Source organism: Macrotis lagotis, chromosome 4 (assembly GCF_037893015.1).
Source record: "Macrotis lagotis isolate mMagLag1 chromosome 4, bilby.v1.9.chrom.fasta, whole genome shotgun sequence".
Classification (NCBI taxonomy): Eukaryota; Metazoa; Chordata; class Mammalia; order Peramelemorphia; family Peramelidae; genus Macrotis; species Macrotis lagotis.
In genome coordinates this window covers 185,419,640-185,491,728 of record NC_133661.1, presented here as the reverse complement: position 1 = coordinate 185,491,728, position 72,089 = coordinate 185,419,640, and the positions used below count along the sequence as shown (strand labels likewise).

At 35.9% G+C, this 72,089-nt stretch overlaps 1 protein-coding gene across 7 annotated transcripts; it reads right to left on the bottom strand.

Annotated features, from left to right (window-relative positions):
* Positions 1–15,018: 15,018 nt before the first annotated feature.
* Positions 15,019–62,818, bottom strand: HNRNPC (heterogeneous nuclear ribonucleoprotein C). 7 transcript variants are annotated; one of them, XM_074234927.1, is made up of 10 exons: positions 62,647–62,817; positions 57,910–58,071; positions 57,546–57,571; positions 37,605–37,878; positions 36,354–36,468; positions 35,700–35,747; positions 16,858–17,018; positions 16,260–16,373; positions 15,870–16,030; positions 15,019–15,776 (listed from the first exon to the last, which is right to left on the bottom strand). In XM_074234927.1, exons 4-10 carry the CDS (start codon positions 37,843–37,845, stop codon positions 15,693–15,695), a joined length of 924 nt encoding a protein of 307 aa, XP_074091028.1. In that variant the 5' UTR covers positions 37,846–37,878; positions 57,546–57,571; positions 57,910–58,071; positions 62,647–62,817; the 3' UTR covers positions 15,019–15,692. The 7 variants fall into 7 exon arrangements, with proteins under 7 accessions (XP_074091028.1, XP_074091031.1, XP_074091033.1 ...); XM_074234930.1 differs by lacking the exon at positions 57,910–58,071 and having other exon boundaries at positions 15,870–16,027; positions 62,647–62,818; XM_074234932.1 differs by lacking the exon at positions 57,910–58,071 and having other exon boundaries at positions 15,870–16,027; positions 36,393–36,468; positions 62,647–62,818.
* Between the last annotated feature and the right edge of the window lie 9,271 nt (positions 62,819–72,089).

Genomic DNA, 72,089 nt, shown 5'->3' with positions numbered 1-72,089 from the left:
GGTTTAGATGGTTTATAAGTTAACTGAGTATGTGTAGGTTGACTTTAAGCCAAGTCTGACGAGAAGAAGATTCAGGTGTTTCTCCCCTGCTCCCTTCTTCCCCTCTATTACCATAGGGATTTTGTACCTCTTAGTGTAATGAGATTTGCCCCATTCAATCCCCTCCCTCCTCCCGTCTCTTTCCTGTCCCCCTTTTTAGGGAGGTAGTATTTTTTTAGATCATTCTATCTAAGTCGTAGAAAATTCTGAGTGTCTGTCCCTTCTAGTTCAGTATATTCTATTGCATAGAGTCAAAATTCCTGAGAGTTATTAGAGTCTTTCTCCCAAGTGGGGTTAAAGCCAGTTACATCCCATTAGATAGAAGTTTCGTGGATAGGTTATTAATGTCCATTATTTCTGGCTAGGTATATTCTCTCTGTTAGAGTTACATTTCTCAAGATTTATGAGAATCTTTTTTTTCCCTCATGCCGGGATATAGCCAGTTTCAACTTGCTGAATTGCATTTTTTTTCCTTTTACTGCCCCCCCCCTTTTTTTTTACCTTTTCATGTGTCTCTTGAACCTCCTGTTTGATGTCCAAATTTTCTGTTTAGCTCTGTTATTTTCATCAGAAATTTTTGGAATTCTTCCATTTTGTTAAATGTCCATCTTTTTCCCTGGAAGAGAAGGCTCAGCTTTGCAGGAAAGTAGATTCTTGGCTGCATTCCAAGCTCCTGTGCTCTTCGAAATATCTCATTCCAGGCCCTTCAATCCCTTAAAGTTGTTGCAGCCAGGTCCTGCGTGATCCTTACTGTGGCTCCTTGATATTGAAATTGTTTTTTTCTGGCTGCTTGCAGGATTTTCCTCTTTAATCTGATACTTCTGGAGTTTAGCCACAACATTCCTTGGTGTTTTCATTTTAGGATCTTTTTCTGGTGGGGATTGATGTACTCTCATTAACTACTTTGCCCTCTGATTCCATGATATCAGGGCAGTTTTCCATCACTAGATCCTGTAATATTAAGTCCAGGCTTTTTGTCCTCTTCAATGTTTTCAGAAAGTCCTATAATTTTCAGGGTGCCCCTCCTCGATCTATTCTCGAGGTCAGTGGTTTGGTTGATGAGGTATTTTACATTTGCTTCTATTTTTTCTACTTTTTGATTTTAACTGACTCTTGATGACTCATGGATTCATTAGTTTCTGTAGACTCCATTCTTTTTTGGGGGGAGGAGTTTTCTTCATTTACCTTTTGCAAATCCTTTTCCAATTGGTCAATTCTACTTTTGAAAGAGCTTTCCACTTGACCAGTTGAGGTTTTGAGAGAATTAATTTCTTTTTGCATTTGCTCATTTGAGGATCTGAGAGAATTATTCTCATTTTGTAATCGTCCAATTGATGATCTGAGAGATTTATTCTCCTTTTGTGTTTGTCCAATTGTACTTTCTAAGGTTTTGTTTTCTTGTTGAAAGGTATTGTCTCTCCCAAATTTTTAAGCTCCTTCCTTATTTCTTCAAAGTCTTAATGTGCTGGAGACCAGATTGTATTCTCCTCAGAGGTTCCAGGTCTCTCTGAGTTGGGGTCTTTCCCTTCCAGGAATTTTTCTATGGATCCACCTTTCCGCTGACCCTTCTTCATTATGCTAAGACCTTGAGCTGGGGGGCGGGGCTGGTTTCACCTGGGCTTGGGATCACTAAAGGCTTTACTCACTAAGTGCAGTTTCTCTTGCTGGCCAGTAGGAGGTGCTTGTTGCTTTCTCTGGAGTGTCTGTGACCTTGGTTAAGAGGCCTTCTCCCTTTGCTTGAGGGAGATAATTGGAGCTATTGAATTCTTTTCCCTTCAATCAATGGTGGGCTTTACCCTGGCCTGAGGTCGTTCCTCAGCTGGGCTGGTTCCTCTGCTCACACACCTGGGCCTGAAGCAGAAGTAGTAGTTTGCATCCATTTGTTTGGGAAGAGGCCTCGTGCAATGGAGGCATGGACTCAGAGTTTCTCAGACCTGAGGAGCCCAGGAATGGTGTCCCCAGCTCTCCTGAACCAGAACTCCACCCCCAGCCAGGTCCCCAAGCTCCAGGGGGACAGCACCAACACCAACACCTCTGCTTCCCCACAGACCCAAGCCCCTTTCATCCAGCCCCATCGCTGATCCAGCAGGTCAGGCTCTCGGGTCCTCAGACTCCCTGTTCCAATTCAGCTGTTAATCTGGCTGATCCAGGGCTGATCCTCCCTCTGAGCCCAGACTCACCCACCCGTACACAGCCAAAGCTGCTGCAGGAGACAAATCCTGAGGTAGATGTCCTTTCTCCTGGCTTTTCTTTCTGGGTTTTGTGGGTCAGATTGTTTCATGTGATAGATGGGGAAGAGATCAGGAGACTTTAGAACTGTGCCTGTCTTCTCTCCACCATCTTGGCCGGAACACTACTACACTTTCTAACATGAGAGGTGATGGACTTAGGGTGCAGACTGACATATATTTTCTGTATATAGTCAAAGCAGGAATTTGTCTTACTGATTAGGCCCATTTATTGCAATAATTTTTCTTTTATTTTATTTTCTATTGGATAGCAGGGGGTAGAAGTGGAAGAAGGAAAAAGTAGATTTTTATTAATTAAAAATACAATGAAATTTAAAAGAAAAGAGGGTGTAGGCAAGTACTACAAAGATCAGAAGAGAAGAAATTAACTGAGGGAAAAATCTTTTTTCAGCAAATTTCTCTGATGAAAGTTTAATTTCACAAATATATAAGGTGGGGCAGCTAGGAGGTGCAGTGGATAGTGCACCGGCCCTGGAGTCAGGAGTACCCGAGTTCAAATCCAGCCTAATACACTTAATAATTAAGTAGGTTTATGACCTTGGGACAAGCCACTTAAGCCCATTTGCCTTGCAAAAACCTAAAAAAAAAGTGGGAGAAACCTAGGTGGCACAATGAATAGAGCATCAGCCCTGGAGTCAGGAATACCTGAGCTCAAATCCAACCTCAGACACTTAATAATTACCTAGCTGTGTGACTTTGGGCAAGCCACTTAACCCCATTGCCTTGCAAAAAAAAAAAAATTCATAGAGATAGATAGATAGATAGATAGATAGATAGATTTATGTAGGGAGCAGCTGAGTGGCACAGTGGATAGAGCATTGGCTCTGGAGTTAGGAGGACATGAGTTCAAATCTGACTTCAGACACCTAATAATTGTGACCTGGTCAAGTCACTTAACCCCATTGCCTTGCAGAAACCCAAAAAAAAATTTTATGGAAAAAAGTCATTCTTCAAATGATGGCCAGAGTATATCAAAAATAATTTTCTAAGGAAAAATTTTAATATCATAATAGAAATATGAAACTCTTCCAAATGACTAAGCTTGAGAAATGAAAATGACAGTTACTTTAAACTTAAACGCTTCAGATTGGCAAATTGGTGGGAAAAAAGAAAAGCAGCTTTTCTTCCTGAGTCAAAGAACTGGAAATTAAGGAAGGTGCCAGTAATTCATAAATGGTGGAAAAATTTTTGGAAAGTGAATGTAAAATACCACCGAAAGAAATCATGGAAGAGGGGCGGCTAGGTGGCGTAGTGAATAAAGCACCGGCCTTAGAGTCAGGAGTACCTGGGTTCAAATCCAGTCTCAGACGCTTAATAATTACCTAGCTGTGTGGCCTTGGGCAAGCCACTTAACCCCATTTGCCTTGCAAAAACCTAAAAAAAAAAATCATGGAAGAAATTATTTCAGTCAAAGAGTCCAGCTATTGGGATAAAAACTCTCTCTTTGATAAAAACTGTTGAGAAAATTGGAAGTTAGTATGGCAGAAATTTGGATTAGACCAGCACCTCACACCCTATACCAAGATAAGATCAAAATGGATAAAGGATTTAGACATAAAAAAAAAAATATTATCAGCAAACTAGGAGATCAAGGAATAGTTTACCTGTCAGATCTATGGAAAGGGAAGCAGTTTATGAATAAGGAAGAGATGGAGAACATCATTAAAACAAACTAGATAATTTTTATTACATTAAATTAAAAAGCTTTTGCACAAACAAAACCACTGTAACCAAGATCAAAAGAAATGTAGTAAATTTAGAAACAATTTTTACAGCTATTATTTCTGACAAAGGAATCATTTCTAAAATACTTAGAGAACTGAGTCAAATTTTTAAAAAGACAAGCCAAGGGGGCAGAGCCAAGATGGCGATAAGAACGGATCATGTCTTAGGCGCTCTCTCATAAAACTCAAACTAAGGACTCTAACTAAATTTTTGAGAGACAGAACCCACAGAGGGACCCAGTGAGGCAGTTCTCCTACTCAAGGTAACCTGGAAAGGAGCAGAAAGGCTCTGCTCCGCAGGGTTGGAGGGGCAGCCTGCCAGAGGGGTGGCCCATCAGAGCAAAAGAACTTCAGCCTCCCGGAGGCAGCCCCAGGGCACTGGGAGCCGTGCAGTGGGGGAGTTTCCTGACCTATGCCCTGGGGAGCACTGGGCACAAATTGGGGGAAGGGGGGGACCTCTGCCAGAGGGAACACATGAAGCCCAGCCCTTAGGGCACACAGCCAGCAGCATGGCCACTGCATTCCAGATCCAGGAAACAGAAGCAGGCAGAGCCAGTAAGCAGGAGCCCCCACGGAATGAGCCCACTGAACTGAGGGAGGGGAGTGAAGAGAGACTGCCAAGCTCTGTCCTCTGCCCCTGGAACAGGACTCTGGGCTTCTGAACACATTCAGATCTTGATCACAGTCTAGGCCCCCCCCCATAGAAGAGCAGGCCCCCCCAACCTCAGCCCCATGGCAGAAGGGGGCACATATGGTCATTCACAGACCAGGAGGGAGGACAGAGCCCCACACATTTAGACCCTTGTGAGAGTGTCCCAAAAGCTCAGGAAGCACCCCAAAACCAGGCTCAGGCTGGAAAAATGAGCAAACAGAGAAACAAGAGGAACACCATTGAGAAATATTTTGCATATGAGCCTAAGAAGGATCAAAATACTCAGTCTGAAGATGAGGAATCACAAGCTCCTGCATCTAAAGACTCCAAGAAAAACAGAAATTGGGCTCAGGCTATGACAGAGCTCAAAAAAGACTCTGAAAACCAAATGAGGGAGTTGGAAGAAAAATTGGGAAAAGAAATAAGAGAGATGCAGGAAAAACATGAAAATGAAGTCAGCAGCCTAGTCAAGGAAATCCACAAAAACTGCTGAAGAAAATAGCATGCTAAAAAAAACAGCTTAGGTCAAATGGATAAAATAGTTCAAAAAGTTATTGAGGAGAAGAATGCCTTAAAAAGCAAAATTGGCCAGATGGAAAAAGAAATAAGAAAACTCTCTGCGGAGAACAATTCCTTCAGACAAAGAATAGAACTCAGGGAGATTACTGAATTTACGAGAAATTGGGACTCAATACTTCAAAACCAAAAGAATGAAAAATTAGAAGAAAATGTGAAACATCTCATTGAAAAAACAACTGATATGGAAAACAGCCTTAGAAAAGATAATTAAAAATTATTGAAATACCTCAAAGTCATGATCAGGAAAAGAGCTTTGACATCATTTTCAAAGAGTTACTACAGGAAAATTGCCCTGATATTCTAGAAGCAGAGGGCAAAATAGAAATGGAGAGAATCCACCAATCCCCCTGAGAAAGAGATCCCAAAAAACCAACCCCTAGGAATATTATAGCCAAGTTCCAGAACTCCCAAGTCAAAGAGAAAATATTACAAGCAGCCAGAAGGACACAATTCAAATATTGTGGAGCTGCAGTCAGGATCACACAGGACTTAGCAGCAACTACATTAGAAGCTTGTAAGGCTTGGAATATAATATACTGGAAGGCAAAAGAGCTTAGAATGCAACCGAGAATCCACTACCCAGCAAAACTGAATGTCCTCTCCCAAAGATGGACTGTCAATGAACCAGGGGAATTTCAAATGTTCCTGTTGGAATGGCCAGAGCTGAACAGGTGTGATCTTCAGATACAGGACTCAGGTGAAGCATAGAGATTGGAGGAGAGGGGTAAAAATATGAGGGACTTAATGATGATGAACTGCAAGTATTCCTGCATAGAAAAATGACACTAATAATACTCATATGAACCTTTTCAGTTAATAGAGCAGGTAGGAGATTTTATAGTTGAAGCACAGGAGAAAGCTGAATTCGAAGATAAAATATGGTGTAAAAATGGAGTCAATAGGAAAAAGGGAAATGTAATGGGAGAACGAAAAAAGGAGAGGGGGAATAGGCCAAGATATTTCATATAAGATTTTTCTTTATTACAATGAGCTATTGCAATGATATGGAAGGGGGAAGGCAAGGGGGAATGAGGGAATCTTCGCTCTCATCAGAGGTGGCTAGGAGAAAAAAGAGCATATATACTCAATGGGGGTATAGGCATCTGGAGTAAGAAGGAGGGGGGAGCAGGGGGAAGGGCAGGGATGTGAATAAAGGAGGAGAGAATGGACTATGGGGGAGAGTGGTCAGATATAACACATTTTCTTTTTTACTTCTTGCAAGGAGCTGGGATTGGATGGCCTGTCCAGGACCATAGGGCCAGGTGGATGCTGGGCCTAAGGGGTGGTAGGGGGGGCTCGGGGCCTCTTGGCCCCAGGCCCAGAGAACTGTCTGTTGTGCCACTCAGCTACCCTACAGCAGAGTCAGAGTGAAAGGAGAGAGAAAATATAGTACATGGTAGTGGAGAAATACGAAAGGAGGGAGTTGCGATCAGCAATGGCAATGGTGGAAAAATATTGGAAGTAACTTTGGTGATGGACTTATTATAAAAAATGTGATCCACCCACAACAGAATTGTTGGTGTTGGAACACAGACTGAAGCACATTTATTATTATTATTATTATTATTTTGGGGGAGGGTACAGGGCAAATGCCTGTTTGGGACCACATAGCAGGGTGATAGTTGTGTGTCTGAGGCCAGATTTGGACCCCCGTGCCCCTGGCTCAAGGGCCAATGCTCTGTCTGCCACTCAGCCACCCCTACTATTATTACTATTTTACTTTATTTTGGGTCTTTTTTTTCTTTTTTTTTTTTGGTTTTTGCAGGGCATTAGAGAAAAGAGAAATGCAAATTAAAGCATCACTGAGGCACCACCTCACAATGTTCAGAGTGGTCAATATGACTATAAAAGACAATGATCAATGTTGGAAGGGATGTAGGAAATCTGGGACACTAATACACTGTTGATGGAGCTGTGAACTCATCCAACCTTTCTGGAGAGCAATTTGGAATTATGCCCAAAATGCAACAAAAATGTGCATTTTACAATTGAGGAAACTAAGGAAAAGAGAGTTAAGTGACTTGCCCAGAGTCACACAGTATGAGGTCAAATTTGATAAGTCTTCCTGGCTTTAGGTTCTTATTCTTTTTCCACTTCAGATCAAGTTGCTCCAAGCAGGAACAATAAATATTGGAAATGTTGGGAGAGAAAAAATCAGTTTCATATAACATTTTTCCATCTGTACGTGTATCTTTAGCATTAAAGAAAAATGAGCAGAAGCTGAATGAAAGAATGATCTTGAAAATGTCCAGTGTTTTCAATGACTTTTCAGTGTTACTTAACTGACTTAAGAAAACTCCATCTTTTTATATCCAGACTTCCCAGTAATGCCAGAAGACTGTAAATCATGGAAAGCCATAATCTCAGAAAAGAACAATCACAGGTGATTGTTGGGAAAAAAACTCACATTAGACTGAAATATACTTTAACAAGGTTAGATTGTGTGTGAGAAGCAGCTTATCAATGATCTAAATGGGGGCAGCTAGGTGGCGCAGTGGATAAAGCACCGGCCCTGGAGTCAGGAGTACCTGAGTTCAAATCGGGCCTCAGACACTTAATAATTACCTAGCTGTGGGGCCTTGGACAAGCCACTTAACCCCATTTACCTTGCAAAACCCTAAAAAAAAAAAAAGAAAAAAAAAGTAGACTATGTAAGGTTAGGGTATAATTTAGAGCTATAGGAGACCTTGAATTTAATTCCTCCAAATATACAAATTGTTGCAGATCAGGAAAACAAAAGACTGCATAATTTATCTAGTCATAATGGTAGTAAGTGCCAAAACAAACTCATTCAAAAATTCCAAATCTTGTACTCCCAAGTTATCCACTATATGAAGTACAGCCCTTTAGACATAGCTTCTATTTTGTCAGGAACAGATTTATCTTACCACAATCTCTGAAGACTTTGTTCTCCTAGTGAAAGAACCCAGTATATTGAGTGGGATTGTTTATGGAAGATATCCACCTGGACATTGCACAGGAGATAGGGTTGAAATGATTTCAAGCTACACTAATCAAGAAGTATTTGAACTAAGTATAACTTTTAGGTCCACTGATGTATCAAGACTTTGTCAAACCTATGGCAGGAAGCAAAATTTCACAGGCTTCCATGACCTTGAAAGACACCTAAAAACAAATTAGTCTAATGGTCTTTTCTAACTTCACATACTATTTAATTTTAAATCCTTTTCAGAAATCTGACAAGAGATGCAACTTCACCTTGTTTTTTATTCATCATACTCAGTTTAAAGATATATAATATAAAAAGAGTTTAGCAATTCTTTGTTCTCGGTCAATATTGTCATCATATTTTAAGGGCCTCAGTATTCCTATTTCTCTTCTCCAGGTAAATCACTAGTTTTCTTTAGCATCATTGTCAAGTCATGGCAGATTCTAGAAATCTGCCTACCCTACATATAAACCATCAGAAAATTCTGTGTTCAGTCACATTTGGATCAGAAGTTCTTTTCCTTTGTGAGTAGTAAAAAATTCCAGTTTTTCAAGTTCCCATCATTCTTAAATTTTTATTTTTTCCAACATGTTACATGCATAAATATTACACATTTTCCTACCACCCTCTCTAACTTCCTCCCCTCAATGGCCGTCTGGTAAAAGTTGTATGAGTGCATTTGTGTTTTAGCATGTGTACATATTAGATATCTGTGTATGAGGAATTAGGATCAAGGGAAAAGAAAACTATGAGATAGGAAGGAAAAACAATTTTTTTAAAAAAGTAAACAGAGTAGGGGTGGCTAGGTGGTGCATAGGATAGAGCACCAGCCCTGGAGTCAGGAGTACTACCTGAGTTCAAATTTGGGCTCAGACACAATAGTTACCTGTGTGGCCTTGGGCAAGCCACTTAACCCCATTGCCTTGCAAAAAGCCTAAAAAAAATAAAAGTAAACAGAGTATCCATTCAGATTCTGAGGGGTTTTTTGTTTTTTCTCTAGATGTGTATGGTGTTAACCATAATAGGTCTCCCAGGGTTGTCCTAGATCTCTGAACTGCTGAGAGGAGCAGCACTCATCAGTTGATCAATCACAATGTTGTTCTTAGTTTGGCTGCCTTTCCTCACATTTGGTTCATGTAATTCTTTCCATGCTTCACTTAACTCCCACCATTCATGGCTTCTTATAGTACTCCATACATTCATATACCATAATCCATTCATCCATTCCCCAATTTGATTGGCATCCACTCTCAATTTCCATTTCTTTGCTATTACAAGAGCTGCTTTAAATATTTCTGAACATGTGAGAATTTTCCTTTTTTTGTGCTTTCTTTAGGATATAGGCTTGGGGTCCTTTCATTATTTTTGAATTATTCAGGTTCTGGTCATTAATTTATCTTTATATTTTGTTGTATTTCTAAAATATAGAACACACACACACACACACACACACACACACACACACACACACACTCCTGTTAAAAGGATATGGTCACTTTCTCCCAGTGTTTTCCTCATTCCAATGATAGACATCACATTTTATTGGTTAAAATCAACTAACTCCAGAACAGACCATTTTCAATGGAATGTTTCAGGTGTCAAGGTAACATTCTAGCTGGTAGAATCGATGCCCATAGTATGATTTACTTGCTTATCATTTGATCCAATCTCTAGTAATACTCAATAGCTTGTTTTCCTCCTCATATCAAAGGATTCATGAACCTCCAATCAGATATGCACCAATAGATTGGTACAATAGAAAGTGATGGGGAAAAGGAAATCTAGGTTTAAAGGCCAGCTCCACTTACTATATAAAATGTCTTCAGTTAATTACAAATTGAACTCTTAAGTGTCCTTGTGAAGAGGTTTTTCCTATTCATACTTATTAGTAAAAGCTTAATAAAGGTGTTCTTTCATTCAGCAGTGGAGCTAGTTTCCCATCCTTTCTTTGATCTCACTCAACAGCACTGCTAAATTTGTTTTAAATTTTATTTAAGGCAATGGGGTTGTGACTTGCCCAAGTTCACATAGGCAATTATAATATAAAATGACTGAGAGCAGATTTGAACTTCAGTCCTCCTGATTCTAGGGTCAGTGCCACTGTGCCACCTAGTTGCCCCCACTGCTAAAGTTGTGAGGTTGCTCAAAACACACCATAGACTTCTGCAGTTCATTTTCTAACAGCTCATCTAATTCCTTTGTTGCCTCATCTTCCTACCTGAATTGACATTTGTATAGCACTTGAGTGATTTTTACCTGACAATTCTGCCTTTTTACCAAGCACTTGATTCTTCTACCCAAGTGAGCCTTCAAAATTGCAGTTAGGCAAAGCCCAAGTATCAAGTGATGTTCCAGAATGTAGTAAAAGTATATGCAAACCTCTCAGGAAGATTCTCTAGAGATGCTGCAGAATTATGGAAATAGTTCCAAAGCCTAACCTATCTGTAAACTGGATGGAGGGCAAGAGTCATGGATGAAAAGACACGTATGAATAATTTTAGCATTCATTTTGTACTTTGGCTTCTCCATGATGTCCCCAGTATGCTTCCTGATAGCAAATATCTTGCAAGATCAGTCTTATTATCGCATTTTACAAAGACCACTAACATCTCAGATATTTCCCCAACCAGTTACACGAATTTTGAATATGCTTCCTTCCCCTCCATTCCCCAACTTTTACTTTTAAGTCTTCTTCCAATTAGATCTTGTGCTACTGGAAGGTTGAGATTTTATCTATATCCCTAGCTACTAGCAGAGGTTAAATAGGTAAAAATGCTTGACAAGATTTAAATGTGTAGTTCCTACTATACTCAAGAACTAGCTGGCATAGTCAATTCAGGTACTGGGCTTGGAGAATCAGAAAAACTCACCTTCGTAAATTCAAATCTGGCTTCAGACACTTAGAAGCTGCGTGGCTCTGAGCTTAATTAACACCGTTAGCCTCCATTCCACATCAATAAAATGAAAGAGTAGGAAATAGCAAAGCACCCCATTATCTTTGGCCAAAAAAATGCACAATGAGGGCAGTCAGGCATAATAGAATAATTTGAGGAAGAGCCAAGATACTTTTTTTCCCCCTAGATTTCTCAAAGCAATGGGGTTGTGGCTTGCCCAGGGCCACACAGCTAGGTCATTAAGTGTCTGAGGCTAGATTTGAACTCCTGACTCCAAGGCCAGTGCTCTATCCACTGTGCACCTAGCCACCCCTAATTTTCTAAGGCCCTTTCATATTTATGTATTATCTTGACTTATGCTTCAATCTTGCCACCCTTACTTTTCTGGAAGATACATGTTCACCACCATATTACTTTCATTTTGATCCCATATTTCTGATCAAGTCTCCGACAATTGAAAGACATCAGATATAATGGTCACCAGGGAATAGTCTTAGTCTGGGGTAAACCAAATTGAAACAGTGGGAAGCAAAAAGGCATTTGGAATAAGGGGATCAAAAATGTCATCTGTGGAACTTACTCTTACCACATAGTTTTGACAATGAATTTAACCATTCTAGTCTTGTTTACTCATCTATAAAAAAGCCAAAATTTTACTTCTAAGCCCCTTCTAGCTCTCCTATAATCTGAGAAGGCAGTGGTAGATAAATACTTTGCTATAGCTAAAGTAGGTGGAATAAGTGGCAAAATGCCTGGACAACGGCAGGACAACAATCAAGGCAGAAGCTCCATTAACTTGAGGGTTGGGATCTGACTTAACATGACAGCTAATACTAAATTTTTATATTTATATATATATATATATATATATACACACATATATATATGTTACTAATTGCCATCTTTTTGCTAACTAAAGCCATCTATTCCTTCATATTAAGGAATCTTCCCACCATGACCAATTTAAAAATGGAGACATGTGAGGCTTCCCATTCCTTTTTCCCCATTTCAAAGGAATTTTTTTTTTTTGCATCATTAGTTTTCTTTACCTGATATGGAAATCCTTGGGTATCACAAAAACATAAGCACAAAATCACTATTAAAAGGAGCACGGACATAAAGGGAGATCTGTGTTTTTATCCTAAGCTTGACCTTTACTAATTCTATGACCCTGGTGATAGGTTTTAAAGAGTAGAAGCTTCTAGGCATGATCAGGAAATGTCCTTCCAGGTTTTTTTTTGTTTTTTGGCAAGGCAATGGCGTTAAGTGGCTTGGCAAAGGCCACAACAGCTAGGTTCATTATTAAGTGTCCAAGGCAAGATTTGAACATAGATATTCGTGACTCCAGGGCCTGTGCTCCTAGCAGCCCCCAAATGTCCTTCCAGTTCTGAGGGATTCGTATTTGGTGCTTGAGAAGTACCTTTATTCAATTAAATTAGTATTATAACCTTTAGACTTTTTCCAAGGCAAATGGGGTTAAGTGGCTTGCCCAAAGCCATAGAGCTAGGTCATTATTAAAGTGTCTGAGACCGGATTTGAACCCAGGTACTCCTGACTCAAGGGCTGGTGCTTTATCCACTGTGTCACTCCTTGGGTTAACGTGAATCCCTGACTACTCAAAGTTGCCACTTTTATTAGGTTATTAAGTCTGCCCCCCCCCTTCATTTAACTTTTGTTGTAGCTCAGTAATTTCAACTGTTCATGTTATTTGAGGTTTTCTTGGCAAGGAATTGATATTCTATTTTCACACATAACAAAACTGAGGCAAAGTGATTTGTTCAGTGCCACATACCCAGCTAAATGTCTGAGACCAAACTTCAAATTAGGAACATGAGTTTTCCCAACTCAGCCCAGCATACTCTGATTTAACTAACCCTTGCCAATAAAATACTGTTTACATCCTTGAGATGTTAACTTTCTATTTGACAACTGGCAGGAAAGATGAAAATAGAGAAAATATGTAATGAATGTAAAGTAGGAATGGAATAGTAAATAAGGCAATATTTAGCTTTTAACCAAGAGTTCTCTAGATGACATTTAGCTAAAAACCTGGCAAAGTACATATTTTACACCAATATGTTTAAAGGAACTAGAGGAACTTTTAATGCACATATAAACTAGAAATGTTTTAAGTTTTTCCTTTTGTGTGTGTGTGTTTTAGATTTTTGCAAGGCAAATGGGGTTAAGTGGCTTGCCCAAGGCCACACAGCTAGGTAATTATTAAGTGTCTGAGATCGGGTTTGAAGCCAGGTACTCCTGACTCCAAGGCCAGTGCTTTATCCATTACGCCACCTGAAATACTCAAATTCATGACACTCAGGTTCAGCCTGATAAATGTATTTAGGTAGTAGAATGCTCATAAATTCAAAATTTAATTAAGATCTTTTTCCATATTAAAAATCAAATATCCTGTGAAGATTAAGTCATTAAAATAAATTAATTTAATGAGATATTTTCCCTAATCCAACTGTAAAGTTACTAGAACTAAGGAAGTGGACATTTTGAATGAAAACATTGAAACATGGGACACTTTCAAATAGGGTCAAATTGGGGGATATTTTATTCAAGCCCAGGAAGATAGCAAGAAAACATAGGGTACTTGCAAAGATAGAAGTCATCCAAAAAAATTTAACTACTTCGTTTTTTATTTATTTCTCACTCATCCTATGTGCCAAGAACAATTATATCCATTCTAAAGGCTCACTCTGGCTTAGATTGAGGACATTTAAGTTGTTTCTTGATTCCAATGAGTGAACAGGAAAGCATAAATTTAACTTGACGCCAACCTAAATGTCACGTTAAATTGGAATCTGACACCAAAAATTACTAATCTAATCGTTTACTGGCAGGATATGAACTTAAATGGCTAACTTATTATCGTTTAGTATTTTATAAAACTGGCTTTTGTAACAAGATCCAGAAAAGAAAACTGAGTATTATGTATAGTGAGCTGGAAATCCTTGCAAACTGGTTGGGCTTTGGAAGAATAATGACATTATTTCTCAGCTGGTGGACATGTACTTTGAACTTCTAGAAAGAAAGCATTCTGACAAATTATTTGACATATCTCTTTCCAAATGGAAAAAAAAGAAAAGCTGAGGAATTATGTTCACTATGCTCCAATTAATGGCCAAACTAAGAAATACCAACAGAAAACATAATATGACTTTCCAACAGTATATTTTTTTACAACAACTAGTACCAGTACAAAATAAGGAAAAACTGCTTGGAGAACTCCTTCTACACTTTGGCCTTTGCTTTGCTAAAATGATACTGTTAACATTAAGTTGTTACAAGTATGAAAGAGAAATAAATGTACATGCACACCAATCTCCCCTGAATTAACAGGATCACCTGGAAAGGGAATGGGAGAACATTGTTTAAGAATCTCATTTTCCCTATCCGTGAACTGACACCAGTCATCTAACTCCACTTCTTATTTCATTTAGCTAGTTAAGTCCTCTTAATAATCCTTAATTCTTTCCATAAAGAACATTATTAAGGAACATAATCCTTAAAATGTCACAATGAATTCAAATTCCATTTTCCTGTCTCAATTTTTTATCTTTTGGTATTACTAACTAGTATGAAATTTACAGTCACCCAAACTGAATTAAATAGCATGCAAATACCATCTAAAAAAGGATTTTTTTTTGAGGTGGTGGTAGTGGTAGTATTTTACCTTCCTAAATTCACACTACATAGAACTCAACTCAGAACAAAAAATTGTCCAGTCCAAATGCAGCCTTTGGAAGAAACAAAATTTAAACAAATAACAACTAATATGTGCATTAGAAGACATGACTAAAGGATAAGTAGTAATTCTTAATAATATACCTGCTAAATTCATGCTAATTTCATGGAAGTTTAATAAGCAAACAATTATAAAACAATGAAAAACTTTTGCATAAAGAAAAACCAGGGAATGGGGTCATTTTTTCCTCGTTAAATTCCTGGTTTAATATAATTTTTTTTATTTTGAGAAAAAAGTTCCAAACATCAGGCTTTTTCACATGAATAACCCACAATATCAACTTTAGAAAACAAAGTCTATTTAAAAAAAATATAAGCACACACTAATTCCTCTTCTGAAGTACCTCTTTATGCATTTCTACTAACAACTGTCATTCACAAAAAAAATTACATTTTTGTAGCCCCCACATCATAATTTTAGGTAAAGATACTCAAAGTTCTCAGATACAGGGAGCTGAATCAAATGAGATTGCCTTTTCACTTTTGGAAGTAGCTACTAGCCTCAAGTTAGAATTTGAACAGAGAACTGTGCTCACTCCCTGCATAACAAGAGATTCCTTTGGAGACAGCTGATAAAAACCATACATCCTTTTTATTGTTAAGTCATAAAGAGGTATCAAAATTAAGAGCAAAATTACAGGAGACTTAATATAACTACTAGGAGAATTGAAGGAAATGGGAAAGGGACTAGGCGCAGGGCAGAATTAACAAACATGGGAAGGATAAAGTTGGGTACAACAGTGAACATGTGCTGGAAGATACTAAGGGAGAGGATCTGGTGAAAAGTTTGATCATAGACAAGCGCCTAGGTAAAGAAATAATGGGACGAGTTCTAAAACTCCCAACATGTGCTTAAGAGTCGTCTTCGCCATTAGCACTGTCTCTGTCATCCTCTCCTTCTTCAGCTTCTTTTTCATCATCCTTGATCAACTCCAGCTACAAAAGAGACAAAAGGACAGTTAGAAACATTCCAGGTGTTCCTAGTTCCCCCCCTTCCACCATATCTTTCTTTCCTTCCCCAGTTTTCACCTGGTCATCCCCCCGATCTTCATTATCATCATCATCCAGTAGGTCCCCCTCCTCAGCAGAGTCATCTGCACCCCCCTCAGACTCCATCTTCACATTAGTCTCATCTTTCTTCAGGGAGCTGCTGCTCTGCTCCTCTTCTGACTTATCATTCTTCATCTCTACTGGGGATGAGAAGGACAAGTCTGTCTAGGGGGCAAGTAATGTCCACAGGATGTAGACAATCCCCAGCTAATAATCATACAACTGCAGCACGAGTCTAAATCCTCCCACAAAAATTCCATTCCCAATTTCACAGTTCCATATCCCATTATTTCAGCATACTTTCAACTACCTTTTGTGATGATAATAGTAACCCCCCCAACAACTTCTGAGAGACAGAACACCATTTACCTGTTTGCTTGCTTTGTTCTTTCTCAATTTTTTCCAGGCTCTCCAATAAAGAATCCACTTTCTGTTTTATCTGGGTTAATTCCTTCTTAATTGTTTGAAGATCATCACCTTTCACTATAACCCCAAACAAACCACAAGGTTAGATTCAAGAAAGAAATCATAAGAATCCCCACAGGACTAAGTAGACACCAGACCATTATTAGGTAAAGCCGGAGTTGGAATCAATGAATTTGTGAGAATCAGGGTGAATTCTACTTTCTAAAATCTGGCAAGAGTATTATTCTTTATCTCACTCAGTCTATTTTAAGATCTCTTTCCACTCTGCTTTACACCTAACATTATAATCAACTTCAAAAAAATAATAAAAATAAAACCAAAAACATTTCTCTAAAAGCATGTAAATAAACACTTCCAGTTCAATTTACCCTGAAAGGTGGTAGAATAAAGAAAGAGATAGGTATATGAAAGTAGTACCAAAATTCCGTTGATACTTATTGCACATTGATGATCTACCCCTTTTTATTCCTATATACTTAAGAAAGCCTGACAATCCTTAAAAGATAAAATTAAGAAAGTTGTAGTAATTAAAATAACTTACATTTGCCAGATTTGGATGAAGAGCCCCGCTGTCCACTCTTGGAATTAAAGCCACTTTTGCCTCTGCGTGAAGTGTTTCCTGACACACGCTGGCGTTTTGAGGGCACTACTGCACGAGCAATGGGAGGAGGAGGTGGTACACGTGCTGGGTAGCTGTACATCCTATAAGAAACAAACATGATAAATTTCTTTCACATTTGCAAAGGAAGAAAATTTTAATACCTAAGATATAAAATAGGAAATAGGAAAATATTAAACAGTAAATTTACATTATCTTATCCACGGCTTTCTGGGGGGCTTTGGGAGACACCAAGATCTTTCATGTTCTTGAAGCAATGAAAAAATGAGAGTGAAACAAAGAAATTCCTATTTCCTAAAAGATGGTGCAAAAACTATTCATAAAGGTGTTAATTGTAAATCCCAACTGGTTAAGATTTTTATTTGCTAAAATCTGTTCATTTTAGAAAATATTTAAAGTAAAATTTAATATATGACTAGTTTAGAGAACAGCCTTTTTGACCTAAAGAGGAGGCATTTATGATTTCAAATAAAAAATGCTTGTTAAACAATGGAATGGTTGTCAATTTAAGTGTATAATTCAGAGTATAATAATTTGCAAAAATGTAATAACTTCCATTTAGAATCAATTATAAATAAATAGTAATAAAGTAAATTTCTACAAAGTGAAAAAATTATTGGTTAATCATATTAAACAGAGCAGTAAATGTCAAATGTCAATCATTAACTATCATCTTTAAACATTCAAAGATAGTGTTTATAAATTACAATCATGAAAGGAGAAAAATATGCAATTCAAAATCTTGGAAAAAGGTCAATGCTGAAAACTATCTTTGCATGTTGTTGGAATAAATTAATTTAAATTTCAAAACAAAATAATTCCTTAAGTATTTATTTACCTTAAAATTTGTCTAATGCAAATTAGACAGCTATAGAAATTTAAGGACTGGTAGATAGAGCACTAGACCCCAGTCAAGAAGCACTGAGTTCAAATCTCACCTTACTTATTACACATGTCAAGTCATTAGTCATTGCCTCAATTTTTCAAGTGGAGAAAGACAACAGAACCCATATACTTCACAGGGTTATTGTAACAATAAGTTGGTGGTGGGAGTGAGGAATAATGGTTGTTTCTAGGTACAGCTGTATAAATGCTAAAAAAATGAAATATTTTTACTTGTATTATCTACTAGTCAGAACTGTTTTAGAACGCTCTTAGTAAAATAACATTACAAATGAGCCATCACTCACTGATAAAGGAAATCTTAAATTTCCTAGTTTTCATTTTATTAACAATATTTAGTTTGCTGAACTTAATAAGGATAGGGGAAGGGCAAGGGAAATGAGGAAGAAATTATATATCAAAGTGCCTTAATATTGGCCTAAACACTTCTGAACTACTTATCTACTATTTTCTCTTATTTAAAATTATACTAATGCATCACAATGGAGAGTTCAAAATTGATTCGTATGTGTATGTGTGTGTATGTATATGTATATGTGTCTGTGTATATATATATATATATATATATACCTAAAAATTCATTTATATAATATATACACACACATTTTTATAAATATATAAATATAAATCCTTTTACTCCCTTACTGGCTTGCCTTTTTTTTCAAAATAGATGGCAAATATACTTCTCAGGATCTGAATAAAAGGAATTTTTCCCATTTATTATTATTATTATTATTACCAAAGATTTTGATAAACATTAGCAAACTCAATCTTGACAGGAAAGAACTGATTTTGTAAGTGGAAGCAATTTCAGAATCAATTATGAGTGAGACTATCAATATCAAAGATCAAAATCAACATGAAAGAGGGGAAAACAAGACAATATAATTCAATGAGCTGCTGACAATCTGAATGGCTAAAAAAATTAAAAAGATACAACTCAAGCTATTACTTAGACATAAGTGGTGCAAAACAATCTAATGGACGAGGAATCTTTTCAATATAAAAACTTGCATGTTCCAGATAATCAAAATCATGACATCTAAAGGCAATACTGTTTTAAAATACAAGTTCATTAGCAAAATATGACAAATCACATGGTGAAGTATAAAGTTTGAGGTATCCACTAAGTCAAATTGATGTTGATAAAATGGAATGAAGGCAATAACCAAAAAGTTACTATATATTTTATTCTATTCATCAGACCAAGTTAGACTGAAAAATAAGAATAGACTCCCTGCCATTTTACTTTTTGGGGTAGGAATGTGGATATAGAATAATATTACATTTGGGGGTCAGATGTTCTCAGTTGAGTTGTAAATCAGTTTAAGTTCTTCAATATCTATTCTTCACTTTCACTTTTAGTATTTGCTATAAGGAAATGAACTGTTTTAAAAGGAAGACACAAATGTGACAAAAAAAACATAAGACAAAAACAATTAAAACAACTGCTGAACCATTAAAACAAATGTACACAAATGTAATGAAAGATTATGTTGCCCAGCACAGTAAATGGGAAGCACAAGAAGTACTGGAAAAATGGCTGACTAAATTTAGAAAAAAACATTAAGAGCTACTAGATGTACTACTACAGAGTAAATAAACCAAAAAAAAACCTAGAAAAAGAAAACTACAAAAACTAAATTAAGAAAATGTTACCCTCATTCCATTTGGAGAGAATATCGTATATTGTTAAAACATAGTTAAGGGTTTTGTACAACTCTTTAAATGCACATCCTCCATACTTTTGCTTCAAAGATTCATTTTAAGACAAGGTCAGGCCGTCCTTTCTTCATGAAGCCCTTCATGAAGCCCTTCCTGATCTTCTTAACTGCTACAGCTCTTACCCAAACTTAACTTTTAATCTTTAATTTGTTACAGATTGTTTATTTAGCTCTCTCATTAGAATCAACTCCTTATGAGTAGAGACTGTTTCATTGTGTCCTGACATAAAAGGAAGTTAATACTTGTGAAGTGAGTTTATGTTTAAGAAACATTTGTTAGTTAAAATATGCCCAAATATTATATCCATTTTGAAATTATTGAAAAAGGATATCCCTTTAAATGACTGTCTCAAGACTACTGTTACATGAAAATTCTTAATTTGAGTTCATTCTGTATGCTTTAACTTTGTTGGAAGCTTTCATCTCAATTAGTATTTGCAGATAATATAGAATTATCAGTAAGAAGGGAGTTTTCTCTGTAATCTTCAAGACTTATCTAATCTTTACCTAAGATGTACGCCATTAATGGCTTTCTCGTACTGCTATTCCAACCTTTCTAAAACTATATGAAAAAAAGAGCAAGAATAAAGGACATGGGGAACTAGGTGAAGCAGTGAATAGAACATTAAAATGATATAAGCTTTCAAAGGCAAAATGCTCAGCAAATAACCTGAAAATGTAGGAAATAAAATAATTCAACTACCTAGAGCTACTGAATACAGAAAATAAAGGCATGAATCAAGAATTCAGATGGACTCTCCCTGCCCAAAAAAATTAAACAGATCTCAAATGCCAAGACAAATGGTAACTAAATTGAACATTTCTAATGATAAATTCTGGAAGAAGGACAGACTTTCGAATATAAAGGAAATGAAATTCACATTAACTCACTTCAAATGGAAGTGAGTTCCTCATTCCAATCCTTGGAGCTTCAAATAATATGGTACATAAACAAACATGTAAAAGATTCAGAGTAGATGGTAAATAATTTTATTCAAGTGGCTTCAGTAGGTGGGGGTGGGGTGGGGTGAACAGGGGTCCACAAAAAAAAATCTACAGAAGGTGAGATCTGAGCTGAGTTTTCAAAGAAACAAGGTAGAGATGGGGAAAGAGCAATCCCAGTATAATGCAAGAACATGACAGTTCATATTTGATTCTAGAGATTTATCAGAAACCACTGAAATTCATTAGAAGACTAGCTAGAAAATGGTCAAAGAAGTTTCAAGAAAATTACTTAAGGAGGTAAATGACGATCAGCATGGGAAACTAGGTAGGAAAACTAATTACAACACTATACTATAACAGAAAACAATATTCCAAATTTAAATGATGCATTTCTACCAAACAGGATTGTATATTTCTCATTCTTTTTTTCAAGGCAAGAAGTAATGAAGGTCTGAAGTAGAACTGGCTATTCTTGTACAGAGAAAGTGATCTAAATTTTGAAAGTGCTAATATCAAAATTTGTCAATGTGATGGGATCCAATCTACCATCCATAATATTAATGTATATTAATTATGTATACCTCAAATGAATATATACCCATTGAGGTAAAAAATAATATTCCAACCATGTAGTATACTAAGTACTAGAACATAATAAGAATTTATTGAATGAAAACTTGTGGAAGTTACGCCCAAAGGACAATAAAAATGTGCATACCCTTTGATACAGCAATACTGCTAACTGGGTCTAAATTCTCAAGTGATCATTGAAAAGGTTTGTAAAAACAGGGGGCAGCTACATAACTAAATGGATAGAGCACTGGCCCTAGAGTCAAAAGTACCTGAGTTCAAATGCGGCCTCGGACACTTAATAATTAATGCCTAGTTGTGTAACCTTGGGAAAGTCACTTACTCCCACTGCCTTAAATTTTTTTTTTTTTAAAAGTAAAGACATCACTTCTACAAAAATATTCATAGCAGCTCTGTTTGGGGTGGCAAAGAATAGGAAACTGACTGAATGCCCGGCAATTGGGAAATGGCTGAACAAATTGTGGTATATGTACATTATGGAACACTACTGTTTAACTGAAGGAATGGGAATTCAGAAGCCTGCACCAACTGATGCTGTGCAAGATGAGCAGAATCGCTGATCATCAACCCCATGTTGCTGCTGTTGTGTACAACCATACTTAACTGACTTGCTGATTCATCAGTGCAACAAGGAGGTACAATTTGGGGGAATGTGCAAAAGAATACCACCTTAATCTAGAGAAAGAATTGTGGACTTTAAAGATCAAACAACTATAATTTAAAAAAGAAAACCATTTCTTATTACAAAATTTTGCAATCTCTTACCAATATATAGCATGAAAACAATGTAAAGACTAACAGACTGCCTTCTATGGAGGGGTGGGGAGGGAAGCAAGATGAGGGGATAAATTGCAAAATACAAAAATAAATTAAATAAAAGCTGAAAACACTTTACTAAAGGAAAATTACTGGCAAATATTTAATTCATAATAAAACCTATGAATGGGAAGAAACAAGCTTATCACAAACTGAGAAATAGTAAGAATAAAAAATAACAAAAAAAGGCCTACAGGCTTCCTGGTAGATTGTTCAACAGTAGATTCCTCAACAGAATTATGGATGGATTAAGGGCCCTTGGTTTGTATGAACTCTGATATACATTACTAAATAGACAGCCACAGATGCATCAAAGTAGAAAAACAAAAAAAATGGTAAGGATGCCTTTCTAAAATACCAAATTTTATTATTTATAGGAAACAAACTTAGGGTAAATTTCATGCCTTTTTATGAAAGCAAAACAAAAGGACAGAGAGTACTCCTGGAATCACTGAGATCTAGATTCAAAACCAGCCTTATAGACTATGTAACTCTTAGGTAAATCAACCAGAGTAAACCACAAGAACATCTGTTAAGTACACAAAAAGTCATAAAGATGTCTCACTGCAATAGTAGAATCTTCCCCTAATGAAATCAACAGCTCTAGTTACAACCACTGCTGAAGACATAAAATTTACACTGATAACTGTCAATATATCACACTCCCTAACAAAATGTACACTCATAAAATGGACCCCATTCTTGGGTTTGCAATTTTGGTTTACCTGATAGTTCTATAATTCCTTTTAACTATCTAGATTCTGTAATTACCTTATCCTGGGTTTCACTTGTCTGAAAATTAAGTTCACCTTCAGTAAAGAAACACTGAGCAAAGCTACAGTTATGAAGAATGATAGAAAAATATTCAAAGGACAAATTACAAAACCTCTCGAAACTGTTCATGACACTCCTCATTCCCAAGGTTGAAAAATATTCAAAGTATTATGAAATTCACATAACACTTCCTCAAAAGCTTGACATAATCATGAACAGATTGTTCATATTCTAATTCAATTACCACTTCCTACATGTGGCTTTTTTGATATCCCTACAGTTGAAATCTCTTTTCTCTTAATTATCAAGTCACTCAGAAATTTTTCATGTTCTTGCGTATTATATACCTTGTTGACATCTTATCCCCCTCTTTAGAAGATAGACAAAGTAGTCCTGCTGGATCCAAAGACATTTACAGTTTTATTCCCCAAAATTGTAAGCAATGTGGGAAAATTGAGACACTGATGCACTGTGATGGTGGAGTTGTGAACTGATCCAATAATTATGGCGAGCACTTTGGAACTACTCCCAAAGGGCAATAAAACTGTACATATCCACTACTAGAGAGGTCAGGGTCCTAGATTTTTATAAAAAGGGGAAAGATCCACATGAACTATATGTATAAAAACTCCTCGAGATGGCAAAGAAGGGAAATTGAGGGGATGTCCATCATTTGGGGAATGGCTGATGATCTTTCTAAATAATGGATTACAATTGATCTCTTAAGTAATCATGAATTTGGAAAGACAGAGTGGAAGTGAGCAGAAGCAGGAAAATAATTTGCTTCTAGAACTTTGAGGATTGGATGGGAGGAAATTGTGTACAGTTCATCAGTCAAAAAAGTTTAAATAACTGAGACTGTAGACCTCATGTAAATGTATGAAAACTATCACATGGTAAACACAGATATGTGACCTATTATGTATAAGGTGCCTACTTAAATAAAGCAATTTTCAGAGAATTTTCAGACTAATAATAAAAACAAGGCATTCCAGTATGCAAAGTGTTTTATATCTTATTTGCTCCACAAACAATTGTGTGGTATGTGCTCTGTTTTAGGAAGAGATAACCCAAGGTTGAGAGATTAAATAAGTTTCTTTACCAGATTTTTACAACTCTAGTTCAAGAAATGAAGCTACTATCTTAGTATCAATAAACTATTTTGTTGAAGTTTTTGACCAAGAGATTTGCACACTGGAATTCAAGAACAAGGATGCTCCTGATAAGAAAATATCAAAATACATCAAAATATTTTTGACAGCATTCTTGTGACAGCAAAGAATTAGAAATAAAGTAAATGTCTATTATTTGGGGAAATAATGATACATGAATGTTATGGAATATACTATAAGAATTGATATGAAGTCAGAGACATGAAATGATGTCAAATAAGTACAACTAAACAAAAAAATACAAAGGCAAATCAAATGCTGCAAATAACAAGCAGTTTGTCATATGCAAAACTAAAGAAAAGACACCCTTTCGAAACAGTATATGAGAAATGGGCATTCTACATCAATAAGTTTGCCCCCTACCTCTTTCTCTGGTCTTTTAAATATATCCCATGGCTCTCTTTGGAGAAGCAAGGATACTAAGGATAATGTGGTGAAGGAAAAAAAATGTTACTTGAAAAGCTACCTCAAAACAATGCATATGGGGGGGGGGGGTGGCTAGATGGTGCAGTGAATAGAGAACCAGCCTTGGAGTCAGGAGTACCTGGGTTCAAATCCAACCCCAGACAGTTAATTAGCTAGCCCTATGGCCTTAGGCAAGCCACTTAACCCCATTGCCTTGAAAAATCTAAAAAAAATGCATATAATAATAATCTAAAATTTCAAGAAGAAATGGAATTTCAATGCTTAGAAGAGGGAAGACATCGTGACCACTTTACTATTTTAACTCATCAGGTGAAAGAGACAACTGAAAAATTATGCTAAAATGAAAACATAGTGCATAATCATTCCATGTCCTTCAATATTTCCCTGAAAGTCTTTTATAAGTAATTTGTGTCCATGAAAGAAATTGAGACTAGAATATGATCAACCTTCCTTGAAAATTCTAGTTTCAATTAACAGAGCAGGTAGAAAGAGAAAGCTGAATTTGAAGATAAAATATTGTGTAAAAATGGAGTCAACAGAAAAAAGGGAAATTAATGAGAGAAAGTAAAAAGGAGAGGGGAATAGGCCAAGATATTTCATATAATAAGATTTTTCTTTATTACAATGAGCTATTGCAATGATATAGAAGGGGGGAAGGCCAAGGGGGAATCTTCACTCTCATCACAGGTGGATAGAAGAAAGCATATATACTCAATAGGGTATAGGCATCTGGAGTAAGAAGGAGGGGGGAGCAGGAGGAAGGGGTGGGGATGTGAATAAAGGAGGAGAGGATGGGCCATGGAGGGAGAGTGGTCAGATATAATGCATTTTCCTTTTTACTACTTGCAAGGGGCTGGGATTGGATGGCCTGTCCGGGACTATAGGGCTGGGCAGATGCTGGGCCTAAGGGCTGGTATGTGGGTTCAGGGCCTCTTGGCCCCAGAGTCTGGGATCTGTCTGCTGTGCCACTCAGCTACCCTACAGCAGAGTCAGTGAAAGGAGAGAGAAAATATAGTACATGGTAGTGGAGAAATAAGAAAGGAGGGAGTTGTGATCAGCAATGGCAATGGTGGAAAAATATGGAAATAACTGTTGCGATGGACTTACCATAAAGAATGTGATCCACCTATGACAGAGCTGTTGGTGTTGGAACAAAGACTTATTACTTGGGGGGGGGGGGGGTGCAGGGCAAGTGGAGCTGGAACCTGCCTGGAACCGCATAGCAGGGTAATCATTGGTTGTCTGAGGCCGTATTTGGACCCAGGTGCTCCTGGCTCAAGGGGCAATGCTGTCAGCCACCCCTACTATTATTACTATTTTATTTTATTTTGGGTCGTTTTTTTTCCTTCTTTTTGGTTTTTGCAGGGCAGTGGGGATCGGGTGGCTTGCATATCAATGGGGCTGGGTGATTGGTGGGTCTACAGGGCTGGATGTGGGCTTGGGTGCTCATGGCTCCAGGGCTGGTGCTTCTTCCATTGCACCACCTGGCCATACCTACAATTATTATTATTTATTTTAATTTTAATTTTTTTCTCTCCCCTTTACTTTATTGCTCAAGCAAGTCTATATTTATGGGGGGAGGGGGTGTTTCGTTTACTCTTTAACAAGAATATTTTATTAATGTTAAAAAAACCATTTGTACAAAACGAGAAGAAAAGGAAAAAAAAAGAAAATGCTAGTTAACTGTTTTCTCCACTTCAAAAACTGAAGTTCAGAGGGGTTGGACACAGATGGCAAGTGTTTATTAAGCATTAGCGCTACATCTTCTATGATCTAGCCATCTCTAACATTCATCCACCACATATCTTTAGGCTAGCTATTTTCCATACCTCAAGTGTGCTCACTCCACACCACAGAATCAGCTTAAAATTTACCTTATGCTTGCAACCTCCCAGGACCTTTTTCCCTACTCCCTGAAGATTCAAATCTTCAAATTTCCAGCTAACTCTCTGAATCCATCTTGTAAAAATGTGTGCACAAACACTCTTATGTACACACAAAACCAGCTATACTAAAAATAAGGAAAAACAAAACCATTTTTAAAATAAGCAAAGTAAAGCAAATGATCACATTGTCCATGTCCAAAAATGTGTCTCTTCTTGCATTTTTAGTCCATATCTACAAGTTAATGAATAGAATTCTTCACCATGAGAACTCTAAAAAAATTATGAATGATTATTGTAAATGGTAAGCCTTTCTAAGTAGTTTGGAAAACTCTCAACATCCAACAGGAATTCCTCTACAACTTGGACTCTTCTGACCATCCAAAGAAAAAAAATTAGGTGGATGAATAAAGTGTGAAAAATCATTTAAAATGATGTCTCTGGCGGCGGCTATGTGGTGCAGTGGATAAATCACCGGCCTTGGAGTCAGGAATACCTGGGTTCAGACACTTAATAATGACCTAGCTGTGGGCAAGCCACTTAACCCCATTTGCCTTGCAAAATCCTAAGAGTTTCTCTGAAAGCATGTTTATCTGGTTGAAAACAACAAAAATGAGTCTAAACTTTTGGCAGGAGAAAGTATAGATTTCCATAGAGAAATGTCAAAGTTCCATTAATTACCAAAGTCTTTCCCATGCAAGCTTGTCCCATATTGTCAATGCCAACATTCCACCAGATATTTTATGTAGCACTAAGATATGTGATACATACAAGTCTATGAAAAGATTCCATTAGGAAATCAGTCTAAACATCTCTATCTCTTGATCTTTTATTTTTTAAGGTTCTTGCAAAGCAAATGCAGTTAAGTGGCTTGCCCAAGGCCACATAGCTAGGTCATTATTAAGTGTCTGGGGCCAAACTGAACTCAGGTACTCCTGACTCCAGGGCCGGTGCTCTATCCATTGGGCCACCTAGTCATTCCAACATCTCTATCTCTTAGCTCTCCCTGATTTAGGTATCAAGATCTTATTTGTATCATAAGATAGGGATGATTCCTTATATTCCTACTTTTGCAAAAATTTTATGGAAAAATTTTGTAAAATGTTTAAATCAGCTTTATGTCCAACCTGCCCAGCAACTAGATTTGTTTTTGTGCTCACATTTATAGTTCTTGCATTGTCAACATGAATAATGAATTTCCTGTGGAGTCCTAGATGGATTTTTCTTGGGTGGATAGGACCAGAAGAGCTAAAATGATGAATACCCCTGGATTTAAATCTATATAGTACCAGTTTTATTTCACTTTAGGAGTATAGTTATTATTTGTACATTTCCCCACTAAGATTACATATTTAAATTCTCTATTTCATGTTCTGTTAATTTGGGAACAAAATTAAAATTTAAAAATTTTAATGTCATAGATGGGAAAAATAATTTCAAATCAATTGCAATAATAATTTCAAATGAATTTGTTGTGAATAGTCCTTTTCCAGATGTTATTAACTCATGTTATTAACTCCTACAACATAGCTTAGAAAAAAGATCACTTTGAAGATTAATGAACTCTGATCAATGAAATGACCAATTATAAATAATTCTAAAGGATCAATGACAGATGAAAGACAAATTATGCAAAATGAGACACAGTTTTGGTAGCAGCTAATGTGGAAATGTATATGCTATGTATATTTTCTCCTAAGATTCACCCTTTTCTGAAAACCCAGTGAAAATGGGAAAATGAAAATATGGAAGAATTTTAAGCTATCAATCAAGTAAATGTGAGCAACCTCCACTGCGATCATTAAATGAAAAGGTATTCAGAATCTCGAATGGACATTTTCCATGAAATTACAGCAAGAAAATGGACAACAAAAATTAACCCAAACTGATGAAATGATTACAGCATGGGGAGAATCAAAATTTTCTAAGCTTATACCTAATTAATTCATTTGGATTATGATAAAATAATAAAAATGAGACAACTATAAAAAGTCAGTTTTTAGTCAGTTCATGTCTTTGGCATCTACTACCTGTACCTTGCCTGTAAACGTTAAGGACAAGGCTTTGAATTCAATTGACACCACATGTCAACATAGTGCAAAAACTAAGTAAAATGTATGAGATTGATTATGACAATTTTTGCCATCAGGGTGAATAAGGTTCTATTCTCATACTCACAAGATCAACAACCACAGGATATTCTCATTGTGACAAAATCAAAAATTCATGCTATAAGGGAAAATCAACAACCATCTAGTACAACCTATATATCCAAAGTAATCTCCTCTGTGCCATCTGCTATGTAAATCATCTAGGCAGTGCTTTAAGTTATTCAATGAGATTGAACTCTATGACTTCTTAGTGATTACACCATTCTTATAGCCACTTTTAGATAGCTCTAAATTGAGATGAAATTTTCCTGACATGACACCCAAAGTCTCTTTGTTTTCAAATTACATCAATTATAAAAAAGGAAAAGATCCACATGGTCTATATTCATAACAACTCTTCGTGATGGCAAAGAAAGGAAATTGAGGGATGATCATCATTTGGGGAGTAAGCTGATGATATTTCTAAATAATGGATTAAAATTGATCTCTTAAGTAATGATGAATTTGGAAAGACAGTGTGAAGTGAACAGATCCAGGAAAATAATTTGCTTCTAGGAACCTTATTCATTTCAGGATTGGATGGGAAAAGAGGTGTACAGTTTATCAGCCCAAAAAGTTTAAATAACTGAGAGTGTAGACCTCATGTGAATGTAGTCTGGTTCTGTCCTCTGGGATCTAATAGAAAAAACTACTGGAATAGAAAGAACTTTAAATGATATATAATTACAACAATTAAGTTTATCCATGACATTCATCTCTTTGCAAGGACTATAACTGTAAAATGCTGCATATACTGTCAGACTTGGTTCACTGGTTGTATTAGGTTTGCTCAACTGTGTTTTCATAACAATGTTTTTAAAGTATAATGGATGAGCCTCTGATAAGAAAGTGATTATATATATATATATATATACATATATATATATATATGGAAATTGATGTTTATTAAAAGTCATTAACAATTCAAAAAAACTTTAAAGGCCAAACACTGAGCAGGAAGCCCATATTTAAAGCTCAGCTTTAAAGGATAATGTAGAGCCCAAAAGTGAATAATCTTTTAAAGGATCAAGGCAGGCTTTGTGGATTATGTAACATTATGACTCATCCTGTGATGAATAGAAGTAGAAGGAGATAGATGCAAAGGAACAGGAATCATTTTTGGCACCAAATATGTGTGGCAAGTATAGTGCCATTGGAAAGCATGTAAATGTACGAATCAAAGATCTGAGTTCAAATTCAGGCTAACAATTGTTGCCTGGTATGAGTGGTCAAAAACATTTTTTTTTTAGTTTTTGCAAGGCAATGGGCTTAAGTGGCTTACCCAAAGCCACACTAGTTAATTATTAAGTGTCTGAGGCAGTACCTGAAGTCAGGTATTCCTGACTCCAGGGCCAGTGCTTTATCCACTGCGCCACCTAGACACCCCAGTCCAAGACAATCTAACCTCTCCATGCCTCAGTTTTTTTCATCTTTAAAAATGCAACCTATTTTTTTCTTTCCATTTATAAAGGGAGTAAGAGAAAAAAGGAATATTCGCAAAAAGGAGAGAAGGAAGCACTTAAGCAACTATAAAAAGCAAACATTAAATAACTGACAAGGAAGAACTATTAAAATATAAACTGCATAAACAAGGCTTATCTTATTTGGTGCTTAAAATATTAAATTATTTTAAAATTGAAACAAAGAAAGAACTATTCTCTTCCAATTCTAAGATCGGTTGATAGAGCTAAAAAGGAAAGCTAAAACACCAGTTTATAAAACATATCACCCTAGGCAAAAAACCCCTAAGCCTTAGAAAGCTAAAAGGAATTTTTTTTCAAAGTACAAGCAACTGGGGCTGCTAGGTGGCATAGCAGATAGAACACAAGGCCTGGAATCAGGAGTACCTAAGTTCAAAACTGGCCTCAGACACTTAACAATGCCTAGCTATATAAACTTGGGTAAGTTATGTAACCCCATTGCCTTGCAAAACAAAAAAAACAAAGTTCAAGGAACTTAAAGACATTCAATAAAGACATTTAGCAATTAGAGCATGAAGGATGAAACAGACATGAAGAGGAAACACACTGGTAACTAGGGTCTAAAACTAATATGATAAAAACATGAAAAAGGCTTATCAACTAGACTTGGTAAGTGGAAGGGACTGTCTCTAAGATGACAATGACGGTATAAAATAGGATGGTGATGTCTCAGCCAATACAGTAAGAGAATTTGGAAAGCCATTTTAAAAACAAATCCTAAGCAGTACTGTTTTAAGACACTGAATTAAGGACACGTGGGTAAAGATGTCCCACAGGCAGGCAGACATGTTACTTCTAAAGAACTGATCTTTATATAGATCATCTTAGTGCAGTAGTTCTCAAAAAGTATAGTCCAGGGACAGCTAGGATTGGGAGATGGAAACTATTAGGAAAAAACTAATTTTATAATAATATCGAGATTTTTATGATAATACTAAGATTTTAATTTTAATGGAATAAAGAGACAAATATAATCCCCTACCACCACTTCAGAGGTGAATTTCAACTGAGCACTTAAACCAAAGCTACAAAAGATAGAACCATAACCAAGATCTCCGGACATTTCATTTACTTTAACAATACATATATAGATTCCTAGTTCTCATCACTACTGTGTTAGGAAGCATTGTGCTAACAGGAATGAGTTTAGGTACTCCTTTCTTAACCAGAAGGCAATATATGAAAATCATCTTGTTTTGTTTCACAACCAGATCTGATTTTTTTTATTCAAAAAAAATAATTAACATAGGAAATGTGTTCTATTTGTTGCAAACAACAAATATCATTTGTTGTATGATTATGCAGTAACAAATTCATCTGACCCTTTATATTCTGCAAATGGGCTAATTATGCTTTTGTTTCTTGAGTGAAAAGTTGAAGACCAATAATCAACAAAATAAGATGAACCACCAGCAAATGTCTAAAAATGTGTCATTCAACAGCTGAAGTATTGCCTCAATAAGGCAAAGCAAAGGAATCATGGCATACACTTTTATTAGTGCTGTGTTCAGGGTCAGAACAGACACCACTTCAAACATTATTCAGATTCAAACTTGGTGAATTATATTTTAACTTTAAATTTCATTAACTTTCTCTTCTTCAGTTACCTTATCTGTCAATGGAAATTCAGTGCACACCTCAGAGCTGTCATTTGTTATAAGGATCAAAGGAGATAAAATTATATGTAAAAACTTAAAAAGACCATAAATATTAACTATTATTATTCATTTAAAATGCAGTTTATATTTGTTTTTATTCTAAATCATTTAAAAAATTTTGATATTTGGAAACTACTAAGGAAAAAAGATCAAGAAGTTAGCGGTGTAGTCTTAAGTGTGTATCAACTCCAAGAAGGATGTCCTAAATCAATCTCACATGTCAGTCTATATAGGAGGAAATTTCTCATTACAAAATACTTATAGCTTGATGGAAATACTGTCTAATATTTCTTTTTGGTTTGACTATCAAGTATTTGTGAGGCATATTCATGTCCTGCTGTAGAACTATCAAAAACATGGGGAAAAAAACATCAATTTACACAATAACCCAACAACGTAAAGGGGAGGGGAAAAGCTTAAATTGCTTAAGAAAATCTATTTTGAATCTAAGGTCAAGAAAAAATTCTAATTGAATTCAATTGGAATATTCCAATCATATATGATCTACTTTAAATTGACATGCCAAGCAGAAGAGAGAAATCTGCAAAAATAACTTTTTTTTTGGAAGGGATGTTAAGTGGTGGAAAACATTTTTAAATCTTTACCTATCTGAATAGAAATCAAATGATAGAACAACTCCATTTAAATGTCATATCTTGGGGCAGCTAGGTGGCGCAGTGAATAGAGCACCGGCCTTGGAGTCAGGAGTACCTGGGTTCAAATCCAACCTCAGACAATAATTACCTAGCCATGTGGCCTTGGGCAAGCCACTTAAACCCATTGCCTTGAAAAGTCTAAAAGAAATAAAAAATATGTAAATAAATGTCATATCTGCTTTTCTGACTCAATAAAGCAATCTAATACAGTAAGATACATAGCAAAAGAGAATGCCAGGTAAAAGGAATTATAAAATTTCAATAGTTCTGAATGATAGTATTTCCATGAGATTATGGACTTGGAAGATGGGGGATTCTCTCCCAATATAAAATAGAGATTCTGATTTATGCTAGATTTTTCAAAGTTTTATCACCTTGGGTGAACTGATATAATATAGTTTTTAAACTCATGCTCATTCTGAATTAGAATAAACCAACTTTACAAAAAAAATAAAAATATTACAAAAAATAAAAATAAAATAGAAAAAATTAGAATAAACCAACGAGGTTCAATTCAAGGATTAGACCAGTTAACACCATTTTTTTTACTACATTGTTGTACAACACTTTGACAATTAAAAGACAAAAAACAAAAACTAAAATAAAATAAAGATAGAAGGATGAACATATTGAGTCCTGAGTTCCCTATTTGGAATTTTCCACACTCTAGAATACAAATTCCATTACTTTCTTATTATCAAATAACTGTAAGTCAAGAAGGAAAGCAGTTTCCTCCCATACTTGTATCAAGGGCAAAAAAAAATAAATTGGATGTTCTTTTGTATAGAGTAGTACAAAAATGAAACTAGAGAATTAACTAAGAGGTTTTGGAAAATATTCAGTTGTTCTCTTTAGAGATGAAATATTCTAGGTTAAACAAATATAAAAACATGAAAATTACTATATATTATAAATTATGATGAAATTCGATAGAATGATCATGTAAAATCAACTAATCTCTATTATAGAATTGGAAGGGACTTAGATAAATTATCTTTTGAGTCCATTATTTATCCTAATTTTAAATCCCCTCCCTCCACAATTTACTCTTCACTGTGAAAGTATAGCTAAAACAATACAAAAATGACACGTAAGTCATCTGATGATAAAGCAGGTCTCAATTTATACAGAGTGTATAACATGCCTGCAAGAACTGTGTTACATAGGTAGTTCTGCATTCCACCATCAGATCTCCAGTTGGGGATATTTTTCTTTACTATGCTCATTAAGCAAAGTCGTCTTTTCCTTCTGCTTCAGTTTGAGAATTCATTGCAAGTTTGTCCGAATTTTTCATACTTGCAACTTCTGATGACACACTTATTTCTTTACAGAAATGTAACAATTTTGTTCAGTCATTCCCCAACCTGTGGACACCAAATTGATTTGAGTATTATTTGCTACCACAAAACTGCAGCTTTACTTGTGAATCTGGGATCATTCCTTTTTAGCTTTGACCTCCTTGGTCTATTTAAGCAAAGCAGTTACTAGGCCAAAAATTTTGCAGAGTATAGTGACTTTTCTATCATGATTCCAAATTGTTTTCTAGAATGACTGGTTGTCACACTTCACAACTACTAATTACTTTAGGGTGTTTTCTTCTACACAATCCCTTAAGCATTACTATTTTCTTCTGTCCAAGCAGTGAGGAATGAAATTTCAGAAATATTTTAATCTGTTACAAATCATTATTATGAATTTGAAGCATTCTTTCAAATGGTTGCTGGAAAGAGGGAGAAAGAATTGAGAGGAAAAAAGAAAAAGAATTGAGCAAGTTTGGCTTAATGGATATAAGTTGGTCCCTAGACTACTTCCTAGACTGTCTCTGATACATACTGACCTGACTTAACAGTTAATATGCTGTTCTAAGTCAGACTGCAAAACTGGATCAACCAGATTAAAATATAATTAGGAAATGTTTTGTGTACAATTTTCTAAGTTAATAATTGCTGCCCAGAGGTTCATTTCTATTTGAATCAAACATCACTGCTCTAAGTTGTAGAAAAGTAACGAATATGAATTTAACATAATTCTTTAAGGAATAAAACTCAAAAAGACTAAATAGTCCAAAAAATAAGCTATCTCATTAAGAAAAAAGGGGGCGGCTAGGTGGCCCAGTGGATAAAGCACGGACACTGGAAGTCAGGAGTACCTGAGTTCAAATCCTGTCTCTCAAACTTAACAATTACCTAGCTGTATGGCCTTGGGCAAGCCACTTAACCCCATTTGCCTTGCAAAAACCTTAAAAAAAAAAAAAAAGACACCAGGTTCTGAGGCCCTGGATTGCTGTGCTATTTTTCAAAGTCAAAAAGATGCTGACTGATCATGAAATTTGTTCTGGAACTACTAAATTCCAAGCTGGCAAAGCAAACTTTGTTAGAAAATATGAATAAGATACTTATTTGCAAGAACAATTACGTATAATACATTAACTTTCACTTCTAAAGGAAGAAAATCTACTAATTAGAATAATGGGGTAGGTATCAGAAAACCAAATAAAAAAATTGCAATAGCTTACTGTTTAATTTCCTTTTCAGTAACTGGTTAGACAGGGACCTATAAGTCATGCATAAATTCTTCTAAACAAAGCATACTATTATATAGAAGACTCATATATAATATTGTAAAAGACTCAGACACTCCATGAAAACACAACCATCATTGCAGCACATTCAGAACTCAAATAACCTTAGATAAATTTTGACCACAAAGCTAACTTAAGTTTTTTAAGTTTAAGATTTTCCATAATATGATCACAGCCTGTTCATTAAATTCACTGTGAATATTCAATTTTTGTCTCGTATTGTTTTAAAAACCTCTACACTCTGGTTCATTTCTCCCTTTACACTAGGAATTCATCAGATAAACCCGTCTTTCTCTTAGTGTCTAAAGCTCAAATATTCAGACTAATTTCATCAACACGAGTAAATTACACAATTTAAACTAACTTGGTAATTGCCTGAGGCATTCAGAAGTTAAGTGTTCCTTTTTCAAGTGAGGCACCATTTCAGGACATGTCGCTTACCAAACACATAATTTAAGGGTTTTTTTTTTAAAGAAAAAGGCTTCCTCAGATACAAAATGACTAATATATAACCATTTAAAGACAAATGAACATGTACAACTTCTACTAGACAGTTGGCTGTGGTGTGGAAGGGATAGGGAAGGGAGAATAGTAGAAAAATGTGCAACTTATAAAAATGTTGAAAAACATTTTTATCATGTAATAGGAAAAATAAAATACCAATTAAAAAAATAAAAGGTAGGGAGAAGCAGTGAAGGAGTATGGTACTGATTTTTATTCTACTCTCACTTTTACCATTGATTGCATGACTGAAATCAGCCTTCTTGCTTTTGCTGGTTGGCAAAATAAAGACAATATTAACTTTAAATGAATATATAAAAATACACAAAGGCAGCCAAAAACTCACATCCTATGACAACTGATTAAACTGACTGCTTTGGTTTTTCACTTAACAATACATTTTAGGTTACAACTTTTTAAAACGTTATGTTTTTGAATCTCAGAGGTATACTATTATTAAAAACTGATTCATTCTTATTTCAGAAGAAGAATAAAATCCATACCTGTCATAATAATCTCGTTGAAAATCATAATCCAGATCAAAGGAAGAGCTGAAAGACAAATTACGAAAAAGACTGTCAGTGTGGAGTTGTTACCACAATATCACAAAAGCAAAATGGAAGAGATAAAGACCAAAAGACAAATAGCTCAACACACTCCCAAATCACTCATACAATCAATCCCTTAAACATAAATTCCTTGCCTCCAAATGAGTTCCTCAGCACCCTGGGCTACAACATAACTTATCTAGATAGGGAAAAGCTCAGTGAAATGTTACTTTCAAGTACAAACCACAAGTTTAGCATTCTAGATAATAAATTAAGCCCAAAGTCATAATGAAATACTTAATCCCGTTCCATTTTAAAAATACAATTTCCCAATTTCTAAAGAGTTATTTTTTGAAAAGCAAAGTATAACTGCAATACTAACTTTTCTTTTATACAACATACACTAAAGTAAAAAATGGAAGGAATATTAATTCTTGGAAGTAAAGTAAAAAAGGAGGCTTGGAAAAACAAGTCTAAAATACATTCAAGCTAATCTGTACACAAAATAAGCATTACACATCACTTAACCCTCCCACTTCCAGAAAACAGATAGAGAAGAAAATGTCCATGGATGGACGCAATGCATTTATAAATAATAAAGTTCCGGACCTGAGTAGAGGGGACGGAGAAGGGTGTTCTGGTACTGACCCGTACATCTCCGCTGCAGAACGCTTCACACCTGCTTTTCCTCGGTTCACTTTTGGCTCTGCGGCCAGATTAATATCTGAAAAGAACCATAAATCTAAATGACAACTCCATCAAGGGGGTTAAAAATACCATGTAATGAAAAAAAAAGTGTCTTGGTAAAATCAGTTACCCCCCAATTTTTCAACAGTATAGCAGTCTTCAAAAGGGCATTTATTAAGTAGTTGGAATACATGGGATCTCCTTCATCATGGAAGAAAATTTGATTAAAAAAAATCAAAGCAATGTTTGAGCAATTTGATATTTTTATTCTAAACGAGACCTTCAGCTGTAACTAAAAGAGCAAAAATTCATTTTTTTAACATCATTAGAAAAATATTTTTGGCGAAGACTACCAAATCTCTTTAAATCATTACTGCCCATTACTGGCCTTATCTAGAAGGTCAATTAATCCTATGCAGACAGGAGTAATTTTAAAATATATGCTTGAATGTGTTTAAATAACCTCCTTAATCTAAGCACCCTAAGTTTTTAAACTGAGGGAAGGACCTTCCAGTAAAACCTCTAATTAAAGTTGGTGGAAACTACCTGTAGACAACTATTCTCGGGGCTTCCTTCCTCTTTTAAAGATAACCTACAACATAGATATATATTGCCTCACATCCGGGCAAACCTCATCTGGCCACTGGACAGATAGCTAGCTATGAAGTAGAAAGAGAGAGCAGTGACTAAGTGCAACACTCCCCTTAAATACAATGGACAAACATCTTCAACAAACATCTTCAACATACAGAATTCGGTAACATCCTTAGCAATTTAAAATTAGAACTTTCTAAGAAATTGAGCATATATAGTGAGATTCATTCTCCAAACAAGAAGTTTTTTATTTTGTGCAATTTTATGGGTCTCTGTGATAGTTTGAACATTATGAAATTCAAGCAAACTTAAAAAAAGAAATAACTTGGCCCATTTTTTTTCTTTACCAGGCTTGTCATTTGAGATTTTACAATCTCTACTACAAATTAAAATAAATGAGGTCACTCTACTACATTAATAATCTATTCCCTCCTTCTACTGACTTACCTATGATCTCAGGTCATTAGATAAATTTATGATGTACACCATAGTAATTTCACACTGACTTGCACTAATGAATGAATATATTTTATAAGTATTCGAAGATCAATTAAAAATTTTCTGTCGATTACAACTTACCGAGAACCTGGCCAGCAATCATTCTGCCATCCTCTCCTGCCACAGCAGCTCGGGCATTTCGCTCATTAACATATTGAACAAAGGCAAAGCCCTTATGAACAGAGCAGCCCACGATCTTGCCATACTTCGAGAAGATGGCTTCAACATCAGTCTTCTTAACAACCAGAGTGTTGAGATTCCCAATGAAGACACGGGAGTTCATGGAACGGGGGTCAGTCTTGTTGGTGACATTGCTGGCCATGGTGTTTGATGGAAAGGGTCAAACAGCCACAAGCTATCAAATCAGGAAGGAAAATAATTATTCAGGTGAACAATTTTTTTAAAAGCCCTAAAATAATACTTTCTATCCTGAAGGATTTAATATTTTACTCCTAATGCCAGTGAGTACTTCCTTAAAAGAATTCTAGTAAAATAAGATCACGAACAGTTATCAAACCATGTACAAAAAACCCTGTTTATCCCAAGATCAGTAGACTCCCTACCAGACTGCCCACCAAAACAAAACAAAAAAAAACTTAATTCTTACTTGGCTTGTGGACATTATATGTAAGCTTCTTTTTCTATTTTAAACGTCTCAAACTAGACTCAGTTCCCTAAAGTTCTTTTAGACAAATTACCAATTTGTCCATAACTCCTTAAAACTATCTTTGTAATTTCCTTGATCAATCAATACTAACCTAACTTGTTCTCTATAGTTTCAAAAAATTCTACCTTAGTATATGCTGTTTCTCTAAATACAGAAATTCCCAGGCCTACCCCAAGAAGTCCCAGATTTCCTTCCAAGGATGAATGCCCATAATATAACTGAACACTATTCATAAGATTTCTATTTATATACAATCAGCTTGTATAACACACTATAGATATCATGTAGTAATCAGCATGTCCCCATCAAGGTCAATTCTTTGTAAACTTCAGCGACTATTTCTTATCCTATCTATAAAGAGCCTAATACATATACATGCATAGGACAACTTGATAAAATATTTGATGATGATGATGATAAACTAGCTAGCTGAACCCTGCATAAATTAAAGGAAAATAAAACTAAGGAAATACAAATTCCTTTAAACTAATGATTCCTTTAGTCAACTTCATTTAATATGAGCCCACACTAATAGTCCATACATACAGGTTAGCTTTTGTAAAAATTTGGAAATGTAAATCTATCAACATCCTGAAGCCTGTCCCATGGTAGTTGAGGGAATAAATTATCAAGATTCCATTATTTAAAAATATTCAAATCTTTTCAGTATTTTGTAACTAAGCCATTTTAAATCCTAATAATAAATCCTGCTCTATACACAACAGTTTTACATACAAATTCTTTAATTATATGTGCCAAAGAACCTCAAAGACTGGGGGAGTATCTGATTTCTACCTTGCCTCAAAATTTCTAATGACTAAATAAAATGATTTTTTAAAATCACATTTGATAAATTACTACCATTGTTAAAAAGTCAGTCTAGCCTGTGCCATCTAAACTTTCTTAAAACATTCTTTCGTTTAAATTAAGCATCTTGATACTAAAAAGAACTTATTTACAAAAATGGGAACTGAACTACTTTGGTTAACTGCCAATTGTATTGGATACCCATACCACTTCATATTGAGAACTGTCTGGTATAAGAAATTAAGGTAAAACTATGTCAAATCATTGTCATGAGATCTCTATTAAAGAATACTTATATATTTACCTATGTAAAGAGAACTAAAATTAATTCTCTACACTTATGAAAAACACCAACTAGAGCTATGCTACAATTCCATTCACCAAAAAGAATAATTAATCTTCTACACAATATTTGAATGAGACAATGAAGACAGAAGAATCAAGTTTTTAATATACAATCAGCAGGTTTTCTCAATTTCCTTCACAAATAAACCTTGAATTTAATGGTAAAATGTAAGATGGCATCCAAAAAGATATCCTGATTACCTAGCTGGTGTGGCCTTAGGCAAGCCACTTAACCCCATTTGCCTTGCAAAAAAAAACCCTAAAAATAAGATATCCTAAGGGGCAACTAGGTGACACAGTGGATAGAGTACTGACCCTGGAGTGTGGAAGACCTGAGTTCAAATCGGACCTCTGACACTTAATAACCTAGCTATGAAACCATGAGCAAGTCACTTAATCCCATTGCACTGTAAAAAAAAAAAAAGAAAAAGAAAAAAAGAACCAAAAAGATATCCTGGAAACATAACCTATTAAAACTTGAACTGATGTTTATTATAGTCAACAAAAATTGAGGGGGTTAAAGAAATGGTTCAAAAAAATTACATTGGGGCAGCTAGGTGGCGAAGTGGATAGAGCACCAGCCCTGGAGTCAGGAGTAGCTAAATTCAAATCCGACCTCAAACACTTAATAATTACCTAGCTGTGTGACCTTGGGCAAGCCACTTAACCCCATTTGCCTTGCCAAAAAAAAAAATCTAAAAAAAAATTACATTAAATGGAAAGAAAAACAAATATTCTACTACAATACTGTTTAAAGACAGTAAGCTTGAAACAAGAAATATTTCATTATTTAAATGTGTATCCTCCAAAAACTAGGAGTGTCTCCTTATATAATAAATGCTCAATAAATGCTTGTAAACCTTACAGAAATAACTAAACCAATTCATTTGTTAAAGAAAAAATCTAGTCAAAGAATGTGACACAATTTCAGTATGGGACATCATTGCTTTTAAAGGGATTATAAGCAGAAAACTATTTCATAATCTGACTACTTAAATATCCATCCTCCCCAACCCAACTCTGACCTTTGCCTCTTCTATTCAATATTCAGTAGGAAATTAATCAAAATTATTTACCATCTGTCTTCCTGGAGATCCCAAAACTAGTGTCATTCATTACTTTCAAAAGTTGCTCAAACCATCATAGCAACCCATTATTTTTCCAGACCCTAGAGTTGCCATTGGATTCATGACTTAAAATTAGAGCTGGAAATGCCTCTTCTCAACTACAGTCTACATATATTATCATGAGGCATTATGCTTCCTTAAAGTGACACCTGAGAACAAATGGGTGAAATAATATGCTTGAAAGACACTACTGGGGCAGCTAGGTGGTGCAGAGGATAGAGCACCGGCTCTGGAGTCAGGAGGACCTAAGTTCAAATCTGGCCTCAGACACGTATTACCTAGCTGTGACACAGCTGTGTGGCCTTGGGCAAGCCACTTAAACCCACTGCCTAGCAAAAAACTAAAAAAAACAAAAACAAAACTACTGGCCAACATGAACAAATATGCCAAACAGCCTACCTGTTTACCAACCTGGTCCTACCTGAAACTACAAAATCAGATTTTAATCATTTCAATTTGAAAAATAAATTATTTACAAATTCATCTATTTTGAACCACTGATTTAACATTAAAGAGTTAAGAAAGGTTTGGCTCTCAAACATTTTAGACTCCTATTTTAATAGGAGTCATAAGACAAAGACAAATCTGAAGACCGAAAAAGGGAAAGCAGGATGCTTTACAAAGTCCACAATGTATTTCAATAGCTGCAAAGATAACATGGGGAAAATATAGTTCCTTGGATCTACAATACTGAATTAAAATTTCATTCAGAATTTAGTATTCTTGCCAGAATGTAGAAAAATTGAATTTTCTTTTAAATTTCTGCCAATCCTATTATATCACCATAAATACATAGAATATAAGGCAAAAAAAAAAACCCACTAATTGCTCATTTGTGTTTTTTTTAGGTTTTTGCAAGGCAAATAGGGTTAAGTTGCCTCATTTGTGCTTTTTGAAAGCAAAGATTGTATTATGGACTGGACTAAAAAAATTTATCAATATAACAAACCATAACACCTGGATTTCTCAAGTATCTTCAAAGAATGTCATTCTAAATAATTTTCAGATAACCAAATCTAAATTCTAAAGTGCTACTAAATTAAATGAACTTTAAAACAAATCTTTCAAAAATGTCAATCCTCACTGACTTCCCCTTAACATTTTCATGATGACTCAGGACCATCATCATAAACCTATTTTTTGCATGAAACCCTTATGGGATAGGTATTAGGCTATTTATCATTGCCACAAAAATTGCTGTGTCTTACTCGGTTTTTTCACCATCACTGTCAGGCACTGACAAATTTGTTCATCTCCCAAAACAAGTTACCATTTTTGTTTAGGATGTAGAATGAGAAAAAAATACTTTAGATGCAACATACTGAACTCACCCTTTGGGAATTCACTTAAACCATTGCCTTGCAAAAAGCAAAAGGGAATGAAATTTGACAGTCATGAATTTTGTGATATATTGTTAACACCTCAAAAACCTTCTGTTCCTTCAGGTTATCAACTTTGTAGTACATAGCTGTGAGTGGATATAGCTGGGGTTGCAAAACTAAAGGAATTTTTACTGTATTTTTGTTTCTTTAAACCTACTATAAAAAATAATTACCGGGGGAAGCTAGGTAGCACAGTGGATATAGAGCACTGGCCCTGAAGTCAATAGTACCTGAGTTCAAACCTGGCTATGTGGTCTTGGGTAAGCCACTTAACCCCATTGCCTTCCAAAAAAAAAAAAAAACACTAAAAAAATACCTAATTTTTTTCTTTATACCTGTGTACACAAAGGACACTCAGTTCTAATCAATCCACTCTCAAATAACTTCTGGATCATCTCAAAGAGTTATCGTATTTTTATTCAGAAAATTTATATACTGTTTCCTCCCCCCATTAGATGAAGATCCTAAGAGCAATGATATTGTTTTTTCTTTTTTTTTCTTAGGTTTCTGCAAGGCAATGGGGTAAAGTTGGCTTGACCAAGACCACACACACAGCCAAATAATGCTTGTCTGAGGCCGGATTTGAACTCAGGTACTCCTGACTACAGGGCAGGTGCTCTATCCACTGCTCCACCAAGTCGTCCCTTTTTTCCTTTTTCTATCCACAAGGCTTAGCAAAGTAGTTCTCATTGCTCAACAAATGCTGGTTAACTGCCTTCTTTGGAGACTATTTGTTCTGCACATTAACCCAGTTGCTTCTTCCCTATTTGTTCCTACTTGCCATCTGTGACTTTTAGTCCCTTCCTGACACCAGTCTTCTCCCTATGTGGTCTCCTTTAGAATGGAGACTAAATATTCCTTTTGGGCAGGGACTGTCGAGATTACTTTTTGTATTCAGACAACCAAGTACAAAATAAGCATTTTATAAATTGTTTTTCACTCCTTTTTTCACTAGAAAGTTTCTTTCAGAATGAAACAGAATACAATGTGCTTTCTGTTGTTAAAAATTTTTTAAAAGTTGTTACAGATAAGTTTTTGTCTTGGGACTTGTCAACAGGATTCATGAGTTGGGTTGGTACTGTGGATTTATCTGTATTATTTCTTGTGCTTGTCTGAAAGCATGGAACTTTTTGTTATTTGCCATGTGGGATCCAACAAGTCTACAATACAATAACAGAAGCTTACTCATGCTTAGCTGTCACATAGCCTAACTCCTGATTTCAACAAAGTGAGATATTTCCTAAACTTTAAAGCAGTTATGCCCCTTTTCATTAATAACAGAAACAGAACTAGTCCTGGTGAAAGCAAACAGTAAAGGCATGTCAGAAGAACATGGCAGAAATCAATGAAAAAATATTCAATTTTTAAAATACTTCTAAGGTGATAAAAAAATCAGAACATAATGCTCTGACTGGATTCTGATAATAATAAAATATGAGCAATGAAATTAGATAACACTCGAAAGAAAATGCCTGTAAGAGGTGCCATTTTAAGTCTATATAAATCAAAATGGATTCATAAGTTCTTTTAGAGGCAAATAAATGAATTACAAGAGTTGATTTTAGAATAACTGTTTAACATATGAAGATATTATAGTGAATCTACTCATTATCAACATAAACAAAATGACCAGAAAGCAGGAAAAATGTTATGGTGGTCCTGGGTTAAATTCCACCTCTATTAATACTACCTAGTAGGGGCATTAAGGTGGCACAGTGGGGCCAGCTAGGTGGCGCAATGGATAGAGTACTGGCACTGGAATAAGGAGGACCTGAATTCAAATATGGTTCTCAGACACATGATAACTGCCTAGCTGTGAAACCTTAGGCAAGTCACTTAACCCATTACTGTGCAAAACCCCAAAATAATAATAATAATAATAATAATAATAATAATTATGATACTACCTATTTTAGTGAAGTCTTTTAACATTCCAAGTCTCCATTTCTGCAAAATCAGTATGAGACCAAAACTATTTTCATAATAATAACAAATTATTTGTCAATTAGAAGTTTTGCCTTTTCCAACTACAGTTCTAATATCACATTTGTAAATATCTGAGCAAAACCTAATTGGAATTTATTTTTCAGAGTTATAAAGGGACCTGAGACCAAAACTGTGGGTTAAAACAAAATTAATGCTTCAAAACCAAATAAAAATTCAATTAATTAGCACCCCTCCAACCTGAGATAAACAATACAGACATTCCAAAATAGGGGGGGAAAAAGGAATCAAAATGATGCAACTCTAACCTATTTGGTAAAAGTCAGTACAAAAATGGAAGAGTTAAACACTGCCTCAGTTAACACCCATTTCACCTCTGTGACAAGTGGAAAGACAAGATGGCAACTAAGAGTAAAGCTAGTTTAGGATTTAAACTCATTTACAAAATTTCATGGTGGAAAGATGAAGATTATGAGGTAACATCAAAATCTACCTTAGTGGAACGTGATTTTTTTTCTATTTTCAACACTAGCATAGTGCCTTAGCATATAGTAAACATCTAAGGAAAAAATTCATTTTAATATTTATAACAAATACTTTTTCTATTAACAATTGCATCAGAATCTATGCTATTAAATTCTAAAATAAATTTATGACAAATTTTATTTTACATAAAAAATTAATTATTGAACCATGTCCTTTTCATTTCTACAAAAAAGGTCTATGTACAAAAGAACTGAAGGAATTCTGAATTAAAATGTAGAAAGGAAATAATTTCAAATATTAATTCTGAATTAATTTTGAAAACATATATTTCCAAATATATCCTTCATCTAACCTGTTAAACCCCTTTTAACAAAAATAATACAAAAATATAAAAAAAATTTAACAAAAATAATAAGTTCAGGAAAACCAATATAAATCTCATTAAGATCTATTATAGTCTCCATTTTTGCAGAACAAGTAAGGAGGAGCATTTTCTCAACTTCTGGCTATGGTTAAGCCTGATCATTAACAACAACTTTTTTTCATCATACAAAAGAACTATCCAATGTGACCCAATATGATGATTTTATGTGACCCACCTGTGGATTTATTAAATGTTTTAGTAAACAAGCTATCACATAGCTCTCACTAAAATAGGAAATCAGTATATAGTCATTCAATATTCTATAGTAAACATCTTTAAAATTATTCAGACTGAATGAAAAGTAAAAAGGCAAAAAACAGTTAAGTAAATGATGTACTTGAAAGGAGTATTGAAAATTCAGAATAATCTAAATGCTTAGTTTTTAGGAGATATTCCTATTTGCTAATGGCATTAAGATTGGGATACTGTAGCACCTCCTATATGGAACAGTGTTAAAAAGTTTTACTATCCATACAGAGAAAAAGATGGATGAAAAACACTTATAATGTATATATTGTTAAGACAATCCACAGAGCATTTATCATTTCATATTAAACACTGTAGATGGACATATACAAAATTGTTCCACTTTTGAAGACTCCCAAGTTTTTTCCTTGGGGAAAAAAGGTTAAAAAAAAAACACTATTCCAATAATGCTTCATGTCTGTGAATCAGAATATAACAATTTCCAGGACAATGAATCACTCCATGAATCACCCAAAGAAAGATAGAGTAAATAAATGGACATAAAAGAATTGTGGGCAAAAAAAATAAAGAATATTGCCCCTAAAGTCACTAGAATACGGAATTCCCAAAATATTTATGGGAGTACATGGACTACAATTACAAAATGAAAAGGCAAAGATAGACCTATACCATCCAGTGATTAGACTAGGGATGGATTACTAGTTCACTGCTAGCTAAATGTGAAAGAACTTCAGCCTCCCAGAGGCAGACCCAGGATGCTGGGAGCCACTGCCACATGGGAGTGTCCTGAGCTATGCCATGGGAGCACTGGGCACAAATTGGGGGAATGGGGAGGGGAATGCCTCTGCCAGAGAGAGCAAATGAAGCCCAGCCCTCAGGGCACACAGAGAGCAGCATGGCCAGCAAAGCTGAGTTCTAGGAAACAGAAGCAGGTGAAGCCAGTAAGCAGAAGCCCCCAGGGCATGAGCCCATTGAAGATAGGGAGGTGAGTGAAGACAGACTGCAGAGCTGTCCTAGAACCCTGGAACAGGACACTGGGGATCTGATCACATTCAGATTCTGATCAGAGTCTAGGCCCCCCATAGAACAGCAGGGTCCCCCCCCACCTCAGCCCCGTGGCAGAGGGGGGGGCACATATGGAGGGAGGACAGAGCTTCACACACTGAGACCTTGTGGGAGTGTCCCAAAAGCTCAGGAAGCACCCCAAAAACAGGCTCAGGCTGGGAAAATGAGCAGAGAAACAAGAGGAACACCATTGAGAAATATTTTGCATATGAGCCCAAGAAGGATCAAAATAGTCTGAAGATGAGAAACACAAGCTCCTGCATCCAATGACTCCAAGAAAAAAACAGCAAGTGGGCTCAGGCTATGATAGAGCTCAAAAAAAGACTGAAAAGTCAAATGAGGGAGTTAGAAGAAAAACTGGGAAAAGAAATGAGAGATGCAGGAAAAACATGAAATCCAAAAAAATGCTGAAGAAAATAGCATGCTAAAAAACTAGCATAGGTCAAATGGATAAAACAGTTCAAAAAATTAGTGAGAAGAATGCTTTAAAAAGCAAAATTGGCCAGATGGAAAAAGAGATAAGAAAGCTCCCTGAAGAAAACAAATCCTTCAGACAAAGAATAGAACTCAGGGGGACTGATGAAGTTACTAAAAATAAGGACTACACTTCAAAACCAAAAGAATGAAAAATTAGAAGAAACTGTGAAACATCTCATTGAAAAAAACAACTGATATGGAAAACAGATTTAGGAAAGATAATTTAAAAATTATTGGAATACCTGAAAGTCATGATCAGGAAAAGACCCTTGACATCACTTTCAAAGAGGAAAATTGGCCTGATATCCTGGAAGCAGAGGGCAAAATCGAAATGGAGAGAATCCACAGATCCCCCTGAGAAAGAGATCCCAAAAAACCAACCCCCAGGAATATTATAGCTAAGTTCCAGAACTCCCAAGTCAAAGAGAAAATATTACAAGCAGCCAGAAGGACAATTCAAATACCGTGGAGCTGCAATCAGGATCTCACAGGACTTAGCAGCAACTACATTAAAAGCTCCTAGGGCTTGGAATATAATATACTGGAAGGCAAAAGAGCTTAGAATGCAGCCAAGAATGAACTACCCAGCAAGGCTGAATGTCCTCTTCTTTCAATGAACCAGGAGAATTTCAAATGTTCCTGTTGGAATGGCCAGAGCTGAACAGAAGATTTGATCTTCAAATACAGGACTCAGGTGAAGCATAGAGATTGGAGAAGGGAAAAATATGAGGGACTTAATGATGATGAACTACATGTATTCCTGCATAGAAAAATGACACTGATAATACTCAAATGAACCTTCTCAATTAACAGAGCAGGTAGAAGGAGATTTTATAGATGAAGCACAGGAGAAAGCTGAATTTGAAGATAAAATATGGTGTAAAATGGAGTCAATAGAAAAAAAGGGAAATGTAATGGGAGAAAGAAAAAGGAGAGGGGGGAATAGGCCAAGATATTTCATATAATAAGATCATTTTTTTTTACAATGAGCTATTGCAATGATATGGAAAGGGGGAGGCAAGGGGGAATGAGGGAACCTTTGCTCTCATCAGAGGTGGCTAGGAGAGGAAAGAGCATATATACTCAATGGGGTATAGGCATCTGGAGTAAGGAGAGGGCAGGGGACAGAGGAATGGGGGGGGGGGCCTGTGAGTGATGGAAGAGGATGGACCATGGGAAGAGTGGTCAGGTATAACACATTTTCTTTTTTACTTCTTGCAAGGGGCTGGGATTGGATGGCCTGTCTGAGACCACAGGGCCAGGTGGATGCTGGGCCTAAGGGGTGGTATGGGGGCTCAGGGCCTCTTAGCCCCAGGGCCAGGGATCTGTCTGCTGTGCCACTCAGCTACCCTACAGCAGAATCAGAGTGAAAAGCAGAGAGAAAATATAGTACATGGTAGTGGAGAAATACGAAAAGAGGGACTTGCGATCAGCAATGGCAATGGTGGAAAAATACGGAAATAACTTTTGCAATGGATTTATCATAAAGAATGACAGTTGTTGGTATTGGAACTAAGACTCAAGCTCATTATTATTATTATTTGGGGGGGGGTGCAGGGCAAATGGGGCTGGGTGGCCTGCCTGGGGCCACATAGCAGGTTGATCATTGGGTGTCTGATGCCAGGATTTGGATGCTGGTGCTCCTGGCTCAAGGGCCAATGCTCTGTCTGCCACCCAGCCACCCCTACTATTATTACTATTTAATTTTATTTTGGTTATTTTTTTTCTTTTTGGTTTTTGCAGGGCAGTGGGGTTCCAGTGGCTTGCATGTCACACAGCTGGGTGATGGTTGGGTGTACTGTGCCGATCTAGGCTCGGGTGCTCATGGCTCCAGGGCTGGTGCTCCATCCATTGCACCACCTGGCCATACCTACAATTACTATTATTTTTTTATTTTAATTTTTTTTTCTCTCCCCTTTACTTCATCGCTCAAGCTAGTCTATATTTATGGGGGGGAGTATTTCATTTACTCTTAAACAAGAATATTTTATTAATGTATAAACATTTGTACAAAATGAGAATATTAAATAAAAAAGACAGTCTCAAAAGATAAAAAATAAATACAGATAGACTCTAAAAAAAACCCTAACTAATGAGGCAGCTAGTCAGGAGGACCTAAGTTCAAATCCGGTCTGAGACACTTAGTAATTACTTAACTGTGTGAACTTGGGCAAGTCACTTAACCTCATTGCCTTAAATAAATAAAAATTTTAAAGGAAAAAACCTAACTAGCAAATCTAGAATTGGGGTTTGCAGCAGGAAGGGGAGATGGGGAAAAAATTTGAAAACCATTTAGGTAATGGCTGAACAAATTGTTACATTTAAGCTAATAAAGACAAGAAAAATAACTTTCTTCAAATAATGACATTATCAATTAACAAGGATTTAATTTTACACAATTAGAAAGCATTCTGGTGTTGGGACTAACAGCACCTGGCTTCAAATCAAATACTGAAGTGAAACCAGGCCAACAGTCAGTTTACCCTCTGCAGCAGAGCTGAATAAAGTTCTTTATGAAAACCATCAAGTACAATAGAAATTTCATTAGAACCAATGAACATTAATTAGTAAGAAAACTCTTTACAAATTTCTATAATCAGAATTGACCAAAAATGTTAACAGGTTGCCTTATTATGCTATTAGAAGTATTTAAAGATTAAGATCATGTGATTCAGGGGCAGCTAGGTGGAGTAGTGGATAAAGCACTGACCTTGGTGTCATGAGTACCTGGGTTCAAATTTGGTCTCAGACACTTATTACCTAGCTGTGTGCTCTTGGGCAAGCCACTTAACCCCATCTGCCTTGCAAAAAAAAACCCTAAAAAAAACTGTTGGGAAAATTGAAGTTAAGATTAGACCACCACCTCAAACCCTATACCAAGAAAAGATCAAAATGGATACCGGAATTAGATATAAAACAGTATTATAAGCAAACTAGAAGATCAAGGAGTAGTTTACCTGTCAGATCTATGGAAAGGGGAGCATTTTATGACTAAGAGAGATGGAGAACATCACTAAAAGCAAACAAGATTTCAATTACATTAAATTAAAAAGCTTTTGCGCAGAAATGTAGTAAATCGGGAAACAATCTTTACATCCAGTATTTCTGTCAAAGGACTCTTTTCAAAAACATACAAAGAATGGAGTCAAATTACCAAAAAAATAAAAGCCATTCCCCAATTGACAAATGGACACAGGATATACAAAGGCAATTTACAGATGAGGAAATCAAAGTAATCCATAGACATGAAAATCACTACTTTAATTAGAGCAATGCAAATTACAACATCTCTGAGGTACACCTCACACCTCTCAGACTGGCCAATAAGACCAGAAAGGACAGTGATCAATGTTGGAAAGCATCTAGGACATCTGGGTCACTAAATGCATTGTTGGTGGAGCTGTGAACTCATCCAACCTTTCTGGAGAACAGTTTAGAACTGCACAAAGGGCAAAAAAATGTGCATACCCTTTGATCCAGCAATACTATTACTGGGTCTAGCTATACCCTGAAGAAATTATGAAAAAGGGTAAAAACATCACTTGCACAAAAATATTCATAGCAGCCCTGCTTGTGGTGGCAAAAAATTTGAAATTAATTATGTGTCCCTCAATTGGGCGGACAGGCTTATCAAACTGTGGTATATGTATGTTATGGAACACTATTACTCTATTAGAAATCAGAAGGGATGGGAATTCAAGGAAGCCTGAAAGGATTTGCATGAACTGATGCTGAGTGAGATGACCATAACCAGAAGAACATGGTACACCCTAACAGCAACATGGAGAAGATGATCAACATTGATGGACTTGCTCTTTCCAGTGTCAACAATCAGGGACAATTTTGGACTATCTGTAGTGGAGAATACCATCTGTATCCAGAGAACGAACTGTGGAGTTTGAACAAAGACCAAGAACTATTACCTTTAATTTGGAAAAAAAAGTTGTCTTGTTATATAATTTTGCTGTCTCTTATACTTTATTCTTCCTTAAGCACATGATTTCTCTCTCATCACAATCAAATGAAATCAATGTATGCCATGGAAACAATGTAAAGGCTAACAGACTGCCTTCTATGGGGGGTGGGGGGCAAGGGGAGCAAGATTGGGAACAAATTGTAAAACTCAAAATAACTAAGAATCTTTCTAAAAGAAAATTATCTGCTACCCAAAACAGTAGGTTAGGTACAGAGCTCAGCATCAAAAATCACTAAGGTGATAAAACATGAGTCACAATAAAGTAAAAATAAAATGTCACTCATGATTGGTACCCTTCTACAGTAGGAGGAAAGAAAAAAGTCCTGTATTCTACTTATTCTCTGCCCAATGGTTAAATTCATACACAATTACTTACTTATATTTTCACCATACATGAATTTCAAAGACAAAAGTTAAATGAAAACTCAAAGTTGGTTCCATCATGCTGCCTAAGGCAACAGAGTATTTTTCCTTGGAACATTTGCAATGCTCTGATGAGCTTAAGTAAAAACATCTTAAATGTACGTGCAATTTACACATCTACATTTATTGTAGCATAGAAATCCTATTAAGGTCTGACCTAAACCTTCAAAAAAGTCAAAATCCCCTTGATACTCCAAGACTTCAATGCAAAGGTGGAAGCATGGAATAATGATAACTAATAATGATAACTAACCTGGAAAACATAGGTAGTATTTCTTAAAATCCATAGATGACTCATCACAAGCTCATTTAAACACAAATATTTTCTTCAAGAGTTGAAAGGTCCTACAAGTACTAAGCTCTGACTATATTATAAAATCTGAATTTTTCAAATGAAACTACAGTCAACTTTATCACCAGATGGCAGCAAAGAGTTAAGGATAAGAATAAAGATTTAGATTGTACCGGATTTGGGGTTGCTAAATCCATGTGGTCCTTAAAATTTTGACCCAGAGACAACTGGGTTGGGTAAATTAAAATGGCAACACAGCAAATCCCTCAGGATTTTAAGGAAAAAAAGTTCTAAATAATTTAAATGTTTACCTAGTTTCATTATCTTTGCCCCCCCCCTTTTGTTATGGTGATAAGACAAAAAAAAGCAAGATGCAGTTAAGTGGCAAAGATAAAATTGGCTAAATCTTCCAGACCCCATATTATTGACCCTTTTTTTCAGTGTTCAACAGACCCTTACTTCAAAGTCCAAGAACTGGGAAGAAGCCAACAGATACATCATTAGACAATGTCAGGCACTTTTATTACTTCAACTATAAATCTTGACAATATACTTGGAATTTCTTTATACAGCTTATCCAAGATGCTCAGACATACCATTTAGTAGACACATGGGTTTAAAAATTGATAGAGCAGGCTCCATTCTGTCTAGTCTGTTCTATTATTGGAGAATTAGAGAGAAGACAAATTTCACAATATAAATACAGGAATAAAAGGAAAAACTGATTTACATGTGTAAATTGGGAAAGGACAAAAAAAATCTCAAAGCTAGCAGCTATACAAATTTAGCAAAATGGCTGAATTTGTAGTTATGTGGGTATCTAGACCTCTTGAATCTGACTCAAATTAGAAAATTTTAGAAAATTTTACTTAAAATTTACATGAAGTACAAAGTGCCTTTAATGCTCTTAAATTAAATAGTACTATAATTACTTATTAAAGTAATTGCTTATTAAAACAAGATGGGGCAGCTAGCTAGATGGCAGTTGTTAGAGAGCACTCACCCTGGAGTCAGGAGGACCTGAGTTCAAATCCATCCTCAGACATTTAATTGCTCAGTTAATGTGACCTTGGGCAAGTTACTTAACCCTATCGCTTTAAAAAAAATTTAAAGACAAGACATTGTTCTTAAATAACTATTATTGGGAAAAAGTCAGCTCCAAAGTTATGCCACCTCCTTTGATATTAAAGGCCTAGTATATAACATAACTTAAGAAGCTTGTTTTCCTGTTAATAGATTTGTGATTCAGAACTGACCTCTTTGATCCTTCAAATGGCAGGAACTGGATTTATAAATATTTTCAAGTCCCTTCCTATTAACCTTATGATCCTAAAATCCAAGATGATTCTTATCAAAAGATAATAAACAAATAAAAGAATTTCATCTAGAGCTTTTGTGTTTAAAGGAGCTATACAAAACAGCACCTGAAAGTGAAGGGGATGTATATGGTACATAAGTCTACCATTTAAAATAGGTTACAACTTAACTCCCTTCATTGTTCTGCCTCTATTAACAATTTAGTTCTACCAAATTTGTTTTCCCCCCTTCTCTTTCTATATGTATCATTTCATTACCTTCTGACCACAGCAAATTCACAAGGTTTTCTCTGTCAACTTCCACAAAAATCCTGAGTACTGTTTCCCTAGCCCCCCACCCCTGCTTTTGTAAATCCTGTTTGGTCTTGGCTCCAAGCAACAACTCTTAGAAAACAATTTGATAATCATTTTCTAAGTTTTTTAATATGAAGCTCTAAACAAAGACACTTGGTTAATTGCTATAATTTAGTCTAATCAGCAGTCAGAAATAGGGAAAAATTATGACATTCCTCCTGATTTTCATCCATTCTACCATACTATCTTAAAACCTTGCAACCACTATTGTATACTAAAAAACCTCAGAAATGCTGTTTTTCTCAGTCAAGCAACACAAAAGAATTGACATCATTAGTCATCCATGGATATTTATTATCTTCAGCAAATTTCTGAACCCCAATTTCCTCCTCAGTAAAAATGGGGAAGGAGTTGGGGAAAACTAAGACTGGATGACCTCTAAGGCCCTTCCAGTTTTAAATCTATCTAATTATAACTTACCTAACCAAGCTACACTGAAAAGATCAAATAAAAACTTGTTTTTTCCGTTAATTATTCAAAACCACTATATATCACTACCTTAAAGTAAATAAAGTTAGAATTTCATTCTTCTGAATTTTGGGTATTGTGTGTGTGTGTGTTTGTGTGTGTGTGTGTATACACACTATAAAATTTTTAAAAGACGCAATGATCCTCTGTAGTCCCAATAAATTCCCCCAGGAAGCAAATATGAAAACTATCAGAAACTGAAGCTTATCTTTTTAGAAAGTATATTTTTGGGCGGCTAGGTGGCGTAGTGGATAAAACACCAGCCCTAGAGTCAAGAGTACCTGGGTTCAAATCTGGTCTCAGACACTTAATAATTACCTAGCTGTGTGGCCTTGGGCAAGCCACTTAACCCCATTTGCCTTGCAAAAACCTAAAAAGTATATTTTTCTACCTGTTACTTAATAAGAAAAAGGTAGTTTACTGCAATTACTTGCAATATAAAACTTTCTATCCTTGGATAAGTTCTATACAAGAATGACATAAAAGTTTGTAAAAACATGCCACTTCCTATGGAAAACTAAGTTTTGTTTTAAGCTGCAGATAATAAGGAATATAGTGAAGCTACTCTATTAAACTGCTGTCCTGAAGCTAATACATCTACATTTTTATGATTCTCCTCTGGAAATTATCAAACCTCACATCACCATCCAATCCCAAAATTTCCAAAGGCATTGTCTCAATTCTAACTTCAACCAAGGGGTCCCAAATTAAACTATTTAATCCTCAGGAGCAAAGAGAATTTTTCATAGGCATTTATTCAGAATCAGACTAAACTATATTAAGTCTTTAACACAGATACAGGTGCTATGTAATTACCTCTTTCTACTAACAAGTACTTGACCTATAGCTAATTATGGGACTCCTAACTAATCATGTGATTTAGTTCCCTAAAGCTACAAAGCTACCAAACACTTTTGAAACCTTTTGCAAAAACATTGTCAGTAAACTGGATTATCTATATTTTGCAGAAAATGTCTTTCAATTACATCAATATAAACTTTTAAAGTTCTTTGTTCATATGACCATCTGCTTAGCTATCCTGCAATGGGTTCAAATCCAAATGGTTGGTATAAACTACAAAACTACACCCAAGCTCAGGCAAAATGTAATTGAGACAGCCAACTAAAAGACCACATAAAGCATCAATTCCTCGAGAGTTAGTAGGATGGTTTTTCCTAGAAGTATAGCCTTTAAGGAAAATAATGAAAATTCATAGCTTTCCAACTCTTTACTCTGTTCATTTTCTGAACTGAATTACCAAGGAGATTAACAAATTGTAATACACACTAAAATAAAAAAAATTGTTAAAAGATTCAGCCTAGGGGTGGCTAGGTAGCTGTAGCATGGTAGATAAAGCTTACAAAAGCCTAAAAAACAAAAAAAACAAAACAATAAAAAGATTCAACCTGAAAGGTCTTTAAAAGCTTCCTAGGACATATCACACACAAGGTGAAAAGACTGATGAATAGATCTGTATCCATATATATGATCAGAGAGATTCGTGGGAATGTATAATTGTCAAATAAGATCAAAAAATGAGCTCATTTCTTTTGATCATTTTGCTCTGAGGTCACACATGCTACCATTATCTTCCATTTTCATGGATAAAATTGGGGTGGCTAGGTGACACAGTCAATAGAGCACAGGCCCAGAGTAATTACCTAGCTATATGGCCTCGGGCAAGCCACTTAACCCCATTGCCTTGAAAAAACTAAAAAAAAAAAAATAATAATAAATTTAATTAAAGCAATCTTCAGTTTATGAATATTATAAAATCCCTTACCTCTGAACATTCCCAGTGAGTTTATCAAGTTATCACCCAATAATTCCCCATGGCTAGTCATGTCATCTAGCCAACCTTCTCCTTACTATGATTTTGTACATGAGATGATGCCAGCACCTTACCCAAAGGTAACATTAAAATTCTAATCCTAGGATACATACATTTCTTTATAGGTTTGGTTTGGTTTTTTTTTTTTGCAAGGCAAGACATAGCCGTCCTAGGATACATGCATTAAAGGGAGGTCAAGGAGGACGTGTACAGGAAGGAGTGGGGTTATGTATAAGCAGCATCAGGACTAAGAAGTTTGTTTTATCAAACACCCTCATACTACTTTAAATATTCCTTTGTTACAAACTTCTCAGACTGAATGTTGCCTTTTACTGATTTATCACATCTCATCTTTACTCCTTCAGCCCTGTTTATTTTATCCAGATTTCATTTTGTTTTAATTTGTTTTTGGAAGGGGTTAAGAATCAGTTTATTAATTTCAAAATTATATGGTGATTTCCCTAAGTGTCATGATAACCTGTTGGATAGGCTTCTAAGAACTTTAATTTGTCATAATCTTGATTGCTATTGAATATCTAACAGCACTTATGCTGTTAAAATGTTCTTTCTATACTTAATGATTAAAATGCTAATACTAAACATTTATCTATTGGGAGCATCTCCATTTCATGAATACCTAATCTCAGAAGGGTCTGTGCAACAATAATCTAAAACAGGATTTAATCGAACACAAAAAAAAAAGAAAGAATAAATAAGTCACACCTTTTTTTTTTAGTTTTTTTTTGGCAAGGAAAATTGGGGTTGGTCAAGTGGCTTGCCCAAGGCCACAGAGCTAGCTAATCATTAGGTGTCTGAGACCAAATTTGAACTTTATCCACTCCTGACTCCAAGGCCAGTGCTTTATCCACTACGCCACCTAGCTGCCCCTCACAGTTTCTTTCTAAGAATGGCAATGAAGGCTAAAATTTTCCCCCCTAGTTATGGAGATTAAGTAATCTATCTTAAAGTTACTCAAATGCTCAAGATACTTCTGTTTACAAATCATTTTGGTTATAATTCTACTCAACCATGTAGTTTTTGTTATTTTGAATTTTGAGGTGTTTTGTATAATTAAATTACATTAAAAGAATTCACAACAAATCGCAAGATTCAAAACAAGTGAAAATCAGATATAGTCCATCAGATGTTTCATAATACACTACAAATCTAATTAAAAAGCAAATTTGAACCAATTTGAATAATCTAAATAAGTGAAGAATTTTAAATTCTAATACAGATAAAAGAAATGTAGTTATCTTACCTACCAATGATTAGAAAACCTAAGTTTTTTTATAAAAAAAACTCAATTTAAATGAATACCCAAGTGTTATTGGAGGTCTCTTGGGTCTTCAATAGGTTAAGTATGATTTATAATTATATTGATGTTTCTAAAATAATAAAGAATTTCTTTTAGATGTTAAAAATTTTTCTAAGATTTTTAAGAAATCTTTTTTTAATCCTTAAGGCCAAGTTCAGTTGTTTCCCAATTATCAAATTCCTAAATTAGTTCAAATTAAGAGACTTACTGGATTTATAAACTGCAAAATAGTAATGAATGTGAACTTTTCTAGGGAAGTCTTTGAATTCCACAGTGAAGTCATAACCTAAATGTTATTTCCACAAGACATCTATATCAGGACACTTGAACTCGGGAGCATTTCCTAGTCTTTTCAATGAAACCAACTGGACCTCACACCTCTTACCATCACCCAGGATGGGTTTGCATCTGTTCCGAAGAACTTTGGCTCCAGGTGATCCTGGCTGCTGCTGCTCCAGACTGGGTATCCATGGTGTCGCAGCTTGTAGTTTGTGAGGGTAGTGTACATGAAGAGGAGGGGATTTCAAGGGGCATAGGAAGAAGATGGCTTTCTGGGAAAATGCCATCACCACCATAGGTGATCAGTAGTACCACACACATTTTATTGCAGCACAGTTTAAAAAAGTAACAAATGAAAGATTAAAAATAAAAAATAAAAATAAAAAAAATTAAAAATACAGACGTCCAGAGATTCTCTAAAACAGTTAAGTTATAGATCAGGAAAAATTAGGTCACAGACTTAAGCAGCCAGTCAATTTCTTTTGAGTGTGGGGAAGGGGTTGGGGGTGAGGGTGGGGTTGGGAGAGAAAAGGTTTATGGGATCAATCCACTTAAAAATTCTAATGCCTCAGCTCTCTCTCCAAGGTTGCAAAACTCCCAAGTCAATCAGGAGGCAGGAGAAATGCTCAGGAAACATTCAGAAAAACTCGATTTAATTCGGTTAAAAATCAGCAGTGCCATTATCATCATCATCATCACCACCATCATAAGTATAATAATAATAATAATAAATATAAATATAAATATAAATATAAATAGTAACTAGTTAACAACAATAAAAAGGAAATCAGCGGAAAGTCAGGAAAAATGAAAAAAAAAATTGGAATAACTTACTGTAGCTGAAGATCAAAAAAATCTCACTGTAAAAAAACAAAAATAAAAATAGCCCAGATTAGAAAAACGGGAGGTGCAAAAATGTCAAGTCAGTAAAGTTTATTTCTTTTCTCTTTCCAAAAGCAGTTTCCACAAAAACCGCCAAGGATAAAGTTCTCAGTAGCAGACAAGCAAAGCCCTTTTCACATCATCATTTCAATCTTAAAAATACATGAGGAAGTAGAGAGGTCAGTTTATAAGAGGCTAAAAGGCTCCTCCTTCTCTAACCCAACTGCTGCAGAAAAAATAGAAATAGAAATTTTAAAAATTACATCTTAAATCCAGGTCTCGGTTTTGAAAACAATTTTTAAAAAAAAACACCTACAAGTTTGCCGCAGTGCGCGCCAAGTTGCATCATTATGTTTTAAAATTTCTTTACAAAATCAGGCTTTTGGATGGGAGTGTGTGTGTTTTGGAAGGGCAGGGAGGGGAGGTTAAAAATCAAAGCTGAGCTCCAATGAGTAGGGATGGGGTTCGCCTTGCTGCCCTGTGAAAGGAGAAGGGACAGATTGAGTCAAAGTTCCTCAGAAATGCTGTGCCCTAAAACCCCCAAGACAGAAGCACTTGACTGTTGGAAAGAAGTTTTAAATTCAACTCCAACCCCACTTTGGCAAATACCCCGCTGGACAGATAGGATATACATGAGCCTGAATCACCCCCTTTTACACAATTCATTTCAACAGGTAAGTGACCAGCAAATATGGGGCCAAAGGGATACTTTTAAAAGTCACTCAAAAAAGATTATATGTTAAATAATGCATGTTTCTTATAAGCAAAGTTAGGAAAAAGTGGACACTGAATGGAGAAATAACTATGTACTAATAGTTTTAAGACAACATTTTCAAATTACTTTATTATAAAGAAATATTGAAGGTTCATTTCTCCAAGTCTACAGACATGTCCAAAATATGTACATTAAGGCACGCACCATAATTAGTTCAAGTGACACTACATAGGGTCAAAAAAGTGTATAAAAACTATTCATGGAATCAATTTCTTTAAAAAAAAGTAAACACGACTTAAAGAGAAAGGGGGGGGGGGGTCCACAGAATACATGTGAATAAAATGCAGAGAACTACTGTGCTTTTAAATCGAAAGTTGGGTACTAATGCCAGAGAAAAATTACAAGGTTCATTGAACCACTAGTTTGTATGTTATCAGGTCTTATTATGAATCCTATAGCACTGTAGTAAATTACATCTCACTTAACTCTGCTGCTTCCTCTTAGAAGACAGATAATAGGGTATCCTGGATGCAGAAATAAAACTGATTACCTCATCTCCTAAGAGATACTGAATTAGGAAGTGACATTCCTCTTAAAATATAAATGGGAAGAACTCCTCATGTCACAGACCTCAGCACTCCATGTTTATCAGTGAACTTAAAAAGATTTACATCATCTACAAGAGATTTTTCAAATCAAATTTTAGCTAACACAGAACCAAGCAAATTTATTCAGCCCATAAACTTATATCGACAATTATGAGTCCAATGTCCAACATAAAATAAGGAATATGATTTTTAAAATTGTATTCAACCATATAGGCAAGCTAGAAATAGACCAGATTTGTAATCACATGAATACATTCCAGAGTGAGAAATTTGTGAAGATGTGCATTTTAATATACAAATTCCTTAATTACAGCAAACATCAAGTGTTTTAGTTTAGAACCTTGGGACTGAATATACAATTATTTGAAGCTCCAGTGCTCAAAATTTGAATTGTCAACTTCAAGATCCATTTTCAATGGATCTTGCTCAGAAGATAAAAAAAAAAGAGCAAAAGGAACATTAACAAAGAAAAATAATTTATCTTCAACACCAAAGCTTATACTCAGCCCTAGGTTGAATTCTGTTAAACCAAAGAATTACTAAGGGAAAAACATACCAAAAAAAATTAGTATTGCTTTACTGAAGCTTTACAAATATAACTCTACATATGTACATGTAGAATTTTGTATCAAATCAAATATTTTCACACATCTTACCCAAAGGAATGATAAATTATTTGACCCTATTTAAGTTTTTTTTTAGTTTTATGATTTGAGTATTGGGGGGAACAAGGGGCAATGGAAAAGAAGGAATATTTCAATATTTATTTTATCAGGTTGTTTACAAAGAGACTATAAATTTGCTTTATTTTCAAAATATTTACATCTTGCCCAGTCATTTCTACACCTTGGGCAGGAATCTTATCACCTAAAATTCCCAACATAAGAACATAACACAGAGGCATAACCACTCTATTGCAAAAACAAATTCCAAAAAACCAATTAAACTCAATAGCCTAGTTATTGATGAAATTTTTAGGATACTTGCTTATTTACAAAGGTTTTTTTTAAAGGACCTTCATTTAAGACACTAAAACAAAATCATCTTCTAACAACCAACCTTGGTAACTTGGAGAATAATTGAGAAAATGAACCTCCCTCTATTTTATCAGTGGATAGGGGTGTTGTGGGTGTGCTATTATTTCACATACCATTAATTTTGCTTGTTTTTGATGAACTTTTATCACTTTAAAATTTTTTTGTTCAAAAATAAAGGACTTTCATTTATAGATTGTACCTGTAAAAGATCATCGAATTTTAACTTCCATTTTATATAACTGAAGTCCAGAAAGGTTATTTGCAACTTGACCAAATTCACACAGCTATTAAGTGGCAGAGTTGCCACTAAAAATCAAATCTTCTGCCTTTCAATCCAGTGCTCTTTCATTTGAACCACAGTGCCTCCCCATGGAATAATTTCTAACCTTTCCTTCACAACAATACTCTTAGCAAGATAAACACATATTATAAAAATAAATCAAGACTTAAAATTCTTTCCTTCTTCAAATGTAATACAATTGCTATCTAAATCTTGTCACATATAATGTGAACTTCTGTTATATATTCTTTGACTAATGGCTTCACAGAGCCATAAGATATATTCTATTTTTTACCTTCTGCAGAACACTAGAGTAGTAAAATAATGTTTTTCCATTACCTCATCAAGAAATACTGAACTCTAGGATCTTTAAGGTGGTTGAGAGATTTAGAGTAATGAATAACATGTTGAACATAAGGTGCTGGCAACATATGTACCTCTTTCCTTCATGTCTTCCCTTCGGCTTGCACCACAACATTAAAATGTTTTGTCTACCCACACTAGGATAAAGTACATCTAGATAGCCAGTCAGATAGTTTCAAAGCAATGTTTAACCTGAATTCTTTTCACTGCATGGAAAGAGCACATGAGGAAGCAAGGATCAAAAAAAAGGATCCTCCAGTATCCACATAATCCAATTTAAATTTTCATTTACTAACCATCCCTGACAAATACCTAGTTGATTTAAATTCCTATAGATGGATAAAAATCTATTTAAACAGTTTAGTCCATATCCTTTTCTCTTTTTTTAATCCCAAATATTTGTCAATACTTGTCCTCCACTATCTTCTGTGTTGAATTGGTAGAACAAAGGATCCTTTTACTGGAGAGTTCCTAACAGGCAGTTAGGGGGCACAGTGAACACCATATTGGTCCTGCAATTAGGATGTTCAGAATTCAAATCCTCCGGTCTCAGCTATCAATTATGTCATCAGGTCACTTGATCAGTTTGTATAATAAGAGTTACCTCACAGGATTGTTTTACTAAATTATAACATGTAAAGCACTTTGCAAATGTTAAAGCATCATATAAATGCTATTGATATTTTTAGTTATAGTGTAGGGGTCATTTGGTATATTAAGTTCATTCTCAACTTCAGAAATTTCCTTTACCCTGACTTTGTCAGAGTCGAAAAACTATTAGTTTTAGTGAGATGTAGACTAAAAAGCATTTTCTTATCTCTATACTGTGCTTTATCCTAATTGATGAGATATCCATCCCAAAAAAAAATTGGTCAATTTTTAGTAAACTTTAACAGCTGCAAATTTTAAATAAGCTAATGTAAAAATTCTAAATTTCACATATTAATCCCAAATTCATGCAATTTTAATTTGGACAAATTTATATCAGTTTGGAAGTTTCTGGTTTCCTACCAGTAATTTCTATAGGATTCTTACATGTGATTGTGAGAGCTAGAATATTTTTGTAGTACTAAGTACATAATAAAACCTTATTATGAAATTCCTAATTTCCCTCTCAATCTTCACTGGATTTACTATGATCTTGGCAGTTCACACTTTTAAGTCTGTTTCCTCATCTGGGAAATGTAGTAATACCTACCTCACAGCAAAGCTTCACTAACTATGATTTGTAACCTGCAGATAAAAAGTAGTAAATCAGCTAAAATCTCAATTTACTATTTCCCCCCCCAAAAAAATGCAATTTAAATTCAATACTGCAAAAGCCACTTTTTCTGTTGTAGAGGAGAAAAAAATATTTTTAAGTTAGTATTCTGTAACTGCTATTTTGGTTACGTGCATAAGGCGGCACATTACCGGCAAAATGTGTTTTGATCTTTCTCCACGCACACTCCACACGTCGGCTAACCCCCCCACCCATCTACAGGTCTCCAGAATTGAGGGGACCTGAATGAAGCTCAACATCTCCAGGGTAACCCGCCCCCTTTCCAATCTTTAATTAGGGAAAAAAAGGAGCAGAGGATTCAAGCTACTGAAAGCTAAGAGAAGCGTCACGAACAAGTTCATCCATATTATGAGCATCCCCCCCCCCACTTCTTTCTCCACCTCGTGGTCTCTCCCGGGAGCCGCCACAGCCGCGTACAGGGGAGGCGGCCCGGCGGCCGTTACCACAGAGGGGGAGGGGAAAGCGGCCTAACAGAAGGGGAGAGAGATGGTATCTTCTATTCCGGGATGCCGTTATATAGCACATGCTCGCGGGGTCTCCGGAACTCTATTCGACCCACGATGGAGTTGAGGCCAATTCGAATCCCTTTACCCCCGACCCTCAAAGACTCCAACCCGCGCCAGTGAAGAGTGAATCTGGGCCGCGCTATTATGGAAGAGGGAATCGTTCTGCGCCTCTTCCCCCAGGTTCTCCCTCCCGCCCCCTCCCCCCGCCCTGGTTTCCCCCAAGGGTCTCGGGGTCTCTCCCGGGCCGACTCTCACCACTCACCCGGTGGGGAGAGGGAGAAAAGGCTGGATTCTGAATCTCCGACTCCCCGATTCGAAAGCGGGAAAGAAACGGACTCCTGTTCCAGATGGCCTCTCCAACCGCTACTACTACTTCTCCGTCTCCGTCTCCTCACAAAATGGCCCCCGCGTCTCGTCCACCGACACCGCGAAAACCGAGACCTCCGCCCCACTCCTGGAGACCTTTCTATTGGCTAATTCTTCTCTCAGTCTCTACTCCTGATTCGACCGTTCTACTGCTATTCATAGCGTGAACCAATAGAAACCTTGGGTGGGTTAGACGGGATTGAAGCGATTCCGCACAAGAGGCCGAAACTGATCTTTAATTGGCTGTAGCTACTGTCACTTGTACTCAAGAAGATGCTCATTGGTCACTGAAGGGCACGAAGAGGCAATTAAGAGACTTGCCTTTGTATCCGCGCAGGACTTGGCATCCGGGTATTCACCCGTTTTACAAGCGAGCTCTGATTGGAGGTCGCGGAAGCTCCTCCTGACCCCTTCCCCCTCAGCGCGCGAGTTCGAAGGGCCCGCCCCGATCTCCGAATTCCCGCGTCCTTCTGGGGCAGTTGTGAGGCGCCTTAACTGGCGCAGAGAAGCGCTCGACCTATTCCCTCCCCCCCCGCGCCGATGCCCAACCCAGACCACTGATCTGACGCCACGGGAAGAACCAAAGGGAGGGAAAACTTCGGGCCCCGCGTGTGTGCGAAGCCGACGTTGCTGTGAATGACGTGCCGCCATCAGCCGAGCAATCCTCTTCCGCCCCCCCTCGTACTGACTCGGAGATAGCCTTATCTTCCCGCCCCGCCCCGGCTTGAGGCTTCTTAAACTGCTGAAGTAAAACTCCTAATTTGACCCATACGCGACTATTTCTCCCGCGTAAAACCTCCCCTGCCTTGCCATTACCTCCTCCTGGATGAACTCAGGCCCTCCAAAATGGGGCGGCCCACCCGCCTTGCCATCGGGCTTTGTTGGGCCGGCCCTATGGCTAGCCATCCCAAACTGGCCTCGAGCCCCCGGGCTTCCTTGGGGCCTTGCTCATTTTGGAAACCTGACCCCCCTCAAAGCCGGTTTCGAGCAGGCCTTCGGTGCCCGGCCCACCCAGAGGCGGATGGCAGGCTCCTGACAACGGGGCTTTTCTCAATCCCCAAATCTTTACCTTGTTTGATTTCCAGCAGGCTTTGCACATCATTATGCGCAGCCCTCTTTACTTCCACTATTAAAGCATAAACTTCAAGACAAAGTCACTGTGAGTTTTTATGTCTTTTGGAGTACTTCACCTATAAGGGTGAATAAATGAGCCAGGTGAGTTAGCACAGCCTTTCCCCCCTCCCAAATCCAACACTTGTGAACAGCAGGACATCACCTTCCTGACCTCATGTCCTCTTCCAAGAAGAAGCATTCTCTCATCTAACAGGGCCACCAAAAATAGTTAGAAGGAATCAATTGAAATTTTAAGAAAAAAATGGCAGTAGGTTAGATTTATTTTCTATTTTCCTTTATACCCTATTCAGTTTATAGACAGAAAAAGAGCACTTCAACCAAAGATTACTTTTTTTTTTAGTTTGTTTTTGTAAGGCAAATGGGGTTAAGTAGCTTGCCCAAGGCCACACAGCTAGGTAATTATTAAGTGTCTGAGACCAGATTTGAAATCAGGTATTCCTGACTCCAGGGCAGGTACTCTAGCCATTGCAGCACCTAGCCACCGATTTTAACCTATCTATATGCCAAAGTGTGTATATAACACATAACTTGGAACTTACTAAGCCCTTGAATTTTTATTTTGTGTAAAGAACTCAGTGAACAAACTATGTATATACATCAAATATTCCATATAGAATAAAATCCCATTTTTAAATTAAAATACTAGTTTGGAAAATATAGGTAACTGGGAAAAAGGTGAGAGGCTTATCAGTCTCTAAGTTTTTATATGTACTGAATTTACTGAATTCATTTGTAAAGAAAAAAATACTGGAATTTTTTCAGGAATCTTCAGATAAAATACTTTCCTTCCAATAAAATATTCATATGTGCCCTACCACAATCACTAATAATAATAACCTGGTGACCAAACTTCTAGTGATGAACCTTTCTGAACTTAGGCTGTTTCAAATATGATCTATAAGCAGACCTGGAGTTGGGCCTCACCCCATGTTTTTTGGGGTTTTTTTAGATTTTTCAAGGCAATAGAGTTAAATGGCTTGCCCAAGGCCACACCGCTAGGTAATTATTAAATGTCTGAGGTCAGATTTGAACCCAGGTACTCCTGACTCCAAGGCCGGTGCTCTATCTACTGCACCAATTAGCCGCCCCCAGCCTCACCCCATCTTAAAACCAACAGTGAAATCTAGCTACTAAAGGATGAAAGATTTTCAATCTAAATTAATGGAGGCAACTCTCCCAGAAATGAAATCACAGCCAATTTGATGTTTTGAAGATTCTTACAGAAAACTACCACCTTTACATTAATAGTCAATAAATATTAAGTACCAGACTATATTCTATGCACTGAAGTTACCAAAAAAAAGGAAAAGACAGTCAATGCTCATGTAAACAACTATGCACCAACAAGATAAAGATAAATCGGAAATAACAGAAAGCACTAGAATTTAGGAGGACCAGGAAAGGATCCTTGCAGAAGGTACCATTTTACTTAGGATTTGAGGGAAATCAGGAGGCAGCAGTGAGGAAGGAAAGCCCTGGAAGCATGGGGAGTTGGTAGATGGCATTTTGGGTAATTAATAATAAACAACAGCTACCATTTATATAGCTTGCTATGTGCCAGATACTATATTAAGTACTTTACAATATCTCATTTGATCATCACAACAGCCCTAGGAGGTATGTGCTATTACTATCTCCATTTCACAGATGAGAAAATTGAGGCAGACAGATGTTTAGTGATTTGACCAGGGTCACACAGCTGACATCTAAGACCTGATTTGAACTTGTCTTTCTGATTCCAGTCAAGGGCTCTATCTACTATCTACTTCACATCCTAGCTGTCTATGAAGAATAAAAAAAAATCTGGAAACATGTTTATGAAACAATATAGAGTGAATAAGCAAAACCAAAAGAATGAAATACACTACTTACTGCAACTATGTAAAAGAAAAAGAGACTAAATGGACAAAGAATCCTGATTGAAGACAGAACTACTGATTAATATATTAGGACATTTTATGTGTTTAAATTAAATTAAATGTAAACTGTTAGAAAGTGTGCTTAATCAGTTATATTAATATTCAATATAAAGATTATCATAAATATTTTTATAAAGAAAACTATCAACTTTAAAGAAAATTTTAAAAAATTTTAATAGAAAATTCTTTAACAATTTTTTGATAGAATTACTTAGTTGATCACATTCTAGATATGATAAGGAATCCGAAAGGAAATAATATAAAAGAGAGGAGTCAATAAACATTGTTTTAAGTGTTCAGGGGACAGCTAGGTAGCACAGGGATGGGGGGCAGCTAGGTGGTGCAGTGGATAGGGCATCAGCACTGGAGTCAGGAGGACCTGAGTTCAAATCCAGTCTCACATACTTAATAATTACTTTGCTGTGTGACTTTGGGCAAGTCACTTAACCCCACTACCTTGCAAAAACAAAAAAAAAATCGTTCATGGAATCCTAAACTTAGTCCTGAACAGACTCTTAAACAGTTGCCTAGCCTAATCTCATTTTACAAATAAGGAAAACAATGCCCAAGAAAATTAAGGAACTTGCCCAACTTGATCAGGTCAAGATTCCAACTCAGGTCATCATCATATTCTAAAGAGCTCTTTTTCCATTGTGCTAGGGGTTGGGAATTCAAAAACAACACAAAATCCTGCTCTCAATGACTGAATAATCTGTCATCATACTTGGAATAAGATATTTAAAAAGAAAGCTATAATATTATATTAGAATATGATGAGTATCTAAGAGAGAGAAGGGATCACTCGCTGCATTCCTTGCAATGAGGAAAACCTCTGGGGAGAGGGAAATGGATTTTGAAGAAAGAACATTTTTACAACAGAGATATGAATCTAGAGCTAGCTATCCTGACAGGACAAGCAACAAGGAAAACAACAAGAGAAGTTTACTTAAATCAATTTTGCAATTAACAGTGTAAGAAATAATATGAGATGACAACAAATTCATTTGTGAGAAGTTATAGATCAAAGAAGGTTCACAATTATAATAAAACTATTTGCAATAATCAAGGACAATTTTAGGGAATCTGTGATGGAGAGTACCATCTATATCCAGAGATGGAACTATGTATTTAAATGAAGACCACATCTTGTTATCTTCAATTTTTAAAAGTTATCAAATGTATTACATAATTTTGCTATCTCTAATGTTTTCCTTCTTCCTTTTGGATCTTTTTCTGCTTTCACTACACATTTAATTTTGATTTATGCATATTATGGATGCAAATATAAAGACTATATCAGATTGCCTTCTGTTGAGGGAGGGGGAGGGGAGAGAGGGAGAAAAAAATTGTAAAACTCAAAACCTTGCAAAAAGAAGAGTGGTAGAAACTAATATGTATGTAATTGGAAAACAAATAAAATATTTATATAATAAAAAACTATCTGGTTGTTTATTTAACTAATCTTACTAACTAGAAGTTCAGTAGTTTCTAGGCTACTAAAAGTGTACATTTTTCTTAATAGCAAATTTCCCACTAGAGAAGTAAAACAATTTTTCATAATTTTTTTATAGATCCAATTAAAGGGATTTCTGCTCTTTGGCTGTGTCCTCTATATTAGTACTCTTCTCTTCCAACACAACTGAATTTAGCTCATATTTTTCTTTAGACAACTGAAGAGTTTTATACCTTGTGAAAATTAAGGATTTTCACTTTGCTGGGTTAAAGAGGAAGGGACTACAAAAATCTCCTTTTCCCAGAGGGCAGGAACTGATTCAATCTTTCTCCTTTCTCTAGGTTTTAGTGACACTCCCCCCCCACCAAAAAAAAAAAAAAAGAGTTGAATTAATTTGCATAAAAGTTTACCTGGCCTGCAGGAAAACTGAAGGCTGAAAAACAAGATCACACCCAACTTGGGAGTGGCTGAAGTGGGATGCCCTGGCTCCTTAAAACCTTCTGCCAGGGAGGGAATAAGGAGATAGGTGACTATAGATTCACCAGAAGCTGATCAGGAATGGAGTGGGGAGATGAGCTTGTTCCCAAAGCCAACAGAGGAAGCTCCTAGAGGGCAGCAACTTTTGCCTGTTTTTTGTATCACCTGGGCTTTATCCCTGGGTCTGGCAAATAATAGGGTACTTAATAAATGTTTGATAGATTGTGTGTAATTTGGTGGAATAAAACAACGCAATTCTAAAACTACCCAAACAGCCGGGAGGAAGACATCCTCAAATTTTATGTGAAAAAGTTTTATAATCATTGTCCCAACCTCCCAAATGATTCAGCATTCATCTCTCTCAAGGAATCAGAAATTTTTATAGTTCCTCTTTCATTTATACAGAGCATATTGTAAAAATGCAGAATATTTTATTACAGAAGGACAAATTCAACAAGTTGAAAGAGAAAAAAAAGAGTAATGTGTTTAGAGGGAAAGAACTCAGGGGCAGCTAGGTGGTGCAATGTATAGAGCACTAGCCCTGGAGTCCCAAGGACCTGAATTCAAATCCAGTCTTATTACCTATGTGACCTTGAGCAAGTTACATAACCTCATTGCCCTACAGGAAGAAAAAAGAATCTGCCTTGGAAAAAGAGGGATATTTGGTCATTCTTACTATACAAATGTTTATGTACCAATCTTTCTCTTCTTCCCCACTAGATTGTAAGCCTGTTTGGGCAAACAAAATATTTTATTCTTTTTTTTTTAAGTCATTCAAAGCACCCAGCTCAGTGTTTTGCACACAATTTGTTGTTTAGTTGGGTCAGACTCTGTAGGATACCATTGGGTTTCATGGCAAAGATATTGGAATGATTTGCCATTTCCTTCCAGGCTTATTTTACAGATAAGGAAACTGAGTCAGAGTTAAGTGATTTGACCACAATTGAACTCCTGATTCCAGGCCTGGAGCTCTACCTATTAGCTGCACAATAGGTAAATGTGAATGAGGGGTGGCTAGATGGCATAGTGGATAAAGCAACTGCCCTGGAGTCAGGAGTATCTGGGTTCAAATCCGATCTCAGATACTTAATAATTACCTAGCTGTGTGGCCTTGGACAAGCCACTTAACTCCATTTGCCTTGCAAAAATCTAAAAAAAAAAAATGTGAAGGAGCCAGGAATCCAAAGGGTAAAAGGATATTAATCAATCAGTTAACAATGATTTAAGTAACTTAGGAAACTCAGACTCCACCCAGATTTTCTTCCTTTCCTTCATCACTTCATGAATTGCCTGCCTCTTTGGAAAGTGACTCCTGGAGGAGGAAACTATCTTTTGCATGCTTTAACACCTTAGTCTTAACAGGATACTTAGTACAGTGACCTAGTTAACACAATGTTTTATCCATTTTTCAGTGGTACATTTCTAAACTAGGAGGTAGACATTCAAATTTAAAAGTTTAAAATAAGACAAATTATTCATGCTCTTTGAAGTTTACTTTCTAATGGAGTATTTTATACTCTTCCATAAGAATATAAAACTATTTTATTTTCAATTATATATTTACTTATGAAGTATAATTTTAAATTCATGCAAATAAGAGAAATAACAGTACAAGAATACAATTTTCTCTTCATCTTAACTGTATGTAAAGTGCCAATTATATATATTATATATATATTATATATATTATATATATTATATATATATAATATATATAATATGTGTGTGTGTGTGTATAGAAAAAACTATAGAAATGTAACAAGGGAACTCTGGGCACAGAAAAAGATTTTAATCTATTTGCTTTTTAAAAACAAATCTTTATTTTCTAATTTTTATTGATAGTATAGGGTTCGGTGGTTGCAAGGCAATGGGGTTAAGCCCAGGGTCACATAGCTAGGTAATTATTAAGCATCTGAGGCAACATTTGAACTCAGGTCCTCCTGACTCCAGGGCCAGTGCTCTATCCACTATGCCACCTAGCTGCCCCAATTGTAATATATTTGTATTGGAAACAAATCTTGTAGTTTTTTTCTGTACTGTTAAATGTTATTCCCTGGCAATAGACACCTCTTATGAATCCCTGTGTCTTTAATCCTGAGCCACAATAGTTGGGCACCAGACCATGGTCCTCACAGGTGTTAACCACTACCACCAATGAAGTGAATTTAAAGGGGGTCTGGTCCTCTCCTCCTTTATCTCTCTTTATGCATGATTTGGCAGGGCAGCAACTACTGCAAAGTCTTTTTCATGTGGTCACATCCCTTAAAGAATTTCTAATCCTCTATAAGATGTTTACCTGACTAGTTCTATAACTTGTCTATTACTTGTTTGCTGTTACTTTTAATAAATTTTTCTCTTTTTTTACCCTTTCACCCTGGGGTAAGATGGTTCTGTGAATTCTTCTCAAAACTGAGCCCTAACTCCAGCCTAGGGACACAGCAACAGAATGACCTTATGATATTCCTAAAAATAAGTGTCTGTTCTGTTAACCTAATACTAGGTTTTTTCCCAAAGATTTTATTTATGTTGAGTTTTACAATTTTTCCCCTAATCTTACTTCCCTCCCCCCCACCCCCCTGCTGAAGGCAATTTGCCAGTCTATACATTGTTTCCATCACCTAATTTTAGTTTTGTGATCTATATCATGGCCTAAGAGAGTTGCCAGAGAGTGATAGTCATAGTTTCAGAATAAGATGTATATATAATATATATATATAATATATATATATATTTTAGGTATTTGCAAGGCAAATAGGGTTAAGTGGCTTGCCCAAGGCCACACAGCTAGGTAATTATTAAGTGTCTGAGACCAGATTTGAACCCAGGTACTCCTGACTCCAGGGCTGGTGCTTTATCCACTGCGCCACCTTGTCCACCATCAATTTAGTAGTATTCCAATTTTCTGCCATCCCATCCAACATTTATCAATTTCTTTTTTTGTCATTAGTCAGTCTGATAGGTGTGAGGTGATATGTCAATTGTTTTAATTTTCATTTCTCCAATTAATAGTGATCTAGAGCATTTTTTCCATAGGACTTTAGATTTTATTTCTTTATCTGAAAACTGCTTGTTCATATTGTTTGACCAGTTATCAAATTATTTATTATTGATTTTTCTCGATTCTTATTCATGTTCTCTCTATAACATTTGATACTGTTGACCACCATCTTCTATATTTTCTGTCCTCACTGTGTTTCTTTTTGTAAAATTTTTTTTGTGACATTGGAGTCACAAAGAGTTTCCCTTCCTCCCTCTCAGTCCCTTTCTGGAAAAGGCCAATATCAGATACAGATTTATATGTTAAATTATACAATACATAGTTCTATATATGGTTTTTCTCTGGAGATGGGATAGCATCTTCATTCATAAGTCCTTTGAAGTTGATTTGAATTTTCATATAACTCAGAATAGTTCAATTATTCACATTTACCCTTTGAACAATATTGCTGCTACTATTACATATTCTCTAGGTTCTGTTCATCCAATTCTTCATTATTTCATGCAAGTCTTCCCATGTTTTCCTAAAATCAACCTGGTCATCATTTCTTACAGCACCAGTATTCCACTCATTGAGTTTCTTAACACTCTTCTTTACTAGTTCTCCTCTTACCTATATGAATGGGCCTGAGTCCTTTGCAAGATCACCTTTTCTTATCTTTCTAAGTATAGAGAATTACGTATCTCTGTAGCTATATGTAATGTATTATAATAAATAGAGCATAATATAGCATATTGATATGTAATGTTATATAGTAATAATATAATGAAGACACTATATATATACATATATATATATACATACACACACACACACACACACACAAGTGTGTGTGTCAGCAAAGTTAGGAAGTTCCCTGAGGTATATAGAGTTTACCTTTGTTGTGAGGACTTGTGCCAAGCCCTTTTCAGGGGTGCTCATCCATCTTTGGTATCCACCTTTCACCAAACTCTCACCTGTGACTCCAAAAAGCTTTAACAACAGCTACACAGGGGTCTGGGCAAATGGGTTAAACCAAGTCAAAACCTCAAAGCCCTATGAGTTAGAGAGATATGTTTATAGGCATATACATATATTTTTTATGATGTGTTAAAGAAAAGAAGATGTAATATAATAGTTGGCACTATATGTTAGATATGGCACAATGTAGTTTCATGTATTACATATGTGTATATAAGTATGATACACACATATAAAAACATATACATCTATTTTTATTGCTGTGGTCCCCATTAAAATGTGAACTCCTTATGAGTGTCTTGGTTTACTCCTTGTACTAATAGTTCCAGTTCATAGCATAGTGCCTGGTATGCAGTAGACATTTAGTGTTTTTTTTGCTTGATTGGTTGACCTTCCTT

Excerpts from the sequence above, each read along its gene's own strand:
- HNRNPC (XM_074234927.1), bottom strand. The coding sequence starts at position 37,845 with ATGGCCAGCAATGTCACCAACAAGACTGACCCCCGTTCCATGAACTCC. Across the intron at positions 36,469-37,604 it reads GATTGCTGGCCAGGTTCTCG|ATATTAATCTGGCCGCAGAG; the intron begins GTAAGTTGTAAT and ends GGTTCTTTTCAG. Across the intron at positions 16,374-16,857 it reads TTCATCCAAATCTGGCAAAT|TGAAAGGTGATGATCTTCAA; the intron begins GTAAGTTATTTT and ends TTGGGGTTATAG.